Source organism: Choloepus didactylus, chromosome 13 (genome assembly GCF_015220235.1).
Source record: "Choloepus didactylus isolate mChoDid1 chromosome 13, mChoDid1.pri, whole genome shotgun sequence".
Taxonomy (NCBI): Eukaryota; Metazoa; Chordata; class Mammalia; order Pilosa; family Megalonychidae; genus Choloepus; species Choloepus didactylus.
In genome coordinates this window covers 27,148,955-27,221,043 of record NC_051319.1, presented here as the reverse complement: position 1 = coordinate 27,221,043, position 72,089 = coordinate 27,148,955, and positions in this window count along the sequence as shown.

Sequence of the window (72,089 nt, the reverse complement as noted above, 5' to 3'; positions counted from 1 at the left end):
TACCATGCTGTTTTGAGCACTGTAGCTTTGTAATATGCTTCAAAGTCAGGTAGTGTGAGACCTCCCGCTTCATTCCTCTTTCTCAAGATATTTTTGGCTATTTGGGGCACCTTACCCTTCGAAATAAATTTAGTTATTGGTTTTTCTATTTCTGTAAAGTAAGTTGTTGTGATTTGAATTGGTATTGCATTGAATCTGTAAATCAGTTTAGGTAAAATTGCCATCTTAACTATATTTAGTCTTCCAATCCATGAACATGGTATGTTCTTCCATTTTTTTAGGTCTTGTTCAATTTCTTTTAGCAGTTTCTTATACTTTTCCATGTAAAGGTCTTTTGTGTCCTTGGTCAAGTTTCTTCCTAAATACTTGATTCTTTTGGTGGCTATTGTAAATGGGATTTTTTTCTTGATTTCCTCCTCTTGTTGCACATTACTTGTGTATAAGAACACTACAGATTTTTGTGTGTTGATCTTGTAGCCTACTACTTTGCTGTATTCATTGACTAGTTCTAGTAGCTTTGCTGTAGATTTTTCTGGATTTCCTACATACAGAATCATGTCATCTGCAAATAGTGAAAGTTTTACTTCTTCCTCTCCAATTTGGATGCCTTTTATTTCTTTTTCTTGCCTAATTGCTCTAGCTAGAACTTCCAGCACAATGTTGAATAACAATGGTGATAGTGGGCATCCCTGTCTTGTTCCTGACATTAGAGGAAAAACTTTCAGTCTCTCCCCATTGAGTGTGATGTTACCTGTGGTTTTTTCATATATTGCCTTTACCATATTGAAAAAGTTCCCTTCTATTCCTATCCTTTGAAGTGTTTTCATCAGGAAAGGATGTTGAATTTTGTCAAATGCCTTTTCTGCATCAATCGAGATGATCATGTGGTTCTTCTGCTTTGATTTACTGATGTGGTGTATTACATTAATTGATTTTCTTGTGTTGAACCAGCCTTGCATACCTGGAATAAATCCCACCTGGTCATGATGTATGATTCTTTTAATGTGCTGCTGGATTCGATTTGCAAGTATTTTGTTGAGGATTTTTGCATCTATATTCATTGAAGAAATTGGTCTATAATTTTCTTTTTTTGTAGTGTCTTTGTCTGGTTTTGGTATTAGGGTGATGTTGGCTTCATAGAAAGAGTTAGGTAGCTTTCCCTCTTCTTCAATTTTTTTGAAGAGTGAGCAGGATTGGTACTAATTCATTCTTGAATGCTTGGTAGAATTCACATGTGAAACCATCTGGTCCTGGGCTTTTCCTTTTTGGGAGCTTTTTGATGACTGACTCAATCTCTTCACTTGTGATTGGTTTGTTGAGGTCATCTATTTCTTCTTGAGTTAATGTTGGTTGTTTATGCTTTTCTAGGAAGTTGTCCATTACATCTAAGTTGTCCAGTTTATTAGCATATAGTTGCTCATAGTATCTTCTGATTATCTCCTTAATTTCTGCAGGGTCGGTAGTTATATTTCCTTTCCGATTTCTGATTGTGTTTATTTGCATCTGCTCTCTCTCTTTTTTTTTTTTTTTTTGTTAGCCTAGCCAGTGGTCCATCAATTTTATTGATTTTCTCAAAGAACCAACTTCTGGTTTTGTTGATTCTCTCTATTGATTTCCTGTTCTCAATTGCATTTATTTCTGCTCTAATCTTTGTTATTTCTTCCCTTCTGCTTGCTTTGGGTTTAGTTTGCTGTTCTTTCTCTAATTCCTCCAGGTGAGCAGTTAACTCTTCAATTTTTGCCCTCTCTTCTCTTTTAATACAGGCATATAGGGCAATAAATTTCCCTCTCAGCACTGCCTTTGCTGCATCCCATAAGTTTTGATAAGTTGCGTTTTTGTTGTCATTTGCCTCGAGGTATTTACTAATTTCTCTTGTAATTTCTTCCTTTACCCACTGGTTTTCTAAGAGGGTGTTGTTTAGCCTCTATATGTTTGTGAATTTTATGACCTTCTGCCTTTTATTTATTTCCAATTTCATTCCATTGTGGTCTGAGAAAGTGTTTTGTATAATATCAATATTTTTAAATTTGTTGAGACTTGCTTTGTGACCCAACATGTGGTCTATCCTAGAGAATGTTCCATGAGCACTTGAGAAAAAAGTGTATCCTGCTGTTGTTGGATATAGTGTTCTATAAATGTCTGTCAAGTCTAGTTCATTTATCATACAATTCAACATCTCTGTTTCTTTAGTGATCCTCTGTCTAGATGCTCTATCCATTGATGAGAGTGGTGTATTGAAGTCTCCAACTATTATTGTAGAGGTATCTATTTCTCCTTTCAGTGATCGCAGTGTTTGCCTCATGAATTTTGGGGCATTCTGGCTTGGTACATAAATATTTATGATTGTTATGTTTTCTTGATGAATTGACCCTTTTATTAATATATAGTGTCCTTCTTTGTCTCTTTTAATTGTTTCGCTTTTGAAGTCTAACTTGTCTGATATTAATATAGCTACTCCTGCTTTTTTCTGGTTGTTGTTTGCATGAAATATCTTTTTCCAACCTTTCACATTCAGTCTATTTTTGTCCTTGTGTCACAAGTGAGTTTCTTGTAGACATCATATAGATGGGTCCTGTTTTTTAATCCATTCTGCCAGTCTGTGTCTTTTTATTGGGGAGTTTAATCCATTTATGTTTAGTGTTATTACTGTAAGGGCAGTACTTTCTACCACCATTTTGTTTTTTGGAATTTATATGTCATATCTTATTTTTTCCTCTCCTTTTACCTTTCCTGATAATCTTCATTTCTGCACTCTTCTCCAACTCTCTCTTTCCTGTCTTTTCCTATCAGCCTGTAGCACTCCCTTTAGTATTTCTTGTAGTGCCATTCTCTTATTGACAAACTCTCTCAGTGTCTGTTTGTCTGAAAATGTTTTAATCTCTCCCTCATTTTTGAAGGAAAGTTTTGCTGGATATAGAATTCTTGGTTGGCAATTTTTCTCTTTCAGTATCTTAAATATATCATGCCACTGTCTTCTTGCCTCCATGGTTTCTGCAGAGAAATCTGTACATAGTCTTATTGACCTTCCCTTGTATGTGATGGATTGCTTTTCTCTTGCTGCTTTCAGAATCCTCTCTTTGTCTTTGACATTGGACAATCTGACCAGTAAGTGTCTTGGAGTAGGTCTATTGGGATCTATTCTATTAGGGGTACGTTGTACTTCTTGAATCTCTAATTTTTGGTCTTTTATAAGAGTTGGGAAATTTTCAGTGAATATGTCTTCTATTACTCTTTCTGCCCCTTTTCCCCTCTCTTCTCCTTCTGGGATACCCATAACACGTATATTTGTGCATTTCATGTTGTCACTCAGCTCCCTAAGACCCTGCTCATATTTTTCCATTTTTTTCACCATCTGTTCTTTTGTGTGTATGAATTCGAATGACTTGTCTTCCAGTTCACTGATCCTTTCTTCTGCCTGTTCAAATCTACTGTTGTGTCCCTCCATTGTGTTTTTCATCTCCTCCATTGTGGCCTTCATTCCCATGATTTCTGCCATTTGTTTTTTTAAGTTTATGAATTCTTCTTTATGTTCAGCCAGTGTCTTCTTTATATCCTTCAGCTCTTTTGCTATATCTTCCTTCATTTCATCAAATTTATTTAGCATTAGTTGCCTCCACTCCTGTGTCTCAGCTGAGCTATTAGTTTGTTCCTTTGGCTGGTCCATGTTTTCATGTTTCCTGGTATGGCTTGTTATCTTAAGTTGTCTAAGCATCTGATTCTCTTGATTAGTTTATTTTGGAGCTTGTTTTCTGTCTTTTACCTAGTGGTTTTCTTGTTGGTTGGCTTTGTTTTCTGGCCTCTGTTATTCAGTTCAACTTATTCTAGACCTCTAACTTAGGTTCTATTTAGTTGATCAGAATTTTTCCCCTCTTGTTTTTTCTGTTTCTTGCTCTGCCTCTATGTAATCTTTTTGTGAGTGGGTCTCCTCAGATATCATTGACCCTAGTCAGATTTTCCCAGTCTAGTGAGGCCCAGGTCTCATTGGGAGGGTATGGAGTTTTCCTGAGAATGAGACCCTCCTATGAGGCCTTTAGAATTGGTGCTTTTCCTCTCCTGTCCAGCAGGTGGCACTTGCCAGCCCACAGCTCCCCCACCAGTGTAAGGAGGTGTGGAGACTTTAGTTCTCCTGGTGACTCTGATCCTATCGGGGGCATGGCTGACTGAAGCCGGAATCTGAATTCCAGCCCCTGGGGTCTGAGTTCCCAAAAGGAGGACTGCCAGTTGAGCTGGACCTTCATCCACTCTCCCAATCCTCAGAACTCCAGTTGCCTCTCAGGGGCACTATTCCCTTCTCCCCTCTCCTCTTTGGAGCCTCTCCAGGTAGATTCCTTGGTCAGCCTGAGTTGCCAATTAAAGATGGGGGTGGAGATCTTCAGTAGTGAATACAGAACTCAAAGACACTGTGGGTACTCTGTCTCCCCCCAAGCCCAGCCTAGTCCCTCAACCTGGGCTTTCTGAAAGAAAATAACCACATATATCACTTTTAGATTAAAAAAAAAATAGAAAAGAAATACAAGAAAAAGAAAAAAGAAAAGAGTCTCTTTTAAAAGTCTTTCCCTAGCCTGGAAGTTTTGCCAGTGTCAGAATAGAGCATTTAAAGATATGCTTTGGGCTATTGTCTGATAATTACTCTCCAACAGCTTCAGTTCCACCCCTGCCGGGGGCTATTGAAATGCAAAAAGATAAGGGATCAGTGAGAAGCCAGAAGGGACAAAATGTATGGAAAAAAATGGCTTTTTTGGAGTCTAGGAATGGATGCCTGCTTTTATGTGCCCCCACCTCTCAGAGCCCAGCCCTTCTTTAGCACCCCAGCTCCCAAAATTAGTTAATTAATTTGTTAATTAATTCTGCAGTTGAGGCTGGGTTGAGCCTCCCTTCTTGCCCTCAGCAGATTGCTGTTTTTTTGGTGTGTTTTTTTTCCCCTCTTTCAGGGAGCCGGCAGCAAGACAGTCTGTGAGGTCTGGGTGGGGAGGGACACAGACCCCTGGTCCGGGGAACTTACAATGTTCGCTGTGATCTCAGCTTTTCCTCCAATTCCAAACTTGTGTCTGATGTGTGACTGGTTACTGGAGACCTGGAAAACACTGTTTTATATAGTTCTTGGGTAATTGCCAGCTGCTCTAGGGGAAAGATGAAATTCTGCTCCTCACCACTCCGCCATCTTGCCCCGCCCTCCTCCTTTTTCTTTTTAATATTCATTTTATTGAGATATATTCACATACCATGCAGTCATACAAAACAAATCATACATTCAGTTGTTCACAGTACCGTTACATAGTTGTGCATTCATCACCAAAATCAATCCCTGACACTTTCATTACCACACACACAAAAATAACAAGAATAATAATTAAAGTGAAAAAGAGCAATTAAAGTAAAAAAGAACACTGGGTGACTTTGTTTGTTTCCTTCCCCCTTTTTTCTACTCATCATAAACTAGACAAAGGGGAGTGTGGTCCTTATGGCTTTCCCAATCCCATTGTCACCCCTCATAAGCTACATTTTTATACAATCATCTTCACGATTCATGGGTTCTGGGTTGTAGTTTGATAGTTTCAGGTATCTACCACCAGCTACCCCAATTCATTAGAATCTACAAAGGGTTGTCTATATTGTGCATAAGAGTGCCCACCAGAGTGATCTCTCAGCTCCTTTTGGAATCTCTCTGCCACTGAAGCTTATTTCATTTCATTTCCCCCTTTTGGTCAAGAAGATGTTCTCCATCCCATGATGCCAGGTCTACATTCCTCCATGAGAGTCATATTCCATGTTGCCAGGGAGATTCACTCCCCTGGGTGTCTGATACCACATAGCGGGGAGGGCAGTGATTTCACCTGCCAAGTTGGCTTAGCTAGAGAAAGAGGGCCACATCTTAGCAACAAAGAAGCATTCAGGAGGAGGCTCTTAGGCACAATTATAGGAAGGCCTAGCCTCTCCTTTGCAGCAACAGTCTTCCCAAGGGCAAGTCCTGTGGTAGAGGGCTCAACCCATCAAACCACCAGCTCCCTATGTCTGCGAGCACATTAGCAACCATCGAGGTGGGGGAGCCCAACACCCCTGCATTCTCCACCAGCTCCTCAAGGGGGCTCTGCATTTTTTTTCCTTGTTTTTTTTTTTCTTTTATTTAATTAACTTTTTTTTAAATCAACTGTATAAAAAAATTTAAAAAAATTTAAAAATTTAAAAACACATACAATAAAAGAACATTTCAAAGAGACCATAACAAGGGAGTAAGAAAAAGACAACTAACCTACTTTACTTCCAATATGTTCCTACTCTACCTCAAGAAAGTAACCTAATATTGCAACATTTCTGTGAACTTTTTCCTACTATACCCATCAGAAATTAACAGACCATAGTCATTCCTGGGCATTCTCAGAATGTTAAATTTACCCATGATAGCTTATCTGTTCTTATTGGATTATCGTTCCCCCTTTCTTAATTGCTCTCTATTGCTAGTTCCCCTACATTCTACATTATAAACCATTTGTTTTACATTTTTCAAAGTTCACATTAGTGGTAGCATATAATATTTCTCTTTTTGTGCCTGGTTTATTTCGCTCAGCATTATGTCTTCAAGGTTCATCCATGTTGTCATATGTTTCACGAGATCGTTCCTTCTTACTGCCGTGTAGTATTCCATCGTGTGTATATACCTCATTTTATTTATCCACTCATCTGTTGAAGGACACTTGGGTTGTTTCCACCTGTTGGCAATTGTGAATAATGCTGCTATGAACATTGGCGTGCAGATATCTGTCCGTGTCACTGCTTTCCAATCTTCCGGGTATATACTGAGAAGTGCAATCACTGGATTGAAGGGTAACTCTATACCTAGTTTCCTAAGGAAGTGCCAGACTGACTTCCAGAGTGGCTGAACCATTATACAGTCCCACCAACAAGGAATAAGAGTTCCAATTTCTCCACATCCCCTCCAGCATTTGTAGTTTCCTGTTTGTTTAATGGCAGCCATTCTAATCGGTGTGAGATGATACCTCATTGTGGTCTTAATTTGCATCTCTCTAATAGCTAGTGAAGCTGAACATTTTTTCATGTATTTCTTGGCCATTTGTATTTCCTCTTCAGAGAGCTGTCTTTTCATATCTTTCACCCATTTTTATAATTGGCCTCTCTGTACTATCGTCATTGAGTTGTAGGATTTCTTTTATATGTAAGATATCAGTCTTTTGTAAGATACATGGTTTCCAAAAATTTTTTCCCATTGAGTTGGCTGCCTCTTTACCTTTTTAACAAATTCCTTTGAGGTACAGAAACTTCTAAGCTTGAAGAGTACCCATTTATCTATTTTTTTTCTTTTGTTGCTTGTGCTTTGGGTGTAAAGTCTAGGAAGTGTCCACCTAATACAAGGTCTTGAAGATGTTTTCCTACATTATCTTCTAGGAGTTTTATGGTACTGTCTTTTATATTGAGATCTTTGATCCATTTTGAGTTAATTTTTGTGTAGGGGGTGAGGTAGGGGTCCTCTTTCATTCTTTTGGATATGGATATCCAACTCTCCCAGACCCATTTGTTGAAAAGACTGTTATGACCCAGTTCAGTGACTTTGGGGGCCTTATCCAAGATCAGTCAGCCATAGATCTGGGGGTCTATCTCATTTGTCTCCTTTTCAACATTATTTCCTAGGTATTGGAATCTATTCTTCTCTGTCTCTATTTTCTTTATTTTATTTTATTTTCAACATAGTTTTGGAATGTCCCAGTACGCATTTTATTTATACCTTTTTCTAATAGGCCACTTATAAATCCTGATTTCATTTTGTCTCCTTGTTCATGTTTGCTGTGCATTTTAAAGCTTGCTCTGTGTGGTAAGATGCTTCTAAATTGTCTCCCAATGATCCCCACGTCTTGGTGGTCATGCTTTTGTGTAATCTCTCCCCGTGTGCAGACTGGACCTAATGATTTGCTTTTAACAAGTAGTACAAGCAAAAATAATGAAATGTCGTTGTGCCGGTTTGAATGTATTATGTCCCCCAGAAAAAGCCATATTCTTTGATGCAACCTTATGGGGCAGACATAATAGTGGGGATTAAGTTGGAATGTTTGGATTAGGTTGTTTGCATGGAGATGCACCCCACCCAACTGTAGATGATAACTGATGGGATATTTCCTTGGAGGCATGGCCCCACCCATTCAGGGTGGGCCTGGATCAGTGGAGCCATATAAACTTGCTGACTCAAAGAGATGGAACTCAGTGCAGCTGTGAGTGACGTTTTGAAGAGGAGCAAGCTTGCTAGAGAGGAATGTCCTGGGAGAAAGCCATTTTGAAACCAGAACTTTGGAGCAGACACCAGCCACGTGCCTTCCCAGCTAACAGAGGTTTTCCGGATGCCATTGGCCATCCTCCAGTGAAGGTACCCGATTACTGATGTGTTACCTTGGGCACTTTATGGCCTTAAGACTGTAACTGTGTAGCCAAATAAACCCCCTTTTTATAAAAGCCAATCTATCTCTGGTGTTTTGTATTCTGCAGCATTAGCAAACTAGGACAGTCATTTTCATGATTAAGTCATAAAAGACTGACTTCTGTCTTGCACATTCTCTCTATGGCTTGTTTCTTGTGCTTGCTCTGATGAAGCCAGCTCCCATGTTGAAAGTTGCCTTATGGAGAGACCTATGTGGCAATGAACTGAAGGTGGCTTTCCGTTGAGGAATTGAGGCCCTCAGTCCAATAGAATGAAAGTAATTGAAGTCTGTCAATAACAGAGTTCATGTTTGCATGAGCAAACTCAGACATGGATCATTCCCCAGAAGAGCCTTCAGATAACACCACAGTCTTTACCCCTACCTTGACTGCAGTGCTGTGAAACACCCTGAGCTGGAGGAACCTGGTATTTTGTTTCCAGATTCCAGCCCACATGAACTGTGAGATAAGAAATGTTGTCGTTTAGAGCCACTATGTTTGTGGTGATTTGCTAAACAGCAATAGATAAGTAATACAGCTGGAAACATGAATTGTCGTATTAATACATGGACTTAATATCTGATCTTCTGTTCTCATTTTTTCCCAAGGATATTTGTAACTTCTAATTAACTTGTCCTTCACTTTAATTTTGTCTTCTTTCACTGCCAACCTTTGGAATGGCCAATTCTGCTCAGTGAATTGTTCTAATTCTCTATTAGAAGCTACATTTTGACCACTAATATAATATAATTAGGAATGGCTTACAAATAAGGCCAAAAAAATCTTTCTTCTCTTTAAAATAGAGTCTAAAACTCTTGGAAAATAATTTCTGTTTATCCTCTGAACACATGGAAATGGGGAGCTATCAGTATTTTCACCTGAAAAACTGCAACAGCTTCCTCACTGGTCTCCCTGACCATCAGGAGTCTGTCCTCTCCACTGGAAGCCAGATAGATCTTTCCAAAAGGCAAATCTCTCTTTACACCTCCCCTTAAAACATTTGTATCCTTCCCATTGATTTTAGATAAATGACAGACCTATTCATGACCCAGCAGGCCCTGCAGGGCCCGGCCAGGACACATCTCTCAGGCCTGATGCTGCACATGCTTTTCTCACTCTTTCTATCCTGGCCACTTCAGCTCCTCATCTGTGCTCCCTTCTGCTACAGCATATTTCCACACCCTGTTTCCTCTGCCAGGAATTGTCTAGCTAACTAAGTTCTGCTTATCTTTCAGATTGCTGCTTGCCGCTCAAATCTTACTTCTTCGGTTGAGCTTTCCATGACCTCATCTTGCATGTTCACACACCTAGCACCATGAAACTCCTTCATAGCATGCGGCTCAATCACCATATTACACTCTTTGGATGAGAGTATTAGACTTTATGTTTCTAACACTCAATTTTAAGCCCCCTGCAGGTACCATGTAACTTTTTTTTCTCACCATTCTGACATTATGCCTGGCAATAGTAGGAGCATGATAAATATTTGTGAATAAATGAATGAACTGGACAGCACTCAACTATTCTTTTTAATAAGTTACACTATTTTTAAGCTAGAACATCAATAGAGTGTTAGTCTTATTTTTCATCTAATATGAATTTAATGTAAAGAACTGTAACACAAAGAAAAGCTTGTCATGCTTTCCTGAGCCTATTAGTATACATTAGTCCCAATTTTATGCTGCATGCTGTATTTTGTGTGTGAAAAATAAAGATTTAATATTAATATACATCATGTAAAATTTCTGTTTTTCTTAAATCACATTTGAAGTATTAGATTAATTCATTCAAGAAACAAATCAGTCATTTGGTTAATAGTTGATTAGTGACTCATCGACTTTATCATACCAGGTTTATCAAGCAGCACAAAATTTTAGAAGCATCCCTGGAGACACATAAGGCCCACTTGAAATCATCTGAATTGCAGCGTTGCATGTTGTTTTATTCTTTGCTTGGTCACATTTTTCTTTGACGCCATTACTTTTCATTAGAATCAGGCTGATATTTTTCTTTATTCTTTGTTCCTCCTCAAAACTAATTTTTAAAATAATGTTCAAAGCCTTTGAAATATTGAGTTCTTCAAATTTAATTTTTCTCATTTTGTTTCTTATTTACACTCTGTAAATAAATACATATATTTCAAATTGAGACAGACCTTGAAACATAATGTGTCTTTAAATAGCTGTGATCCACCCACTCAGAAGAAAACAATTCATGAACATGGTGTTTAAAATATATCATAAAATTCACACTTCATGCTGTGCCAATTTAACACAAACATGCCACATCCTTTGAGTTAATAACCATAGATGATGACTGATAGAGTGAGTTCATAAGATTACAATCCTGAAACAAAATCAGTTTATAGAGCAGAGAATAATTTGAGTAATTAAATTTAGATATACCAAAGAACCATTTCTGCATTAATACACGGATAACCAAAATCTATATTGCCATACCTGATTAATTATACAAATGAGACAACTAGATGATTGTGCCATTTTTCTTTTCCCTTCAAAGAGGATCAGGATATGCTTTTCATATATTTCTATTTTTTGTCTATGGGTGCATTAAAGCAACAGTTGTATGATATTTGTGGGATAAGAAAATAATTTTGTTTAATTCTGTCTGCCTATAAAAACACCCTCTTTCATCATCAGTGGTTTGTGAAATGATTTGAGCCAAGTTAGAAAAGACCAACATTTAGAAAATAATTTCAAAATTATATGAATCTAATACAAAATCACTTTGTAGATTATGAAAGCTGGAAATGGTAATCAATAATCAACCTTAGAAGATTAATTTACATATAGAAAAACAGATAATAGCACTTTGTGTGGGAAATATTATACGATTTATCATTTGGAAATTTGGTAATCAAACTATTAAGCTAGGCTAAACTATACTTATATTTTATTCCCAACATCTCTGATTTCTCAATCTAAGTCACTAAATGCTATTTTGAAAAGTCTGTCAATTTCCAAACTTTTTTCAGAGTTGAATTCAGGAACAAAATTGTTTGTTGGTTTTATTTTATCCCTAAGTATCATGGAATTAAACATTTCTAAAGTCAAATCTTATTAATATGCTAAGGCTGGAAAACAAACTAAAACCTCATTTAAAGGTTAGCCATGTTAAATAAAAGTGATTTGTGGAAGTTATTATTTAGGAGATTTTATTTGTTCCAGTGCATACCTCTGCAATTTGATTTTGGAGGTGCCAAGTGTCATAGTAAAAAGATACCTGAACTGCAACTCAGGACACAAGGTGCAAGTCAGAAGAATTCTAAAAGAGAACATCATTGGTGAAATTTTATGCGAGAATGCTTTTATGGGTACACTTTAAAACAATATATGATTCAAAGAAAAATGCTTAATATTCTGCAAATCTGTCAACTACTATTTTTATTGTTTGTTTTATTTTGTTTTCCTTTGTTGTTTTTTTTTAATTTTTTGCTATTTGTTTGATTTTTAGGGCCCACACTTTATTATGTGTGGGAAGTACTATATGTTTTTAGACTATTTAGCTGTTCACAAAATGTGTTGCCCCTTTTTCCTAAGCAAACAGCTTGTCTAAATTTTGCAGTTTCCTTTTAGTTAGCTTTGGCTCTGGACTCAGTTCTGACCAATGGATGTAAGCAAATGTGATGCATGCCTCTTTAGGCCTGGCCATCTAATATGCGACAAAGCACTCTCTTTCTCTTTTGCCAACTTGCAGCCGTCCAGCCTGGAGAACTTGAGGTCTTTATATCGGACAATATGTAGGCACCATAGGGAGGAAGTTTGCTTCCCTGAATCATCACATGCAGGAGGACTGCCATGGATCGGAAACATCTACTTTCAACTTTCCTGAATAAGAGATAAATTTATACTGGGCTAAGTCAGCTAGAATTACAGTAACTCACATATTCTATTTTTCAAATCAATATTTTAATTGAGGTAAAAGTTATACACAGTAAAATCGATGCAGTAAAGTTAACTCATAGGCTGAGTTCTGGCAAATACATGTAGTTACCTCCACTACAATCAAGATATAGAACTACTCTGTCATTACCCCCAAAAAAATCACTCATGCCCATCTGTAGTCAATAGCTACGATCACCTCAAGTCTCCGACAACCACTAATCTGTCTTATTTCCTATAGTTTTGCCTTTTCTGAAATATCGAATTAATGGCATCATAGAGAACATAGCATTCTGAGTCACTTAGCATAAAACATTTAAGATCCCTCCATGTCATGGCATGTATTGAAAGTTCATTTCTTTTTATTGCTGAGCAGTATTTCATTGTGTGGATGTCCTGCAGTTTGTTTAACCTTTCAAAAGTTGGAGGACACTTGAGTCGTTTCCATTTGGAGGCCTCTATGAATAAAGCCACTATAAACATTCAGCCAGAGGTTTTTCTGTGAACCTTCATTTTCATGTATCAAATAACTAATTAGTCATGGGATTGCTCGGTCATATGACAAGTATATGTACAGCTTTATAAGAAACTGCCAAAGTGTTCTCTGAAAAATCAGTATACTTTTCATTCTCATAGTAATGTATGAATTCCCATTGCTCTGCTGCATCACTGCAAGCAGCACTTATTATTGTCATTTTCTTATTTTGTTTTGTTTGACCATTCCTAAGAGGGTACTAGTGTCTTGTATTAGTTTCTACTGCTGCATAACAAATAACTGTAAATTTAGCACCATAAAGCAGCCTAAATTTATTATCTCACAGTTCTTGAGAGTCATAAGTCTGGGCACAGGATCTCATAAGATTGAATTCAAGGTGTTGACCAGGGTTGCAGTGACATCTGAGGTCAAGATCCTCTTCCAACTTCATTCAAATTCCTGGCAGAATTCAGTGTCTGGCACCATAGGAATGCGGTCCCTGTTTTCTTGCTGTTTTTGGCCAAAGGTAACTTGCAGCTCTGAGACATCCACCACTCACAAGGCAATTAACTTCTTCTTTGAAGACAGCAGGAACATGTCTCTGATTTCTTCTGTCTCAGACCACTAAACCCTCTTTTAGGAGCTCATCTAATTAAGTCAAGCCCAGCCAGGAAATCTCCTTTTCAATTAACTCAAAATCAACAGACTTGGAGCCTCAATTACATTTGTAAAATCTCCTTACCTTTGCCATATAATGTAAACTGCTCACAGGACTGAAACCCCATTATATTTACAAATTCAATCCACACTCAAGAAGAGTGGGAAAGACAAAGGAATGGGTCATTGGGGAGGGATGTTCAGCTTCGAATTCTGCCTACCATATAGCTCATAGTGGATTTAATTTGCATTTCTCTAATGATTAATGATATTGAATAACATTTCATGTATTCATTTGTAAACTATATTTCTTCTTCAGTGACATGTCTGTTGAAATATCTTGCCCAATTTTTATCAGTTTGTTCGTTTTCTTATTATTGAGTTTTGAGACTTCTTTATACATTCTTGACATGTCTTTTAACAGATATGTGTTTTACAAATGTATTCTCCCATCTGTGACTTGTCTTTCATTCTCTTAACATTATTCTGCAAGAGAAAAGCTTTTATTTTAATAAAGTCCAAATTATCTTTTATGGTTTATGCTTGTGGTGTTTTATCTAAGAAATTTTTGCCTAACACAAGTTCACAAAGACTTTTCTTTCATGCGTTCTTCTAGAGGTTTTATGATTTTAGTCTGTACATTTGTATCTATGATCCCTTTTTAGTTAGTTTTTATTAAGGTGCAAGGTATAGCTTTAGGTTAATTATTTTTATTACGATGTCCAAAAGTTCCAGCATCATTTGTTGATCCATTCTCCATAACCTTTGCAACTTGGTCAAAAATCAATTCACTATATGAGTAAAGGTCTATTTTTGGACTTGCTATTCTTCACAATTAATTTATGTTTCTATTCTTTCCCCAGCACCACACTATCTTTATTACCATAGTTTTAAAACAAGTCCTGAATTCAGGTAATGTGAGTTGCTTCTTTTTCATATTTAATGTTAAAAAAACATTAACTGCAAGCTGTAAATTTTGGAGTAATTAGTGCCTTTTAATATGCTGAGGAAGTTTCCTTCTATTCTTAGTGTGCTGAGAGTTTTCATCATGAAGCGGTGTTGTATTTTGTCCAGTGATTCTTGTGCATCTATTGAGATGTTCATATATTTTTTTTTATTTAGTTCTGTTGGTATGGAGGAATTATATTGATTGCTCATGATGTTTTAGCATTTTTATATGTTGCTGGATTAATTTTTTTTTCTTGTAATAGCATTGTATGATTTTGGTTTCATGGTAATACCAGCATCATAAAATACGTGGGAAAGCATTCTCTCCTCTTCTATTTTCCCGGAGAAGATTGCAATGAATTGTGGTCTTTTCTTCCTTAAATGTTTGCTGGAATTCACTATTGAAGCCATCTAGCGAAGCAAATTTTGGGTTTTCCTTATTGAAAAGTTTTTAACTATAAATTCAATTACTTTAATAGGAATAGGACTATTCAGGTTATCTGTTTTTCTTCATTGAGCTTTGGTGGTTTGTGTCCTTTACAGAATTTCTTCTATTCATCCACTTCGTACATTGCCAAAATTTTGGGTCATGAAGTTGTACATAATATTCCCTTATTATTCTTTTAGTGTGTGTGTTCTTCAGTGATCTCCTTTCTTTGATTCCTAATATCAGTAATTATTTCTTCTCTCTTTTTTCTTGCTTGATATGATAGAGGTTTATCAATTTTATTTATTTTGGGGAAAAACTAGTTTTGGGGTTCAATTATTTTCTCTTGCTTTTTTGTTTCCAATTTCATTATATTCTGCCCTCATCTTTATTATTTCCTTCCTCCTGCATGCTTTCATTTTCATTTATTCTTCTTTTTCTAGTTAACACAGAAGCTTTGATTTTAGACTGTTGTTCTTTTCTAAAATATGCATTGAACGATACAGATTTCCCTCCAAGCACTGATTGTCTTGCATCACACAAATTTTGGTATATTCTGTTTTTAATTTCATTCATTTAGAATATTTTCTAAATTTTTTGAGATTTCCTTTTCATTGCTGATGAGTTCTATAAAAGTGTATTGTTTAATATCCAAATATTTGAGCATTTTCCAGATTTATTTTTGTTATTGATTCCTAATATAATTCTGTCATGATCAGAGAATATACTTTGCATGATCCATACGTTGCTTTTATGCCTGGAAGTAGGCACATCCGTTCTCTTCCTTGGCTTTTAGTGTGGGGGTGTGAGTCAGTCTAGTCAGGAGTTAGCTGCATTACATATTGCCATGGTTTTGATACCTTCTGAGTATCACTGACTCCAAATTTCTCTACCATTACTGTGTTCTTGGGGTGGGGCTGGTTTGCCAGAATTTTTTCAATGTTTCTACTCCACTGTCAGCATTAGGCTTCCCCTCTGTGCCTACACCTCAGAGAGGGTCTCTCTCCATGCCCGTGCCCCATCCCCAGAGGAGGCTGCTCTTTCTTGTCCCCTGTGCTCACTAGCCTAATGGTGGATGGTAAGGGGATTCTCTGTTGTCTTTATCCAACATCCAGTCCTTTGTCTCTGGCATAGGGTTTATAATACAATTTCAACAGTTAGATTTGCTGACTGCTTGGCCCTCTGCAAGTTTTGTCACCATTAGCAAATATCATAGGTCCTTTACAGTGCCAAACCTCATTCTGACATAATACCCTCGTTAGGTTATTTCTATGGGAAAATGTGTACTATTGTCCAGTCAACTAATTTCTAAACAAACACTGGTAACACAACCATGAAAAAGAGAGAATTACCCATATTCATTTATATTATATAATTTTGCATAGCTACTATTGTATTAAGTAAGTCTTGAGGTGTGTTACTTGAGGTGTATTTCTTATACTACGGTGCCTCCTCCTTGAAATCAAGGACTAATAAGTGTCATTCCTCTCCCCCCTCTTTTTTCCTTTCCTCTTTTCTTTTCAACAGGCATTTATTTAAAGTCTACCTTAGGCCAGGCACTATGTTATAGAAGATTTTACGCACCTCAGACATGATTCAGAAAGAAAATGTAAATAGATTTTCTGCTGATTTTCCAGATCCAGCTTTTTTCCTATTATCTTATCCTGGGACCATACAATCAATCCAAAGAGTTTGTAAATCTCTGAATATGAGTCAAGTAAGTTAGCATTATTTTTGAGATGCCACATTCATTTTTTAAATAGATTTACTAAATTTAGGTGATATTATCCATAAATCCAAATTTTAGGTCACTGTTTTCATGTTTCTATATTTATTTCCATTATTTTTATACAAATGTATTTATCTGATTTTAATCAGAGTGCACACATATTTTCACATACTGTTTTGTCATGTAGCATTACTTAGTAAGCATTTGCTATGTGGTTTTCATTGCCATCATTTGTAGAGTACATAAAACTCTATCTCCTGCATGTACCATAATTTATTTTTTTTATTGTTAGACACAGCTATGTATTTTTGCATAACCAATTATCACAATAATTAGTAGCTTAAATTACAAATTAGTTCATTTGATTTTGTTTCTGTGGGTCAGAGTTCAGACAAGGCACAGTAAAAATATATTGTCTCTGTTCCTTAATGTCTGGGGCCTCTGTTGGCATTGCTTAACTGGCTGGGAGCCTGGATGCTTGACTGGGATTGGGGACATATGTCTGATTCCTTGGTTCCCCTCCATGTGAACTCTCCACCTTGCTATCTTGAATGTCCTCACAACATGATGGTCTCAGGAACTTCATACTTCTTACAAGAGGGCTGACTTATTCTCATAGAGATAGCAAAAATTGCCCCATTTCCTAAAGGCTAGCACTGGAACTGGCCCAGTGCTACTTCTGCCACATTCTATTGGTCAAGATAAATCACAAGGCCAGCCCACGTTCAAGAAGGAGGGAAATGGACTCCACTTCTCAAAGGATGAAGTAACAAATACATCTAGAGAGAGAACAAATGGATGGTGGCCAACTTTGGAGACTATCTGCCACATTTTGTCATCCAGCTGGCCATGTCTGTCCTGGCTGGTTGCATTTTGAGACCTGCTTAACCTTAATTCAAAATTGAATCCATTCATCAGATTTCACAGAAAATCTAAACATGCCAAGCATATGGTGTCTTTTGTATTTTACTGAATAAAGGTTTGTGGAGACATAAAAATGTGATCATATCACTAAGCAGAAACATTTTATTCAAATGATTTCTATCTTCTCACAAAACAAGTTTTCTCCTGCAAAGGAATTATTACACCAACTGCTACTATAACGGTTCTTATTTCACAGGTCATGAAATCATGGTGAGGTTCAAAAGCTAAGTATGTTCTTCCACTTATGCACGCAAAGAGTTGGCCTATGGACACATTCAGCCCACCGTGATACTGAGCCAGTACCCTATTACCTATTCTCCATAAATCCTGCTTCCTGGGAACAGTCCACAACTAATGCAGAAATGGATTCTGAGCTCTTAATATAGCATCATTCCTCAAGGTGACCAGTCTGCCAACTCATGACAGTTTTGTCATATCAGTCCCTTCCACTCTAGACGATCAATGATACATCCTTATCAGGATGGATACATACGCTGGATATGGATTTACCTTCCCTTCCTGAATACTGTTACCAGCCCTTCCACCTAAGGGAATATGGATGTCTTATCTATCAACATTACACTTCACACAAAGTTACTTCAGACCAAAAAACCCATTTTTACGATAAAGGACGTGTTACAGTAAACCATGAGATTCACTGATCTTAACTTATACTCCTCACCCAGAAGCAGTTGACCTAATAGAACTGTGGGAAAGACTATTAAAGGCTCATCTAATGCATGTGCCCTGAGATTTGGGCTCTGTTCCCCGAAAGCTTGTAAATGTACTGATCTAATGGCCATCTTCAAGAGCTATATCCTTAATAGTAGAATATATCTGACTCAGAATGAAGGAGTTAGAAATATGAATGGCCCCTCTCATCATAATACTTTGCGATCCAATTGTGAAATGTGTGATTCTCAGCTCCACAATCTTAAGTTCTGTCAAATTTGAGATTCTGTTTTCCATTGATGGGGCAGAGGATTCTTCTGCCAGGGTACACATTTCAAGTTCCACTGAACTGGGAGTTCTGACTACCAGCTGGTTAGTGTGATTTCTAAGAGGCATAGAATGAATTTTCTATACCGGCACAGGTAAGTGACCCAGACAGACCTAGGGCTGCTGCTGCACAGTGGAGGCATACAGGAGGCCTCTAAAGCTCAGTAGATTCCTAAGGGTGTCTCTTGATGGGTCTGTATCCAGTGTCCTAGAATCAGCCACTTCTCCAAGTGATGAAATGGCATTTAGAGACCAAATATACCCAGGTGTTAGGGATTCTCACTGTTACCCTGTTGGGTGTATATCTAGACTTTTTCAGCTAATTAAAAAAAATGTGAGTTCATCTTGATGTTTCCAAATGAAATTCAGGATTACTTAATTTTTAAAATTAGTTTCTATTTTTATCTGTATCTCTTTTCTCCTCACTGAAAACCCATGGTCCGAATGCTAGAAACTAATTTACTTATCTGTTCTTTTATTATATACACATAGTCCCAGACAACACTTCTAGCTCTATCAACAATATGATTACTTAAAGTTGATGAAGTTTTTTCCCCTAATGTACTTTATGTCAATACTACTTGGGAAATTTTGCCAAAAATCACTATTTTAAATCTATTTAAAATAATTTCTCCCTGTGTGGTTGTGCCACTGATACAATATGCATTTGGTTCATTTGTTTCATTTTGCTTTTGACCTTTAGGTATTGCTTGTCTTTATTTCAATTTAAGTTTGTTTTATAAATTATGTTAAATATTTGCCTGATTCCAAAGTCCAATATTAAAACAAGACATGTTCTGGAGAAGTTTATCTTCTTTGTCCCTTTCCCTCTGTTGGTGTCCTTCCCCATATGGTAAACACTTATTTTTTTTAGTGTCGAGTTTATCCTTCCATTTTTTAAAACAAGCAAACATATATGTTAGTTTGTGTATGTGTGTGTAGAGAGATAAAGAGTTAAAAGATAGATAGATAGATAGATAGATAGATAGATAGAGAATGAGATAAATGATAGACTTTGTATCTCCTATCCCTTTCTTGGATAAGTGGAAGAACAGTTGTAGGAATTTTACTCCAAGAATTCAGGAATTGTTTAAAAAAGAACACCAAACCTTTTTTTCTTTTCTTTTCAATGAAATGAATTGGCTCACACAGGTCCATCTTAGGCTGGTGCCCATCAAGTGACAAATCATATTCTAAATAAAAGGTCAATAAAGAGAGTTTTAGAAGACATATTCTTCTGGTTTACTTTAGTTCCTAATTTTGTTTTTAAATTATAAAATATTCTATTTTATAAAGAGAAAAACTTTGAGGTCAAGTCAAACTCATTACTGGATAGACTAAACTAAAATGATCCACATATGAGGTCAGTAGATCTTTTCATACAGGCAACAGGCAAAGATTGCCCCATGGTTTGCTTCAGTGCCCATTATTTCCACAGGAATTGCTGTTAATAGCTCTGTAAACAAGTTGAGATAAAATTCTAAATCATGCTATACAGTGATGATAAAGTATGTTAGAGAGCACATTTTAAACTACTTTTGTAAGTAAGATGTTGCATAAAATACTGCATAAGGAAAACACAGAGAATAGAATATTAATCCTTGTCTTCTCAAAGAATAGATAGTTCAGTTGAGATAATAAGCTCAAACAGCATGAGATCACTTAAAATTACATAGGTATATGTGCAAAATAATGTCATATAAGCTCATTACAAAAAGCCTCCGCCTTTCATGTTTTCCCAAAAGATTATTTTTCACTTGATCCTTTTAATGTGAAACATCCTTTTTTCTGGATTGGCATTATAAATAGCAGTTTTTCCAGAAAATTCTCACATCACATAAAAGAAAAAAAAAATTGAAAAATACATTACTATAGTAACATTGAAATAAAGTTAGTGAAAAACAATTTTATGTTAATTTTACTTATCTTGACTATTGGAGTCAGAGGACATTGAGAGAGCTAGAAAAAATAATAGTGTGTATATGTAGGGACAATTACATGGTGGGGGTTGGTGGGCAGAGGGGCTTAGGGACTAGAATATAGTGTAGGAAGTTTAGGAATTAATGTGTAGTAAAGGATTTGAGTGGCACAGATGTGGTTAGCTGAAAAGGTAGACTACAGAGAAAGGCTTAGAAATTTGATATATAGGCCCACCTCATCCATCTCTGTGGCCCAATTACATAGAAGAGAAAAAATTATTTTGTTATTTTGAATTAGATGAAATGGATTGGAAATAGAAGGAGAAAGTAGACAGCCTGGCTATGAAAGTTATGAAACCTAAATCACAATTGTGTTTTTCTTTACTGTATAAAGTTTACCAGTTTTTCATCAAGACAGAATATGGAAACAAAGAAAAATTTTTAATTTTCTCCCAGGACTTTATATGTTGGTTATGTATATATATGTGTGTGTGTGTGTGTGTGTGTGTGTGTTTCATTGGGATTTTACGATATATAGTTTATATTCTAGTTGGTGCTGTGTTTTGTTATGGCTAACATAATCATTTCTAATTTTACATTATTTTTTTACCATTATAAACAATGCTGACAGTAATTATCTTTCATGTAAATTTTTCTGCCCATGTCTCATAATTATCTTCAGAAAATTCCTAGGATCGGAATTACGAGGTCAAGTTTATGAGCAATTTCTTTCCTCCTTGCCTTCCTCCCTAGCTCTTTCCTTTCTTTCCTTATTCCTTCCTTTTTGAGTAAAAAAAACACACAGATTTCTTGAAATAATATTGTGCAGCTCACAGAATAAAAGTAAGACCTAATCGCCACACCTTGGCAACAAAAGAAGTCTGTGGGACCTTAGCAACAGAAACAAATGGAGTGTTTCTTACGGACTGGCATGAAGGAAGTTCCAACTGCTTTTATATCTCTGTGTGCCTCCATTTGGGATTCATGTTCCAAGAAAAGAGAATATATCTGACCTAACTTGAGTCATGCTTCCATCCATATGGTGGTGATTGGTGGGGAAATACATAGTCTGTTTAAAAATTTTCAGAACCTCATACCATAGAGTGAGAGCAGTTTCCCCAAATATATGTTGCTGGCCATGCAAAAAAGCCCATGTAAATTATATTCAACAATACAATTAAATTCTTGGCTGCCCAACATACCTTCTCCCACCTTCTTCTCCTACCTGCCCAATCAATCATCACCTTAACCCTCTACCCAGGAGATAACCAAAATCATATTCTGCTTCTTCTCCAAGTTCATTATCAATGACATTCATTTCTACCCTAGTTTTGTTGAAATGTTCTGATAGCATCTCTTCAAGTAATGATCAATGTCAGACCCTTAAAAGTCAAGAACTTTAAATGGCAAGGAACAAAGAGAAGAGAAGAGAGGGCTTTTGTAGGTGTCCTCCATTTTGCATGAGGCTATCACAGCTCTTATTACAAAATGGCAAATAACCTTTCAGTTTACAATCCAATCAGGAATGTGCAAAAGTACCTATTTTCCTTACCTCGCACCATAACACACCATATTCAACAATCAACTCAAAATGGATCAAAGACCTAACTATAAGAGACAGGAGCATAAAACTTCTAGAAGAAAACATAGGGAAGCATCTTAAGGACAGTGTGTTAGACAATGGTTCCTTAGACTTGATATCCAAAGCACAAGTAATAAAAGAAAAAATAGAAAAATGGGACTCATCAAAATTAATAACTTTTGTGCTTCAAAAGACCTTATCATGAAAGTAACACAACAACCTACACAATGGGAGAAAATATTCAGAACTCGCATATCCAATAAGGGTTTAGTATCTAGAATATATAAAGAAACCCTTCAACTCAACACCAAAAAGACATACAACCCAGTTTAAAAATAGGCAAAAGACTTGAATATACATGTCTCCATAAAAGATACACAAATGGTGAAAAATCACATGAAAAGATGTTCAACATCATTAGCCGTTAGGGAAATGCAATTTAAAAACATGAGATATCATTTCATACCCCCTAGAATGGTTACTGTTAAAAAAAATGGAGGACTACGTGTGTTGGAGAGGATGTGGAGAAATATGAACACTCATTTATTGCTGGTTGGAATATAAAATGGTGCAGCCACTGTGGAAAACAGTATGCCAGTTCCTTAGAACATTAAGTATAGAATTATCATATTACCTAGCAATTAAAAGAATTGAAAGCAGGGATTTGAACAAATATTTGCATATCACTGTTCATAGCAGCATTATTCACAATTGCCAAAAGGAACCCAAATGTCCATCAACCAATGAATGGATAAACAAAATGTGGCATATGTACACAATGGAATATCATTCAGTTATAAAAAGGAATGAAGTTCTGATACATGTGGCAACATGGATGAATGCTGAAGACATCATACTGAGTGAAATAAGCCAGACACAAAAGGATGACTATTGTATGATCTCACTGACATGAAATAATTAAATTAAGAAATTCATAATGCCAGAATCTAGAATACAAGTTACTAGGGAATGGGGTTAGAGTAGGGAATAGGGAGTTAAGGCTTAAAATGTACAGAGTCTCTATCTGGGTGATAGAAAATTTTGATAATGGATGGTGGTGACGGTAGCACAACATTGTGAATGAAGTTAACAGCATTGAATTACATATTTGAACATGGTTAAGGTGGGGGAATGTTAGGTTGTATATGTTACTAGAATAAAAGTTTTTTAAAAATCCAAGGAACTGCATAACACAAACAATGAACCCTAAGTTAAATCATGGACTGTTGTTAATAGTATAATCATAAAAAAGTCCTTTTTTCAGTTGTAACAAATGTACCATAACCAATGCAAGATGTTAATAATAGGGTGGTATATGGGAATTCTGTATTTTATGCATGATTTTTCTGTAAACTCAGAACTTCTCTATTTTAAAAAAAGTGTCTCTTTCACTTTATCCTTACCAACACAAAGCATTAATATTTTTGGCAGTCAAATATAATATATTGTTGCTTTAATATAAAATATTTTAATACCAATATGATCAGACATTTCAATATGTTTAATGGCCATTTAAAACTTCTTTTGTTAATTACTGTAATGTCATTTGCCCAATCTATCTATTGGGCCATTCTAAAGATATCTTCAACTTAAAGCAAGTACCATCTTAAAGTACTACTCATTACCATTCAGAGAATCAAATATATATGCATGCACCCATGCACAACTATACACACATATTTGTAGATTATTAGCAATTCCTGAAATATGACATATCTTCTGTATATTTCACCTGTCATAGATAGTAATTAGCTATTATACAAAATTACTATATAATTTTATAATTATCTGATTGAAAGTAAGGGTAACAGAAAATACTTTTTTTTAACGAATGTAAAAGTAAAGTTTAAATGAAGGAAAGGCTAAACTAAGTTCAAAGACAGAACATAAAATCAGAATTTCTTGGTGTCAGAAGTACCCCTTAACAGTAGAAGAGGCACATTAGGAAGCTGAATTAAGGTATTATGTACTATTTTATAAGTCCTGCTGTAAGTGACCTAAATACAGTGGTTCCCAAGTGGCCTGAGAGAGGCAAGTTCCAAAGACTGGTAGTAACCACCAGGGAACAGCTTGTGCTGTGGGAGATGTACATCAGTAGGTCTTAAAAGCCTTCCCTTGGGCATGGGAGATTGGGGTGAAGAATCCTAAAAATGGCCTGAGTATCACTGTATGTGGGAGCATATCCTGAATCTACAGGAATATTCTGGAGCTGACATTACCCCCTAATATGCCTCCAGGATATCTGCCCTTTAAAACCTGGAGCCACATGATGACATTTAATTTTGACCGCTTTTCTTTGTATTAAGTGAAATGAGTGCTAATGCAATACAGTGGCTAGGATAACAATTGCAAGAATATTATTTAGTACTCTTGCCCTTTCTAACAGGGATTGTGAAGATACTGAAGAGCAAGATTTCACATCTGATCATAAGCTGCTGGAATGATTCTGTGTAGCTTTAAAGTAACTGAAAGGAATGAAAACTGAGGGGTTTAAATAGCAAAGCAAACTTGTGGAATTTAATAACTGCTAAGATATTTTATTTACACTTAAAACATCATTTTTAAAGCATTTTCCTTTCTTGAATTCCAAGAGCACAGTGTGTCTACTAGTCTTGCATCATTTATTATATACTGCTGCATATTATATTATAATCACTTCCCCACTAGGTTGTAAGTTTCCTGAAGGCAGGATGCATGAGGCCATCATTGCATTTGGAATATGTCCCAATCAGAACTGGATCAAGATCAGTGCTGCATTCAGTAGTGACTATGGCATTAACAAAAAGAAACAACAGGGTATTTTTTTAACCAATTTAAAAGCTACCAACAATATATGTACTTGTGTAAAATGCTTCAGAAAATGTGAAGAGCTGTAAAATTTTAGAAATCATCATTCTTACTTTTACACTATATGAGTGATTCATTGAATCATCATAGCTATTACCTGAATAGGAGATGGGCTTGATCATGTCTTTTGTTGTGTCTAAGGGAGGATGTAATCAAACATACATTTTAATAATAGAGTCTGATATTCTTTATTTTTGTCTGTGAAATATTTCACAATGAAAAATAAATTTTAAAAGGTTTCTGAATATGTTATTTTCAAGCAGATATTTGATTTTAACAAATATAAAGAATTTAGCTACAATCTTTGTAGTATTCTGGGTGATAAAAGGAAGACGGCATTTGGAGTTTGAGATTTTGAATGAGGAAATACAGACTTTTGTGGCACTAATTTTAAAGTAAGTTGTTATATGATTTTAGTGCTACCTATTACTCTTTTAATGTTTAGGGCTTGGTGGAATTTTGAGGAGGGTGAGTAGACCAAATTGGGGAAAAATACAGTCCTAGCTGTTTTACCAATGTGTATCAACACTCAAGATTTTCTTTTTCTTTTTCTTTTATTTAAATTATTATCACCCTGACAAAATTAAATGTGCAATTCACAAGAAGTTTAAAGTCTAGTTAATATATTTCAATGTATTTGGAGTCTCTTTGAATTTCTGGATGTATTATCTCTTCAATAAACATTACAAAATGCAAACTCTAGTTAACAGCTTTATATTATGCACTAGTTTCTTATCTTGGGTCTATCATCAGAATAGTAGTATTTGACACTTCTTGGCCATTTTCTTAAATAAGAGCTTTTCTTTATCTTAAAATCTCTAGTGCAGGATTATTATTATTATTTGAATTCAAGCAGAATATCTGAACTGTTTGTGCCTGTGACTGGCCTCTTTTTGTTCTACTTGTGTCAGTGTTTGAAGTTAAACGTCTATATCCCATTACCTATACCTAAATGATCTTATGTATGGGAAATAGGACATTATAACTTCAGAGAACATTGTAAGAGAAGGGTAAAGAACAGAATCACAGAAGTTCAGAAGGAAACAGATTGTTCTCCCTTAGGGAAAAAAGGAAAAAAAATGCAAAGGAACTAGTCTCTTTTTATAATCTCTGGGACAAAAATGGTAACCATAGAAATAACAATAAAATTTAGGTTTCCTTGTCAAAGAATTCCTCTTGGTGAACGACAACTCTAAAGACAATTTTTAGACCTTTGACCTTATCATCTTTCCAAAAATTTTAGAATTTCTAGAAACAGTATATTTGTACCATTCATGGACCTGTAACTTGCCCTGATAAATTAAATGGAGGTGAAAATTTGAGCTTCTCACAGACATAAGTATATGGCACACAAAGCATAACAGTTAGCTCTCTGCAGGGAATGGGGAGAGAAAAGGAAAGAGATGAGAGTTATTCCTCACCTCATATTTTTAACAGTTATGTCCTTTCAATTCATAAAGAACAGAAACACTCTGGCTAGTTTAAGAGGAAACTTGCTGGAAGTACAGAAAAATACCTTATGAAATTTAAGAAAATAACTAAATAACCAGGACTTGAGAAGGACATAAACTACAACAGCAGAAGCTTGTAGGCTTTTCTCTAGAATGCTACTCATAATGAGAATTTACTCCACTGAGTCTTAGCCTTGGTGTTTTTGTCTACCAAATATCCCAAAAGAGAGTCTGATTGGCTCAATTTAAATCAGGTGTCTCCACCTGGGCAAATTAACTATGACCAACTCTCAAGTTCAGGAAGGATGAATGAAACCACTGAGGGGAAGGGTCTCTCTCTGCCTGGGGGCAGTTCCCAGAGCAGGGGCAAGCTGGGTGTGGGTGGGCGGGGGGCATCATTTTAAAAGGTACTGCTACAATAGCCACATATTTAGGCTCAGTATTCAAAACTACCTTGCTCAGGCCATAAATGACTAAATAGACTTGAGCATGGCAAAGTCAGTGACCCCACTGCTAAAAATAATTCATTTATCCATTCGTTAGTTAATTTAAACATTAATTGATCATTTATTATAAAACAGACACTATGCTATATAATTAGGATATTAAAACAAGTAACATACAACCTTGTATTTTAAGAATTTATGGTTCAGTGAAAGGGACAAAACATACCTTGTTAAAATTAATTAACCATGGAAGTCTTCAACAATAAAAATAATTAACGAGGCTAAGTGATAAGTAGCAGGTTTAAATTTAAGGGGAACAGAAAACACATTCTATGTATTCATATTCTCCTAAGTTCAGTGCAACAGGACTCTCTCAGGAAACATACTCAAACAAATATAGCAAGTATTGCTCTTGGCATCTATGCTGTGTGTTTCCTGCCTCTCTCTGTTTCACTCTTTTTTTTTTTTTTTTTTTTAGTGAAAGATCTTTGCCTTCAGATTAGATTTCAATGCCCTTGGAAAACCCTCTGATTTCCATAGCAATTTAAAGTTGCCTGAAATTCCCTCATTGTGAAGTCTATCTATTTTCCCCAAGAAGGGAGCAGATGAACAGTCTGGGAATGACAAAGAAAATCTTCACATTTTTTTTCACCGTTTTGCTCAAGGCTTTACATGGCTGATAAAAAGTAAGGAACAAAGGAAGGGAATTTTTTTTTTCTTTCTCTCCCTATTATGTCCAGGAGTATACCTAGTTAATAGAAATAGATTAATAGAAATAAAAACTAAATGAATTTTTTCATAAATATGATGCTTTGCTTTAAAAAATGTTATTAGGCCTGTTTCCAGCTTCTGCAATTAGAAGCATGAATATAATAAAGCAAGTTTGCATTTATGTGCAATTATTTAATTCTATTTAAAGAGGAGTGTTCTACATATTTCAAACTATGCAGTGAAGTGCTTTCATATTCAAGAGCATGCATATAGCCTTTTTTCAGTAATAATTTTATGTCTACAAGACAATGTCTCTGTATAATAAGAAACATACACTTTACTTAAGAATTTGTATTATATAAAATTGTGTTTTGTCAAAATACTTACCTCCCCTGATTTGAAAAGAATAAATAGCTCTAGACAAACCATATGTAAATGATGAATAAACATATGGGTTTTGATGAAAGGAATTGAAGGCACTGACAGTTTGAACCTTCAAAGTGGATTTGAAGAGAGGCTCAGATGAGGATGAGAAACAGCCAAATTCCAATATGGCAATCTCCATCATTCAGAAAATTCAGTTACTTAAAAAATTTCCCTGTCATTTTTAATTTTTTGGAACATCCCATAAATAGATACAAGGGGTTATTATGTGAGGGAAGATAGTACAATGTAAGGTATATAGCTTTGGCCGTGAAGTCAGACAGACAGCTTAACCTCTCAATGTCTCAGTTACCTTATCTATAAGTAAGAAAAATAGTAACACCTACTTCCTGTGGTTCTTGTACAGACTGAATGGAATAATGCATATAAAGTGCTTAGGACAGTGCCTGTTATATAAAACGGCATCATGAATGTAAGCTATAATTATTATATTATATTCCAGGAAGTAACCTGAGTAATTTTTAGAAAGAATGTTTTTTTCCATTGACTCTATCACAAGGTCCTGGGTTGTGACAATTTTAAACTTTTCAATAGGCATTCATTCATACATTTACGAAATATTAGTCTAGCACATTATCTTGTGACAAGTACCTTTAAATACTGACAACATTAAGATGGTCCCTGCATTCAAGAAGTTTAAGGACTAATAAGGGAGGCAGTTTCCACACTCAAAAAAAAATGCAATAAAATATCATGAATGATAGAATGATTGGAATGATAGAAGTAGAGATAGGATGCCGTGGGAGATGGTGATATAACAAATTTTCCTAGTAGGTAAGTACCAAAAAGGCTTCAGAGAGGAGCTGAGTCTTTGAATCTTACATAGCTTTCACCCAGAAAAAGGCTAGGAGAAGTGTTGCAATCTAAGTTTCCAAAGGAGCACATGAAAGAGTTATGAAACATTCTCTTGCACTTTGGGAAACTGTAGATACTTTCATAAAAGTGAAACATAGTGTGCTTAAAAATGGGAAGGGCTAAAGCTTCAGAGTTGAGCAGGGAGCCAGTTCATGTACAGCCTTAGGCACCGTGCTAAGAAATCTGATCATGGAGCCAGTAGGAATACGATATGGCAAAATTTATTTTAGAAAGTTAAATCCAGTGATAGAGCATGTGATACCTCATTTATCATCTTTTAACATACTAGCCGATTTACTTATTTAATAAGTTTTTATTTTCCATCTCCTCCACTAGAATGTAAGTTCAAGGAAGATAAGGATTTTCATATGTATCTCCTAGAAGAGCATTGCTTGGCACATGGTAGATATTCAATAATTATTTTCAGAACAAACAAATTTCAATGGTATTGGTAAAAGAAAATGAGAGTGTGAACACAAAATATTATTAGGACTGGAAAAAAAACAGATTTTAAGGAAGTACAGCTGAGAGGAATTGATGACTGATTAGATGTGTGTGAAGGAACCAGAAGTTGTCAGCCAATTCCCACTGTCTAAATGGAAATGCTTTACCATTGTCGCAGAGGAAGAACCTGGGTCAGGCAGAGAGTTCATTTTGGCATGCTCAAGGGATATGCAGGTGGAGATGGCCAAGAAGCACTTAATTATATGGTTCTGAAGTTCAGAGACAGGGACTTTGTTCCAGTTTGCTAATGCTGCCTTTTGCAAAACATCGGAAATGGATCGGCTTTTACAAAGGGGGTTTATTTGGTTACACAGTTACAGTCTTAAGGCCATAAAGTGCCCAAGGTAAGGCATCAACAATCAATCAGGTACCTTCATTGGAAGATGGCCAATGGTGTCCAGAAGACCTCTGTTAGCTGGGAAGGCACGTGGCCAACGTCTGCTCTGGAATTCTGGTTTCAAATGGCTTTCTCCCAGGACGGTCCTCTCTAAGCATCTGCTTGCTCCTGAGTTGTGTTTTCCAAAATGTTGCTCTTGGGATGTTACATCCTCTCTTAGCTGCAGCTCCTCCAAAATGTCACTCTCAGTTGCTCCCAGCCCTCTGTGTGTTCTTCAAAGTGTCCCTCCTGGCTGTAGCAAGCTCACTCCTTCTGTCTGAGCTTATATAGTGCCCCAGTAAACTAATCAAGGCCCATGCTGAGTGGGAGGGGCCACAGCTCCATGGAAATTATCCAATCAGGGTTATTACCCACAGTTGGGTGGGCTGCATTTCCATGGAAACACTCAATCAAAGACTTACAATCTAATTGATACTAATACATCTGCCCACATAAGATTGTATCAAAGATAATTGTGTTTGGGGGGGACATAATACATTCAGACTAGCACAGGCCTGAACTGAAGTTGATATACTTGGGACCCTTCAACATATTATTATAGTTTTGTTTGATTTGTGATTATACCTAGGTCCAACCCTTGAATGTACTTTCAGTATCTCCTTCTAGATGGTAGGAATTGCTGTCTGTCTGAAACCAGGCTTTTTTTTTTTTTTCCCTATTTCCCTTGCCCCTTTCCACTCGGCAGACCTTGCTCCCTTACTCTACTCATACATATATGCTGTTAGGAGGCAGATTGTCATGGTTAAGAGAATGAGTATCAGGATCAGAAAGCTCTGACGTCCATTCAACTTAATAGTTATCATCTTGAATGAAAAGTTATTTAATTTTTCTGAGTCTCAGACTTGTCATCTGTAAAATGTGGATGCCCAGCTTCATAGGTTATTGTGAGGATCACTGAAGTTAATACAATGATTGGACACAGCTGATAATTCATTATTTATTTTAATTGTTAGTTTCGTAAGTGGAAGTAGGATAGCTCTGAGCATAACTTTAATCATTGTTATACAAAATGTAAAGAGTGTGTTGCATCTAGTAATATATCAAGATTACAAAATTGAAGGTTTTTAGGTCATTGGCTACCATTTCTCAATTTGTTCTTTTGCAAACTTTAGATGTCCTTAAAATATTTTGCATCTTAAAGCAGCTAAATATTCTTTTTGAAAAGAATTTTAGTTAAAAGACTTTTTTTTGCGCTGAAACACAGGATTATCTGTCTAGAGTGAGTATAATTGAGTATAATAGGTTCTAATACATCAATTGCACGGGTTATAGTCAAGTCATCTCCTTCTAGATCTGTTTCTGCCATGAAACACACCACATTCTGTAAGAGAATAGCTCATGTTTGTATAGCGATTTTAAATGCGTGATCTCTCTTGATCCTCTTCACCAACCTGTGACACTGAAAGGTCAGAAATTATCATTTCTGTGCTATGAAAGAGAAATTTCAGACTCTGAGAAGTGGTGGCAGTTTAGCCCAGCAAAAGATGGAAGAGCTGGTCTCAAAGCCAGTTAGGTAACTAGCAGGGCATTGTCTCTTCCCCTACCCTTTGTCACCTCTCCATCCACTACAGTTTAGCTTTGCCTCCACTGCTCCTGGCCCTGCAAAGGTGGCCACTGAGAATGAACTGCAGCAGAGATAATAAGCCTGGCCAAAATTGATCGTTGATTGCAGATGTTAACTTGTAATTACCAAACATGTAATACTGCAATACCTAAAGATGCTTAAGATTAAACTTAGGCTGCTATATCGCAATATGCATCCCAGAACGACTGTCTGACATTCTCTATAAGAGTTATTTTGAAACATCACTAGCAGGTGATTATCAGCCCCATTTCAAATATAAAATGGAAGCTATGAGGCCCTTCTTTACCACCGACTCATCTGCATCACTCCTCTGACATCTCACAGATAGAAAGTGTTGCCTCTCCTCCATCTAATGCTTCTACTGTCCCTTATGGCCCGTATCCCATCAACTTCCCCCTATTCAGAGACCTTCTTACTTTAATCTCAAGTCTATATGTAAACGAGTAAGCAAATTATCACCTATAAAACTAAAATGCTGTTCTGAAAATCTTTTATGCCTTGCAAGCTTCTGAATTTCTTTTGTGCTCTAGCCATGTCTATGAAAAGGGGCCTGTCTGTCCTTCATTTTCTCATCTTTCTTTATCTTCGAGACCACTGTAGCTCTGACTTCACTATTCTGTTCCTGCCTGGTTGGTCAATAGCTACCTAATTGCCAAGTCTGATAGGCTCTTTATATTTGCAATAAATTTATTTCTGTTCTTATCATAACTCATCTTACCTGATTGATAATGACACTTCTGATAGTGACTATATTCAACTTAAAACTCACTTCTCACTGCTTCCCTAGGTGTTCTCTTTTCTTATACTTTTGATCATTCTTGTTTAGATTGCTCTTTCACAGCTAGCTCTTTATGTGCTGTGCTCTTCTCTAATAACCTCCTCAGAACCATTGTCTGCTGATAACTCCCAAACCCCTTCTCTTACCTTGCATCCCTCTGCTCAGCACAATATGCAAATACCTCACTTTCTACTAAAAATTCCACTTTAGTGTGACACTAGCATCTCAAGTTCAATGTGCTCCGAAGCAATGTTATGATTCTTCCCAAGCTTCTACTCCCTGTAAATTTCCCCTTCCAGGATTTTCTATCTTTTTTACATAGTACCACTATCCATTCAGTCTTCCAAGTCGCACCCCAGGAGTCAACCTTTATGGGGTGTCTAGCTACTCTTTTATATCCATACCCTGACCCCGTAAGTCTCTTAATTCTTCACATCCTACTTCTTAAATATCTTTCAAATCCACTTACATCCCTCCAGCTCCAAAGCCATTGCCTTATTTCAGGTCTGTACTGAACTATTTCAGTGGTTCTTCCAATCCATTCTCCAGCCTGCAATCAGCAATCTTTCTAAAACACATATCTTTTATACCACGTTCCTATAGACAGACTTTTAGCGACTTTGTTCCCTTCAAATAAAGTGCCCCCCCTGACTTTTATCTAACTGAACTCACATGATCCTTCAAGATTAGTGGTCTACACACTTTTCCAGCCATCAGTCTGTTTCCCTTTCATTGGGCCAAATATCATTCATCCTTAAAATCTTAGCCGAGTCATCCCCTATTTTTGGTTGGTGGCCTCTCCTCCTTGCACCACATCATTGCATGTATACCTCTACTAGAGTATTTATCATATATTGCAATCACCTCCATGTCTGCTTTTTTATTACAGAGAGCTTGTGGTATTTTGCTTGGTAGCCCCAGACTCTTCCATGGAATTTGGAACAAATCATGCACATAATAAAACTTTGTGAAATTTCTTAATATAATATTTATATAGTGGGGATATGTTGGATAACAAGCACTGTTCTAAGCACTGAATATACAACTGTGGTAAACATAGACAAATTTCCTGTCCTCAGAGAGCTTACATTCCAGTAGACGGAACAAATACAGATAAACCTGTGTTCTAAAAGGCAAAAAAGTGAAGTCATTTAAAATTTCCTATTGTTATTTTTTTAACAAGGAGAAGGGTAGCTTTTCAAACTGAAGATTTTATTTGTATTACAAAAATTTCTGGATAAAGTAAAAAAAAACACACTAAACTAGAAATTTTACTAAAATGTCTCCAATGTGTATGTTTTAATGTAAGTATGATGATCATCTGATAAGAGTGGTAAAAAATACTGTAAACAATTCCAATTACATTGACTTAAAACATTTTAAATCAAACTTTGCATATAAAATTTATTTCAGAAATCTCAAGCCATAAAGTATGCAAAGAAAATGGGCTATGAATGGATGAGAGTCTAAAAAAGTGCCTAATTTCTAATCCCAGCTGCAAGAAAAAGAATGTCAACTATGTTAGACTGTGGCTGTGTCTGCATCCACAAACCGATTTTTAAAATGATTGAATTCATTTAAACAGCCAGTTATTTTGACAAAAACCAATAACCGAAAGTGGCCAAAGCTAGTCAATAGCTGGTTGTTTGCATACGGCCTACTTGCTCCCTCAAATTGGTTTTGATGTGTAGATAGTCTGTGCATCAAGAAGTCAGGGTGAGCCCTGATGTCATTTTGTGAAAACATGTTGCCAAATGTGAGTGCTTTCTGGTGGTTTGCTCTCGGCCACCCAGGGGTCTGAGAGTGTAGTACGCTGGGCTCACTACTTTAGGGCCTCACATCTTTCTGATCTTCTGAGAGTGTGGAAAAATAGTTTGATTGGAAAATAGTCAACTTGGTGATTGCGGAAACGGTTACCGTAGATGGCCTGTTATCAAGCCAAGGATCAACCAGCATCAGGGTGCGGGGGCTGCTACCCGAGAACCCAGCAATTCCTACTTTCCTTTAATTAACCTGATTGTTCTATTGGATAGAAATGTTTACTCAAAAGCATAGATTTGAAAAAAAAAAAAATTGTCAAGCAACTTTGCTTTTGAATTGCATTTGTTTCTGTAACAATTCCCCAGCTTTGGTTTCCTTCAAATAAAAGACCAACTAGTATTTTTCTAAATACAAACAACAACAAATATGCTTACTGCAATTACTATAGCTGCCGTTTTACTATTGTTAGGAGATATTGAGAGTCTTAATTGCTTGTATTTCTTGTAATGCTGATTAAAAATAAGAAAAATGCACAAATACATTTCAATGAGGACTTTGAAAAAAACAATGTACAGCTGAAAATTTAGTCTTATTCTCCTGCTGGTCCTTAGCCAGGATGATTACTATTTTAGTGTATACCAGTACCAAATATGTGGTGAGAGTTCTACTTGCTACCATTTTAATTTTTGTTACAATAATTTTCCTTACACCAGATCCATATATCTTATTACTCTACTATATACCAAAGCAAAAATTTATGCTTGAAGCCTAATGCATATTTGACCCTATTCAACAAAGCAGGTCAAAAGTCATTTTGAAAACACAGGTATGAAATAAACATGGTATTATTATTATTATTATTATTATTATTATTATTATTTAAATAAACTGTCCTGACTAACCATTTTTCTATGATTTAGAGATAGAAAGAATAGAAGAAATGGTAAACCATAAGAGGAGGTACGAATTCACTTGCCGATAGTTAGGCATTTACGTTTGGTAAGAACTGACTAGAAAAAAAATAAGCATTGATTGTGCTTCAGGACACCTGAGTCAGAAAAATCACCTGCACATGGCTGAGAGAGGGGTCCCTCATAATGCAGATTTTGTGTTTGATTTTAAGGAGAACTCAAAAGCCAGAATACAGTAGCAATGGATGGCATTTATATTTAGTAAGAGTGCAATATACTCGTTTGAAGTTGGGAGATGAGTATTTATTGAAACAGCTGGCAAATCAGCAGGAAAATGCTGATTTTGGAAAAACTATTCTTCTTCTGTGGAATCAGACCTACTGTATTTAGCAACACTATTATAATTGAACACAAAAACTGCATTAAAATACCATTAACAAGGAGACAGAAATCCAGAAAAATAAGAGAATTCTAACTTAAAGGCTGTCACAGCATTCCTGAGTCAGCCCTTTTAAACATAAATGCACAAGTGCACAAATGGTCTCTGAAATATGACATGAGATGAACTGACTGGACTTGGTTTTCCAGTCACTTTTGTCCACTGATGCTACCAGGATATTTGCCCAGGCTGATCTACTATAGCTCATCTATCTATATACCCCAGAGTACCAATTCCACCCCCTCGTGAAATTAAAACACCAGGAAATTGTACAAAATTTCAATTTCAGCGTGGCATGAACCTAGCCAAACCTGTCCCTGAAAGTTATCTATTTATTAGTAACGGAGGTTCTGTAACTCCTTCTGAACACCATGCCATCTCTCAGAAACAGAGGTGTACTTTTTTACATAAGGATTACCAGGTCATTTTTTTTTTTTTTTTTTCAAATGAGAACATTGGAAACTGGTAATTTATGTGCCGTGCTAAAGGTCACAAAACTGGTTGGTTTGTGGCTAAAACCAAAGCTTATGACTTTCAATCCAGTGTCTTTTCCATTGCATTCCTTGCCCTCTCTTTAGTTTGTCACTAATGTTTGTTACTATGCATAAAATAAAGACTTTGTACCAACCCTGGGCCTTAAATGCAACAAGGAGGGCAGAAGTGGATATAAAAACAGTAAAGCATTTTGTGAAGCACTTAACTGTTACTATTTTCTCCTGCATTAAATAATGACAGCAGTCAGGTAGGGTTCACCTCCCAGCGCAGGCCAGGAGAATCTTGTGGTAGGCCACTGTGCAGTTTCCAGGGAAATCGGCCATTGCTGTGTCTTCTGCTGCCCTGGAAAACATCAGGGAAGTATCAGCTGTACAGAGAAGGGCACCGGGCAGATGCCTGAGAGTCTGCCTGATGTGGCCCAGCTCTGGATCCAGTTCTGAACTCAATCTTAAATTCAGAAGTCCCTCTAACCATTCAGCACAAATGTATTAATTGTTTTTTTCTCTAATGAAAAACAGTCAGTAACTCTTTGGGGATGAACTTGAGCTTCAATTTTACTATATTTGTATTTATTATAAATACATGTATATATGTGCATATTATTATATTATATGCCAAGATAAATCTAACATTGGCTTCAAGAGAATCAAATGTTAGTGTTGGGCAAAGTGTGCCCAGGTCTTTAATAAGCTTTTGATAATTTTCTATAGATTCATAGCTGTTTTGTGGAGACTTGACTTCCCAGGCTGCACCTCTGAAAACACAGATGGCTTTGGAATACATCTGAACTTAAATCATTGTATCTATCAGAACGCAGGAGATATGCCAGTGGGTCCCAAGAGGCTACATTTTTGTGCTGAGCTATGATCTTCAGAAGTGCAATCCCTGCCTCTCCCGTATCCCCAAAATTAGAGATGGACTTGTCTGGAGTATAGTTTCCCAGACTTGACAAAATCCAAAATCAGAGGTATTACTTTATCAATTAAGACTCACCTTATGACCCTGGGAAGTTTAGCAGGCAGGAGATATAAAATGTGAGAACTTATTCCTTTGAGTTGGTGTTCTAGTAGTTGAAATTCAAGTTCATACCTTCTTGGCAAAGCACAACCTCCCTGTCTTTATGGGGAAAAATTAGTAAATGCTTCAAAAGTTACTTTTTAAATCATTTTAATTGCAAATGAATTAGAAACATATAGGCGAAGTATCTCTGAAATTGCACATAGCTTCTAATACTAAAAGGCAAAAGATTTTAGACTTCATAAATATCCAGAAATTTTTTGGTGTGGGGGGAGATAAAAATGCTGTAAGATGCCTATTTTTATATATATATATATAGGAAATAGAACTGAAGAGAAATTTTTCCTGAATATTTCTGATCACAATCTCAAATCTGACGGTCTGTTTCCAGAGCAGGGTTTTAGTTTTCTTCTCTGTTCTGCTTTACAGTAACATATCTTTATTCTTCTAAACAACTATATAACTAAGAGAACCATTAATAAATCCTGATAGAAAACATAGCTTTGATCCTACATAATTCTGGGGATGGGCCTGCGGTTTTTAACATAATTTGTCTACAAGTTTTGTGGGAACAAGTTTGGTTAGAACTCTAAACAATCCTGAGCTTTTACTGTTACTTTTAATAGTCCCTTATCAATGATATTAAACATTTCCTTCATTTGTTTTCAGGCAGATTGGTTTATGTGGCAGACATGCTATGATCTTCCAATCTATCTTTTAATAATTGTTGTACCTTTAATTTTATTGTGACATTTCAGTTTTAATCCTAGCAAATTCCTTATGGGATTTTTAAAAGAACTTTTTTGTCACAATCTTGACATTGGATGTAAATGTTGCTTTCATTAATTTTGTTAAAGAACAATCAACATTCATCAAGTGCTTACACCACACAAAATATATAAAAGTCTTCTATCTATTGAGCAGTAGCATGAAGGGCCTTTTCGTATAGAGTTCTAAATCCAATAACAAATTCTCTCCAAAGGCAAATGTTCTATACTTTTTGTTTCTTTCTCCCATCTTCCCTAACTTCTATCCTCCCACCCCACCATGCTCCACAAAATTGTCCTGCAATTTTTTTGATTAACTATGCATCCCTATGGAAGCCTAATGCAAAATGGAAGCCCAGGGAAAGATGCCTCCCTTAGTGATCCTGGGGCTGTCTAGTGAAGCAACGCTATACTTTACCTGCTTATAGATTCAAAAGTTCTTATAGGTAAGGGCTCCCAGGACATTTTTGTTGATCCATATTCTGGCCTGCTCTGCTCCTCTTGTGTTTGAGAAGTTCATGAAGCTGATTCTTTTAACTGTCTTCCAAGGTCAGTATCTGGAAGATACAAAATTTGAAGGGCAAAAAATGATCTTCATATACTGGATATACTTAAATTCAATGGATTTACTTACATGCAATGATTTATTAGACAGTTTTGGCATTGAGGGTGTGAGAAAGCCTGATTTCTCTGTTTCTTTGGGCTAAATTGAATAGGAAAACTTTAGGTTGGTGGTGATGCTAAAATCACAACGTACCTCACTAATGTGATTTCAGTCTTCACTGGTCAACACTGTTTGGAGTGCCCAACAGCCGGACTAAGCTCAGGAATAGGGCAACAAGAAAATACAAACATATATGCATTTTTGGTTAAAAAGTTGCCATTAAAAAAGAGGTAGCAGTCACCTTGGAAAAAAATCAGCACTCTTACAGACATTTTATGGTTTTGTTTATATTTTGCATTAGATATTTGGGTGGGGGCAGCAGGGGCACAATAGTAAATTCAGTATTTTGGTCCTAACCAATATATCACAGTAATTAAAAAGCTTTTCCAAGTTTCAGATCAGTGTGTTTTCTGTCTTTCTAATGATATGTAGCCTCCACAAAAAATTCTTAATCCTTTACATAACTTCCATTTAGGGGTTAGAATTTCTTCAAAGTTAATTCCCTCTGAGAATTCTTTGGAGACGCCTCTACCCTAACTCATCTTCTCAAACTCCACACAGTGTTTTTCAAGTGTTCAGATTACAGGTCCAGAGAATTCCATGGTACCAACTCTAGATCAACTAAAACATTGATAGGGATATAAGTGCTATGCAACTCTAGCACAACTGCACAAATAATTTAGGCTTGGAGCTATTAGCCAGCCTTCTTAATTATTTTTACTAACCTCTTCTAGACATGTCCAGAGCTATTTTTATAACTTCCCTTTGTATCAGTTCAGGTTCTCTAAGGAGACAGCAAGACAGGATTAGCCATGCCCGAGATTTAATGGGGGTATATCCTGTGAGTGATAAATAAGGATGGAACAGAAGAAAATCAGGAGTCTTTGTATCATGATGCGGGTCTGACATCTGTGAGAGAAGAGCAGAAAAGAAGATACAATCAGAAAAGAATCATATTGCAGTACAGTTCTAAGAGTTCCAGGCAAGAAGGGAGTTCCCAAGCAAAGGTTGCTCATTAGAGGAGTCCTGTAGGAAAGGCCTAGATCTAGCAGTGCTGCCATGCCCAGTCATTGTCTGGGAGCAGCCCAAAGGAAGCGTGGTTTTCGTGTGAGTGCCATGGTGGATTCAAAGCTATGACAGCTAGAGGCTGTCAGTCAACTAGGCTTTTACAGCAAGCCTTCTTACAGATAGATCTAACCGGCACACTTTTATGGCCACTAAAATCTATCTCTTGCTCTGCACGGGTCCACTTTTCTGCTCGTGTTGAGTAAGGAATTTCTTCACTTTTACATGATCCTCAATTCCTGAAGAGGTTAGTGGGACAAACTATGGTCTTCTTTGCTGTAGTCGTTCTCAGGGTCACAACTGGTACTTATCACCCATGTCCTTGACTATCAGTTCTAAAATTCCTTCACTCCCAGATTCATCTTGACAGGTCTTGGTGGCTTACCTGGTGGAGTTAAACAAACCATCATTCCTAAAAGGTCTGAGCCTTGGTCATCATAAACTGTCCATTTGTAGCAACATATGGACAAGTGAGTGCCAAGAAGCACCCTGTTGGATCATGTGGGTTCCACATATATTCATCCCTGCCCCCATGGTGTGAACACAACCCTCCTTATCCTGCTGATCAGGTTCAATTAACCCCAACAAGATGGTGACTCCTGCTTTCACCTGCTAGTCCTTGGATATAAATAGTCCAAAGTACCCTGGCAGCTTCTGTCATTTATAGTTTAATAAGACATTTGCTTTGTCCCCTGACAAAAGTGTTTCCCCTTTGGGGACCAGGACCTCTAATCCTGAAGAGTCCAGAGCTGCAGGAATGGAATGTACAAAGTCCCCAATTGGATCATTTGAAATGATAGTTATAGGGACCCCTCCTGCTTTTCACCTCTTGGTTTTCAGACCCATGCATTCCTATTTGTGACCCAGCACCATTTGGAGGTGCTCATAATGAGAAGCCTGAATTAATGCATATAACGCATCTTGTAGAATGAACTTAAACCTTGCAGAACATTATCTCTGAGCTGATGCTTCTGCTGTGTCTACAGTAGTCTGTTGCAGAACTCTGGATGGTGACATGCCCTATGGAGCTGACTGCTCTGGGCCCACTGCTATACCTCCGTCACTATGAAGTTGATGCCAAAGTTGGATCCTATGTTGCATGTGATTTCATGCCTGTGGATCCATTATACCTATAAGTCCTCAGATTGTGGTGCAGGGAGCAATCTGCAGGCAGGAAAGGCAAACTCATACTCAGGATAGGTTTCTATCCCTAAGGGAATGAACTGCTGGCTCTTGCAGCAGGATAAAATGGGGTTAATGTAGTTGACCTGCCAACTACTGGCTGGTTGTTCTACTTGAAGAATACTGCCATACTGAGGACTCAGCATTTATCTCTGTGGATGGCAGGTTGGATATTCAGGAACAGCAGTAGTTATATCAAATTTGGTAAGTAGGAATCCATACTGTTGATGTCATGTGTACCTTTCATCCCTGCTACCTTAGCCATTCCATTCATCTGCCCATCGTGGCAGTTCCAGTGTGGCCAAGGACAAAGGTTGGCTAATATCAACTGGCCAATTCACCTTGTTTACCTGGCTCTGTGGTCTCTCTTCTATGGTGGATATTTATTTGAGGAGGTGTTAACGTGTATATAAAAATCTTCCCAGGTGTGTCTACTCCCATATATCCATCCACATGCTTCATCCTATTCCTCCTCTTCCAATTTTTTAGTCTTTTCCTTCCAGGTCCCTGAGAAGCTGGCAAGGCCATTTGTCACAGCCCAAGTATCTCTATCTCTAACTATATATCATGTAAATCTATCTATCTATCTATCTATCTATCTATAGACATTTCTTTTTTCACACAAAGTGGATTATCAGATGCACCACTTGTTTTCCACCCTGTAACACGTGTGACTTTATTTTTGATGTTTGACTGCTGACATCTTTCCCCATATCTGGGCAAACTCAATTGAAAGGCCCGGTGCTGCTTCCTTTGATGCTGACAGGAAGTTCAAAGTATGCAAGCCCTGGACCACATGCAGGAATCCTTACCCACTCCTTCCTATTCTCTCAAGACATTATCAGACCTGCTTGGGAGCTTCCCCTGTTTTCTCCAGAAAGCCTCATTATGTGAGTAATAAACTCCATCATACCATCTCCATGCATGTATGGCATCATCAGGCTCAATATTCAGAACAGATTTTCACTGGGGTATCCATTTCTCCTTTGCAGAGTTTCCACGACACACTCATTGGGATTTTTTTTCCTTTCAAGGCCACCCTTGATTGTGACTGTAAAGCAGCTGCCATCTTTTTTTTTGGATTGTAACTTCAGACCACAGTATTCTATCTATAAATCAAGCTCAGGCCTTTTTCTCATCCTTCTGCTGGTAAAACAGAGCCCAAATATATCCATAGCTCTGAGCTGAGAGCACTGGTACAAATGTATTGGGTGTCATGGGAGTAAGGCAACCTGTTCATGAAACTTTCTTGTGCCCTATGGTCCTGATTGGAATTGATCCCAAATCTACCATTTCCATCTTATGATGAACTTCTGCCGGACCTTTCCAACTTTAAACTTGGCAGGTCCAATATAATCCAGCTCGTAATTGGTAGCTTGAGATGCACCATCACTTATTGCCTCATAATCAACCAATCAGTCTATACCAATCATCAATAAGACACCAGAAGATATTTCTTCTCAAAAGGCATTTAATTCTCCACTGCAGATGGCATAGCCTTGCTTCTGCATCCCAGGAGCCTTCATTTTCATTTTTCCATAGCACCTTGCAATTATATTCAAACTCCACCATTCCCCATTAAAGGCACTTCCAATACTAGAAGACTGCAGGAACATACAGTGAAGCAGCTTGCACCATAATCTGAGGCTACAGAGCCTTTTCCTGCTGGCAACTTCTGGGTCATGTAGTATATGCACCAGAACTGTTTACTAGATATGGAAAATGCAGCCTCTAGAACCCAAAAAGGCCTACTAGGTACCATGCTTCCTTTGTGGTAGGGGATACAAAGGTGCAACAATTGTCTTTTATTTTTGAGATGACATGTAACATGCCCCTGAAATTCTTAAGGATATCACTGGAATGACAGGTCCATAAATCATCATAGGGCTCATCTCTCGCTCTCTTGAACAAATGTGTCTTATGAAGGCCGGCAACATATTAGCCACTTCTTGTTCATTCTATTACATTATCCTCTTTCATTTCTGTAGCAGATCAGTGTGGTGTTTTGTGAGATATCCAGATGAAGCAGATCTCTTCAGGCTATATTATCATTGACTGTGAGAGAGTTAACACTAGGGCATTACTGTAAATGAGTATTGCTTTCCATCCCATGTGAATGTCAACTGTTTCTGATGCTCTTTCCTGATGAGAAAAGAATGCATTTTTCCAAATCTATAGCAGCATACTATGCATCTAATGCCACATACATGATACCACATCTAGGACAACTAGCTGGGTATAGGCTATGCATTGGTAGTTTATGCAGAGTTTATCAGCAGTGATTCTTTGGTCTCCATCCAGTTTCTGTAGGGACAAATTAAATGAAGTATTTTAGAGACAGTCACTCCTGTATCCTTTAAATATTCAATGATAGCAATAATCTTCACCATCAAGACCAGGAAGGATATTATTTTTGAGTTACTGTCTTGGGAGGAGGAGTGGACAGCTTCAGAGGCATCTATTCACCTTTCACAATGATGATAGCTATTACCCCACAGGTCAATACTGCCACATATGTCAGTTGCGATGATATACTTGGAAATTAAAAATCCTAGTGGACATACTTTAAGTGAGACTTTAACCAGGACTCCATTTATTTCCTGGGTGGCCATGATGATGCTTTGGGTCTCTGGGTATCAGTGTCCAATAATTCTCAAAATATCTGGATACTCATCATCTTTCCCTGATATAAGGTCACCCCTGTTAATGGTTACAGATACCTTTGGAGAAGGATCAGGTAAATGGTTTCAGTATACATGTTTTGTGGGGTTGCTGATCCATTGTTTTGGAGATCTGCTACCTCTTCAGTCATTGAGTTCCAGATCTGAAATCTGGCTTGGATTCAGGAACTGAGCAAGTGATTGTGACTTTTTGTTGAACAACTGCCCTCAACTTCCTGTTCCTCTTGCTTTATTCTGGCTTCAGATGTCAAGTAGCACCTTCATTGGCTGTCTACCTTTTTTCCCTCTAGGCACACCATGCTTTATTAGCCATCTCCATAAGCCCTGAAATTTGAGCCTCATTGACTGTCAATCTGATTTCGCTGATTGTTTTGATAATAGCAGTCACCTTGCTTCTGGCACATAAGTGCTGTCTCCTTGCCCCTACTATTTCAAGGATCTGTTACTTCTATGGCTATTAATAAACCCAACTCTGTGACTGCCTCTTCTAGCATCATCTTCTGTCTGCAGAGGAGAGCCTCCACTGAACTTAGTGATTCTGGTGCCCCTCTCATTAACACATTCCTGATGATCTTGGTGATTAGTGTGTCTTCTGAGTCCCTGAAACACAATCCTCTATTAAGTCTTCTGACCTCACAAAATGTATCCATCCCAGCATACTCACATCTTTCATCCTCTTTACCCATCCTTTTCCATCTTCCAGAGAAACCCATGCAGGATTTTGTTCAGCATGGCCATCTCTTTCTCTAGGCTCTACAAGTTACCATAGCATAAGTTTGCCTTATCACTTGGGTCTTTCCCAGAGCATTGAATCTCAAGTCCCAAGGTGTCCCTAAGTAACTGAATTATTACTTATCCATTGTTATATTTTGGGACCTTTCATCAAGTATCCTTAAAATCCATCCTCAGGACTTCTCCTCTGGTTCCTGCCAATGTATGCTAGCCAATTCTTTTAGCTCTTTGTGGTGTATTGTCTTACTCCCTTAAAAGGCCCAGTGAGGCTGTGCAGAGATTTCATCCTGTTTATCAGCCTAGTAGTGAAGACAGGTGGGGGTGGCTGCTCTTGAGGTCATAACTATTGTTTTGTGAGGTATGAGTATAAGCAAGCTTTTCCCTCATGTGAGAAGGACTGCTTCATACTGGGGAGGGATGGGGCACTGCTAGAAGCTCTGAGATTTCAGGCTAAAATCTGTGAGGACCAAATCCTTGGAGGACATCTTCTCAAGTACCCATACAATGTTTTAGCATCTCAAGTTTTCCCAAAAAGAGCACTGGATTTAGCATACATACCTGCCTTTGCAGAGCATTTAAACATCTCTGGAGTGCTATGACTCTATTAAGCTACCAGAAGGATCTCTGGCTCTCATACACAGAGTGTAACAGTTTGTTAACCATTTCTCAATATTCCCATGGAAGACATCAATAATACTTAGTAATAACCAGCCAATTCTACTTCCCTTATTGGCATTGTTCCCTGTACATCTCTCAAATGCCTGAAAATCCTACCAATAATGGGGGTTTTCCTTAGCAGTATATTTTCCAAGGTCAACAATAGTGAAATTTTCAGCAATTTGGCACCCATATCATACCAAGAACTAACTATGCTCCATGTTTCACTGAGGATTGGTGTTTTCATTGGCATCTGGTGGTGAATGAGCCAGTCCCAGATTCCAACTTCCTGTATCACCTGTGTCAGTTCAGGTCTTTCAAGAAACATTAGATTACAAGATGGAAAAAGTCTATGAATGGTAAACGGGTACGGAGCAAAAGAAGGCAAGAAGAGCTTTCATGTACAATGCAGGTCTGATATTTATAAAATGATAATAGGAATAAAGGGACTTGAGTAGGAAAAACTTCAAGCTCAGTACAGTTCTGAGAAATTCTTTGTCATACAGGCATAGAGTCCCTTGACAGAGGTTGCTCATTAGAATCCAGCAGTGGAATGAATGACCTGGCTCAAGTACCCCTGCTGTGCTCAGATGTAAGTTAGTATCACCATGGGAGAAGCATGGCCTCATCTTGGATGACACCATTGATCTACAGGTGCTACAGCTGTAGGGTGTCAGCTAGCTGAACCCCACAGCAAGTTCTTTTGAAGGGAGAGCTGAGTGGCACACTTCCATGGCCATTGCACCCTCGATTATTGGTAATGCGTGTGTCTTTTTGTTGAGGTCTAATGTTCAAAATATGTCTTAAAATTAATCTTCCCTTGCAACATTTGTTTCCTTGGCTTAATTCAGTTCACACAATGACATTAAACTAGATTCTCCTCCCCTTCTGTGCAACTGCATTTGAGATTATCACTCCCAAGCCAAGCTGGTTCTGAACTTTTCTTTTACTACTTACAGGGTTTTTTTTTTTTTTTTTTTTTCCTTTTTTCCCCTCTAATTCAGCTCCACATCTCTGTTAAGAAATGAAATAGAATAAATAGCAGTTTCAAAATATGTTCCTCTGCAACTCTTCCCTCAATGACCATATTCCAAATCCCAAGATTTCAATTCTCTATACTGAGTTCCAAACATCTTTTTTGAGGAGTCATCTCTCTAAGTCATGTCTCTAATTGTTTCCTCTAGCTTGGCATGGAAATTAAGAGCTATATAGCTATTTTTTTTGAAGTGACATAGTTATATGATCTTTGATGAAACTGGTTTTAATTACAAATGTAGGAATAACTTTGGGTAGGTTATTCAGCTATTGTTTACTTCTTATCTGTTGGCAGTCAGGGCAATCAATGTTAGCTGCTACAACAGGCAAACCCCTAAATCTTTGTAGCTTAATACAATAAAAGTTATCCATTCAGCAAAGGGCCCTTTTCTATTTGGAAATTCAAGGATCCAGACTTTTTCCATTTGGTCACATCTCTTTTATCACCATATGGCAATCAAATTGGCTATAGCAAGGAAGAAAATATGAGGCACACTGGTTTTTAAATATTCTGAACAAGTGACACATCACTTCTGCTCACAATATTACCTGTCAGAACTCACTCAATTATCCATCACCCAACTCTAAAGGAGGCTAGGAAATGTGAGCACAGTGATCCTTGCTGAACACTAATTATTTCTGCATACCATGCCAAACCTGCTGGAATGACTGAACCTCTGTCCTTTTATTTTCCTCCATATCTCCTTATGTATCTCCATATTTCCCTTGCCTTGGAAGAAAGGAAAACATTTTTGGAAAGAATGAGATATTTCTAAAGACTTTTTTGGTTTAAAATATTTATCTAAATGTCATGTGTTTCCAATGCTAATATCTTTCTTTAGGGATTCCAAAGTTTTGGTATTTATCTTTTTGCCAAACATCTTAATTGAAGGGTCACATACTTGAATCAAGAGGAACAATACAGGAGGGTGGAGAAAAGTAAATACTGCTCCCCAAAACCTATTATAAAACATTTAAAGATATTCAAACAAATAAATGGATCTTCTTAAATATACAATTACATTCTTCCTGTTGTGGACATTGAAGATAATCCAATAATTCTGGTCTTGTCACTGGAACAATTTTTTTTTAATTTGATGTTTTAATTCAAAATTTATAAAGTAATTTGTAAATTAATTTTCTATTGCTGCTATAACAAATTAACAGAAACTTAGTGGCTTTTAACAACAAAAATTTATTCACTTACAGTTATGGAGTTTGGAGGCTTGAGTCTCCTGACTAAAATCAAGGTGTTGGCAGGGATGGTTCCTTCTGGAGTCTCCAGGAAAGAATCTGTTTCTTGCTGCTTCCAACCTCTAGAGACTGTGGGCATTCCTTGACTTATGGTCATATAACTCCATTTTCTGCTTCTGTCTTCACTATCTTTGACCTTTCTCTGTCTTTGACTTCTGTTTTTGATCCTTCATCCTCCTTATAAGGACCTTTAAGATAATATTGGACCCATCCAAATAATCCAAGATAATCTCCTCATTCTCAAGATTCTTAATTTAACCACATCTGCAAGTCCCTTTTAACATGTCAGGTAACCCATTCACAAATTCTTGGGATTAAGAAGTAGGCAGCTTTGGGGAGGCCATTATTCAGCTTACCACACAGAGTCATCCACAGTCTTTCTCATATAGTTTACATTCTTATCAATAGCCCATGCTTGTCAATCAGCTGGATGAAGGTAAGGATATAATCTGAAGTCATGTTATAATAGATTTATCTTCATGAAACTAAATGACTACAGTAGTAGCAAAATCTTCAACATTAGCTGTTTTCATTTCCTAGGCAAATCAAGCAAATACCATGAAATGAGTTGACTTAAACAATGGGAATTGATTAGCTTATAGTTTTGAGGCTAAAATAAAGTCCAAATCAAGACATCATCCAGCTGTTGCTTTCTTCCTGAAGACTGTGGCATTCTGGGATTGGCTGCCTGTGATCCTTGGTCTTTAGTTTGTCACATGGCAAGGCACACAGCAACATCTTCTGGCCTCTCTGTTCTGTTCTGGATTTCATGAATTTCAGCTTCTTGCTTCCATGGCTTTCTCTCTCTCTGCCTGAAATTCATTTCATAATCCAATAATAGAATTAAGATAAATCCTGATGGAGGTGGGCTACATCTTAACTGAAGTAAATCCATCAAAAGGTCCTGCTAAGAATGGGTTCACACCAACAGGAATGAATTAACTTTAAGACCATGTTTTCCTGGGGCACACATAGTTCCAAACCATCACCTTAGCCAACTCAGAATTGGTTAATGAATATCATTTAATAGGTAGCATGAATCACTGGGGATAAGGTGGGCAAATTTGTATAGGTGTCAAAGAACATTTTGGAAACCAAGGGATCAAGACCTCTACTATTTCCTTTTTGAGACCCGATGCTAATAAAACTTCTTTGATGGGTTAAGGTGGTTAGACAACAGAGGTTCACAGAAAGAATAGATTTCCCAGGGTCCCCATATCCTAGTTAGTAGCATATTCAGAGCAATAAAAATAATTCACATTTTAGAGGACAGATTGAATTTTTTAAATTTAAATCACAAATATCTTCAGGCATGGTGACAGATTGGATAGTCTAGAAGCAAAGACATTTTCATAAAACTGCACGAACTCTGTAAGGTAAGACTTTCTTAATAGAACTCCTTTCCTGAACATTAATCTGATCTTTCCAAACCGTTACCTGACTTTTCCTTTGTGAGTATCACACACCCTGAGATTATCTATGACCTAATTGTTGCCCTTGTAGTGGTGTTACTATAGAACTACTCTGAAATCTTTTATCCAATATAATGGAATTATAATGGCATTATAATGGGTGCCCTATAATCTCCTTCTACTATTTTAATGCTCTCATAATGGCGTTGTAAAGGGTTCTCCATAAACACACACTGAAATCATTTTGCCACCATCATGACAGTGAAATGAGTCCCCATAGTGTTTATTTGAAATTGTTTTGCTCCTATAATGGCATTATTAATACAGTCTCCAAAGACTCGTAGGGAAATTGGTTGACCATTGTAATGTGGTCTTCATAGACCTACAATAATTTTGCTTACCAGTGTGGTGTGGTTTCCATTAACTTGCACTAAAATCATTTTCCTACCATAATGGCATTATAATAGTGTATCCATGAATTGGGCTACCAAAGTTTGGTTCTTTTGATAGCATCAAAGAAGCCTTGTTGCAAAGATGGTTAAAGTGATGTTGATGCTAGCTCTGTTTATGTCATAAGCAAAGACTGTAAGTAATGCACATCTACTTTTCACACTTAAGTATCATGTGGTTTTTCCTTTAAAAGTATGTCCTGACCACAGTATACTTTATAAACCAACAGCAATCACTTCTCAAATTACTAAATGAGAGAACCATAGAGTCTGAATGCAGAACTCTTCTCATGCACCCTCTATGTAAATTATAATGGTATTTAGTAATTTGACTTTTTCCCTCTTTAAATGAAAAGTGTGACATATTGTTTTCTCCTACTCCTTCAAGAAATGAAAAAAAAATTTTTAATATTCTTTTATACTGAATTTTATAGATTTTATGAGGTTACTATGAAATATAAATATTACTTTCTACTCCATATGAGCATGCTGAATTGCATGATATTTATATAGAGTTTTTCATAACTTGGGTCCTTTTTATTTAAAAGAGACAATACAAACACAGAGAACTCACCGGCAATGCATGACTGTTGTATAAAGACAGATTTAAAATGTGTAATAAATAGAGTGGATTGAATATTCGTTGGATGCAGACCCAGTATTAGGCGAATTATTGGAAGATGCAGGCAGAGCGAAAGATGTGATGTTGTGGGAGTTTTATGTTTGTATAGACATAGTTAGGCTACCAGTAGTATAATTTTGCAAAGAGCTCGTGGGGTCTTATCTGTAACAGACCATTTTTCCAGCCTGGAAAATTTTAATCAACACTTCTCTGAATTAGCATTAACATAGTGAAGATATATATAATTTCAGGAAGCAGGGCATTATGCTTGAATTGCTTAGAATTTTATTTCTGTTGTTATTAAAATTCTACCTAGCTCCCAGTCTGATTTCCTTTAGGCACACCCATGAGTTCTCATATCAGTAATCAAGTCTATTCAATTACTGATAGTAATTGTATCAGTTGGGAAACACAGCACATGGCTTAGATAGAACTTTAACAATTATAAAAAGCACTTTTATGAGAGCCACTAGGCACTTGTATGTCTTGGTGCAAAGAGAAAATGTGTAGAAGAAATTCCATTTTTGAGTCTAGAATGTCTCCCTGAGGTTGACTTTTTTGTATAAATATAGGCAAGTATATACCAATTGCCCTGGAAGAATGGTATGAAAGGATGTCTTTTCTGTGATGAATTGTCCTTCACAATATCCACTTAATAGGTAGCATTGATCCTTGAGGAGAAGGAGGGAAAAATTGTATCGAGGTCAAGGAACCTTTTGGGAATAAGGGGATCAAGGTTTCCACCACTTTCTGAAGTTCAATGCTAGTACAGAATCTTTGATGGATTGAGGTGGTTAGACAATATTGGTCCTTAAATAGGATAGATTCCACAGGGGCATCTCAGTAGAGATTCATAACAATGGGGTGCCTGAACTGATGACTAAATTCTTTACTGAGACATAGATGGTCATGGGTTAGTGGGCAGGAACAGCAGGGAATATGTCTCCAGCTAATGTCCTCTCCCAATGCTGGATGTAATTTCAAACAATGACTATTTATTATTTAAAAGTAAGAAAATAATTATATTATTGTATGTCAGAGATTTTTCTATGTGCTTTTCATAGATCATCTCAAAACAATTCTATGAGGTAGGTATTTCATGATACATATATTACCCATGGGGAAGCTGGGAGGATAAACTACTTGGCCAAAAAGTCAACCAGATATTAATTGGTTAAGCCAGAAATCACCTTTAGCAGTTTGACTCCAATTCCAATGCCTACCATTTTTGCTCCATGGCATTTCTGGAGCACAAGCTTGGGACATCCTTGTCCCTAGTAATCCTACAGAGTGGGATCTTACTCCAAGTGCAGAGCTCCTGGATGATATGAGTGTTTTGAACCTGGAGCTTATGTTTAAAGTGGTATAAGGAAACTTTGGTTAAATGCACTGTTTGCCCTTTCTAAGAAACTATTTCCAGACCAGTAGTGACATCATCAGAGCAGCAGATGAATCTGGCATCTGAATGCATGGGTCCTTGTGTTCTGCTGTTACTACATATGGCTGAGACAAAGTGATTGAAGCACAAAATGGGGAAATACCTACCTTTGAATTAATCAGATTTCCTACTTCTCTCCCCAAAGTATATGAAGCAGAACTGATACACTAGGAATGAGAAAGTCCCCACAGTTCTTGAAATATTCAGGGAGTTGGAGGAGTCCCGGGAGAGATACTTAAGCTCCTACAAATGGTCATGTAAATGCTCTAGATATTAATTTGAAAACTGAAAATAGAAATGACCTCATTTACATCACAAGATCAGGAAACAGGTCATTTTGTATATTTTGCAAAGACCTCTGGATTAACATATATCTACCAGATTTCAGAAAACAAAAATGCAACTAATGATTATCTCACAATTATTTAATGAAAGCCACTGGCTTTTACTGCCAAGGTTGGGTTACCGACTGATGAATAGAATAGAAAAACAAATTACAATGGTCAGAGGATGGTAGCCAAATAATGTCAGAATAAAATTAAGAAAATAGCTATTTTCGAATTATAATATGGCATAACTGACATCTAAAATGGCAAAAACAAGAAACATGTATGATTCTTCACTTTTATCATTTCGCTTCTATGAAAAGATTAACATCAACACTAAAGATATTGTCATTCCTCAATATTAACAAGAGTTCTTGCAGATCAGTGAAAATAGCATTCAATCTGGGAATCAGACAAGGGACATAATAGGATCTTCCTAATAAGATTGTTGCAATGATTAAATGAGATAATTCACCTACTGCATTTGACATAATGCTTGACACATGGCAAGCATTGAACAGATGTTGGCTCTTACTCAAATTTTATTGTTGTGTTATTGTTATCTGTCACTAAACCATGTTGTTTCAGGCAAGTCACTTAACTTCTCTGGGTGTTAAGTTGCTATCTTCAAGATAATGGAATTGAATTAAATGACCTCTAAACCCTTTTTAATTTTTAAGTTGTTTGAATATATGTGTATATGTTGGAAGAATTCTGATGACAGTATTTAATGACAAATTCTTTCAGATGACTCAACAGTATTTAAGCATAGGTAGTAAAACTTCTATGAAATTTAATAGAAAAATAACTGCATTTAAAAAAAATTTAATGCATTTCTATTGTGAACTTTAACATAAATAAATAACAATAATGACTTTGAAAGTACAATTTAACAAGTAGTTAGAGAGCAAGTTTCAAAGAATGTCATGGGTAACAGTTCCACATCTTCAGCTATTTCCATTATTGTAATATATAACATACAAACAGAAAGGTGTTAACTCTCGATGTATAGCTCAATAAGCAGTTATATAGGTAATTTCAAAAATTGTTATGGGTTACAGTTCCACAGTTTCAATTCTTTCCCTATTATGAAATATAGGGCATATACAGAAAGGTGAAGACTTTCAAAGCGCAATTCAATGAGTAACTATACAACAAATTTCAAGAATGTTATGGTTATAGTTCTACCATGTCATTTACTTCCTTCCACCTATTCCAACACCCCAGCCTCCTACAGATATATATACATATATATAAAGTTTCACTATTCATAGACCTTTGTTAAATTTTATCTTGTTTGTTGCTACCCGTTCTTCTCAATCTCCTTCTCCATTTTCTGGGGTGTCTAGGCAGTGACCACCCTAACTAACTTGTGTATATTGAAAGGGGGTGTCGACAGTATGGGGAAGGGGGCTGCATCTGATTGCTATTCTTAGGTTTTAGGACAAGTCTGGCATAGGAACACTCTGGTGGATTTAAGTTTCTGAGAGATAAAACATAGTGAGTGAATCTTTTATAGAATCTCATGTAGGGATCTAGGTATTTGGGGACTACTTTTGGTAAGGACATGGCATGCTGTGGCCATTTAGGATGTCTAGCTGGAGCTTGCATAACAGAAATCTCCAGGATAGCCTCTCGACTCTATTCAGGATCTCTCAGCCACTGTAACCAAAGCTTGTTACCTTTCTTTCTCCCCCTTTTGTTCAAATAGGCATTTTCAATCCCTCCCTGCCAGGGCCAGGCTCATTCCTGGGTGTCATATCCCATGTTGCCTGGGAGGTTCATTCCCCTGGGAGTCATGTCCCTCATGGGGGTGGGTGAGGTTAATGAATTTATTTGCCAAATTGGGCTTAGAGAGAGAAAAGCCACACCTGAGCAACAAAAGTTTCCCTTGAGGTGCCCCTTAGGCATAATTATAGGAAGGCTCAGCCTCCCATTTACAGCCCTAAGTTTCATAAGAGAAAGCCCTAAGTTGATGGCCTGATTTATTAAGTAGTGGGTTCCTAACTTCACTTAATATATATTCTATCCCAAAATAAATAGTCTGTTTCTTACATTATCTTCACTTAGTTGTACAATTATCATCACTCTCAACTTTAAACAATTATCGTAACATAAAACATCCGAGAACTCTTATTGGCTGCTAATTATTCATCCCTACTATTAGTGCACTGTTGGTAAGATATTCCTACTAAATATAGTCTATAGTATCTGATGAGTAGTTTTTCCATGTATCACTCTGTTGTTAACTCCCAGCACCAGTGTCATATCATGCTAACACATATATAGGTTTGTGGTGCTACTCTGTGGGTTTCATGACTTTAAACAACCATTTACAAACATGCTCACCGTCAATGTATGACTGATACTTTTAATCCCATTAATGAACCATAGTCACACCTGACCATTCCCATACCATTAAGTTCACTCTCATTATAATATCTGTGCATATTAGATTATCATTCCCTCTTCACTAGCTTCTGTCTATCTCTAGGTGCCCTATATTCCACATTGTAAGATACTTATTTTACATTTTTTATGGAGCTCTGGGAACATACAATATCTCTCCTTTTGTGTCTGGCGTATTTCACTCAGCATTATGTCTTCAGTGTTCATCCATGTTATTTGTTTCACGACCTTGTTCTTTCTTACTGCTGCATACTATTACATTGTATGTATATACCACATTTTGTTTATCCACTCATCTGTTGAAGGACATTTGGATTGTTTCCATCTCTTGGCAATTGTGAACAATGCCACTATGAACATCGGTGTGCAAATATCTGTTCATGTCACAGCTTTCAGATTTTCTGGGTATATACTGAGAAGTGAAATTGCTGAATCATAGGGTAACTCGATATCTAGTTTTCTGAGGAACTGCCAAACTGTCTTCCATACTGGCTGTACCATTTTACAGTCCAACCAGCAATGAATAAGAGTTCCAATTTCTCCACATCCTCTCCAGCATTTGTTGTTTCCTGTTTGTTTAATGGTAGCCATTGTTATTGGTGTGAGATGATATCTCATTGTTGTCTTGATTTGCATTTTCCTAATAGCCAGTGAGGATGAACATTTCTTCATGTGTTTTTTAGCCATTTGTATTTCCTCTTTGGAGAAATGTCTTTTCATATCTTTTGCCCATTTTATAATTGGGCTGTTTGTACTATTGTCATTGAGTTGTAGGATTTCTTTCTATATGCAAGTTATCAGTCTCTTATCAGATAAGTGGTTTCCAAATATTTTTTCCCATTGTCTTGACTGCCTCTTCATCTTTTTGAAAAATTCCTTTCAGGTACAGAAGCTTTTGATTTTGAGGAGTTCCCATTTTTTTTTTTTTTCATTGCTTGTGTTTTGGGTGTAAGGTCAAAGAAGTGACCACCTAATACTAGCTCTTGAAGACACTTCCCTACATTATCTTCTAGGAGTTTTGTGATATGTCTCTTATATTGAGGTCTTGGATTCACTTTGAGTTACTTTTTGTGTAGGGTGTGAAGTAGGGGTCTTTTTCATTCTTTTGGATATGGATATCCAGTTCTCCCAGCCCCATTTGTTGAAGAGAGAACAGTTCAGTGGATTTGGGGGCCTTATCAAAAATCAGTTGATCATAGATCTTGGGGTCTATTTCTGAATTCTCAATTCAATTCCATGATCTATATGTCTATCTTTGTGCCAATATCATGCAGTTTTACTACTGTGGCTTTATAGTAGTCTTCAAAATTGGAAAGTGTAGTGCTCCCACTTTATTTTTCTTTTTTAGAATGTTTTTAGCAATTTGAGGCTCCTTTCCCTTCCAAATAAATTTGATAACTAGCTTTTCCAAGTCTGCTAAGTAAGTTGTTGGAATTTTGATTGGCATTGCATTGAATCTGTAGATCAGATTGGGTAGGATTGACATCTTAACAATTTTTAGACTTCCTATCGATGAATACAGAATATCTTTCCATCTCTTTAGGTCCCCTTTTATTTCTTTTAGTAAAGTTATAATTTTCTGTATAGAGGTTTTTTACATCCTTGGTTAAGTTTATTTTTAGGTACTTGTTAGTTGCTGTTGTGAATGGAATCTTTTTCTTGAGTGTCTCTTCAATTAGGTCATTTCTAGTGTATAGGAACATTACTGACTTACAGGCATTACTCTTGTATCCCCCCACTTTGCTGAATTTGTTTATTAGCTCAAGTATCTGTGTCATCAGTTTTCCAGCATTTTCAAAATGTAAGATCATATCATCCACAAATAATGACAATTTTACTTCTTTCTTTCCAATATTTTATTTCTTTGTTTTGCCAGATTGCTCTGGCTGGGAATTCTAGCACAATATTGAATAATAGTGGTGGCAGCAGTCATCCTTGTATTATTCCTTATCTTAGAGGGAAGGCTTTCAGTCTCTCCCCCACTGAGAACTTTGCTGGCTGTGGGCCTTTCATATATGCCGTTTATCATATTGAGGAAGTTATTTTCAATTCCTGCCTTTTGAAGTATTTTTATCAAAAAAGGATGCTGAGAGGCAGGGCAAGATGGTGGAGTGGTGAAGTGTGGGTTTTAGTTACTCCGCTGGGATAGCTGGTAGATAGCTAGGAACTACGTAGAACAGACATCTCATGGAAATCTGTGTTCAGTCATGCATCATACAACACTGGAGCAGGTGAGATCAGTGAAACCTGTAAGTTCTCACAGCCAGGAGGCCCATGCCCCACCGTGCCAGGCATGTTTATCCTAGAAAAGCATAAACAACCAACATTGACTCAACAAGAAATAGATGACCTCAACAAACCAATCACAAGTAAAGAAATTGAGTAAGTCATCAAAAAGCTCCAAAATATGAAAAGCCCAAGACCAGATGGCTTCACATGTGAATTCTACCAAGCATTCAAGAAAGAATTAGCATCAATCCTGCTCAAACTCTTCAAAAAAATTGAAGAGGAGGGAAAACTACCCAATTCATTCCATGAAACCAACATCACCCTAATACCAAACTCAGACATATATACCACAAAAAAAGAAAATTATAGACCAATCTCTTTAATGAATATAGATACAAAAATCCTCAACAAAATACTTGCAAATCAAATCCAGCAGCACATTAAAAGAATTATGCACCATGGCCAAGTGGGGTCTATTCCAGGTATGCAAGTCTGGTTCAATACAAGAAAATCAATTAATGTAATATACCACATCAATTAATCAAAGCAGAACCACATGATCATTTAAATCAATGCAGAAAAGGCAATTCACAAAATTCAACATCTTTTATTGATGAAGATCCTTCAAAGGATAGGAATAGAAGGGAACTTTCTCAATATGATAAAGGTAATATATGAAAAACTCGCAGCTAACATCATACTCAATGGGGAGAGACTGAAAGCTTTCCCTCTAAGATCAGGAAGAAGACAGGGATGCCCACTGTCACCATTGTTATTCAACATTGTGTTGGAAGTTCTAGCTAGAGCAATTAGGCAAGAAAAAGAAATAAAATTCATCTTAATTGGAGAGGAAGAAGTAAAACTTTCACTCTTTGCAGATGCCATGATTCCATATGTAGAAAATTCAGAAAAATCTACAGCAAAGCTATTAGAGCTAATCAATGAATACAGCAAAGTGTCAGGCTACAAGATCAACATGCAAAAATCTATAGTATTCTTATACACAAGAAATGTGTAACATGAGGAAGAAATAAGGAAAAAATTCCATTAATAGCAACCAAAATAATTAAGTATTTAGGAACAAACTTAACAAAGGCCACAAAAGACCTATACAAAGAAAACTACAAGAAACTGCTAAAACAAATTGAACAGGACAAAAAAAAAAAAAAAAAAAAAAAAAAAGGAAGAACATGCCATGTTCATGGAATGGAAGACCAAATATAATTATGATGTCAATTCTACCTAAACTGATTTATAGATTCAATGCAATACCAATTTAAATCCCAACAACTTACTGTGCAGAAATAGAAAAACCCATAACCAAATTTATTTGGAAGGGCAATGTGCCCTGAATAGCCAAAAATATTGTGAGAAAGAAGAATGAAGTGAGAGGTCCGAAACTACCTGATTTTGAAGCATATTACAAAGCTACAGTGCTCAAAACAGCATGATACTGGCATAAGGATAGATATGCCAATCAATGGAATAGAATTGAGTGTTCAAAAATAGACCCTTGCATCTACAGACAATTGATCTTTGATAAGGCAGTAAAGACAAAGCAACTAGGACAGAGCAGCCTCTTCAATAAATGGTGTTTGGAGAACTGGATATCCATTTACAAAAAAATGAAAGAGGACTCCTATCTCACACCTTATACAAAAATTAACTTGAGATGGATCAAAGACCTAAACATTAGCACTAACACCACAAGACTCTTAGAAAAAAAGGTAGGGCAATATCTTAAAGATCTTGTGATAAGAGGTGGTTTCCTAGACCTTATACCCAAAGTGCAAGCAACCAAAGAACAGATAGAAAAATGGGATCTCCTCAAAGTTAAACACTTTTGTACATCAAAGGATTTTGTCAGAAAGGTAAAAAGGCAGCCAACGCAATGGGAGAAAATATTTGGAAACCACATATCAGATAAGGGTTTAATATCCTGAACATATAAAATTTTATAACTCAACAACAGAAAGACAAAAACCCAATTAAGAAATGGACAAAAGACATGGACAGACACCTTTCTGGCAAGGAAATACAAATGGCTCAAACACATATGAAAAAGTGCTCAACTTCACTGGCTATAAGGGAAATGCAAATCAAAACCACAAGGAGATACCATCTCATACCTACCAGAATGGCCATTATCCCCAAAAAACCAACAAACTACAAGTGCTGGAGAGGATGTGGAGAAAGAGGCACAGTTATTCACTGTTCGTGGGAATGTAGAATGGTGCAACCACTCTGGAAAACAGTGTAGTTTTTCCTCAGGAAGTTAAGTATAGATTTGTCATATGACCCAGATATTCCATTACTAGGTATATCCTCAGAATAACTGAAAGCTAAGACAGGAACAAACATTTGTAAACAGATGTTTGTCACAGCATTATTCACAATAGCCAAGAGATGGAAACAGCCTAAATGTTCATCAATGAATGAGTGGATAAACAAACTGTGGTACATACACATGAAGGAATATTATGCAGCTGTAATACAGAACAAAGACATGAAACACACAATAACATCGACGAACCTTGAGGACATTATGTTGAGTGAAGTAAGCCAGAAACAAGAGGACAAATACTGTGTGGTCTCACTAATATGAACTAACATTAATGAGCAAATTTGAGAGTTAAAAGCTGATAACACAGGCTATCAGGAAATAGAAAGAGGGTAGAGATCAGGCATTTGATGCTGAAGGACTACAGAATGTTCAGCAGGATTGACTGTATAGATCCAGAAATAGATAGCATAATCCTGTGTGATAGTAGCACAATACTGTAAGTACACTGAACAAAGTTGTCCATGAGTAAAGCTGAAAGAGGTGGGCTATGGACTTGTATGACACCTGAGGTAAAGATAGAAGATAAAGACTGGGACTGTTTAACTTAGCAAAAACTGGAGTTGTCAATGATTGTGACTCAATCTACCAATATAAAAATGTTCTTGCATGTGGGAGAACAAAGGAATGTCAACCATGCAGAGGTGTTGAAGAGGGGATGGTATAGGGGAAAAATACAATCAAAGCAAACTGGAGTCTATGGTCAACAGTAACATTGTAATATGCCTCCATTAAATGTAACAAAGGCAATATATCAAAGCTAAATGTGTATTAGAGGGGGATATAAGGGAAGGATATGGGATTCTTGGTAGTGGTGTTGTTGTTTGACCCTACTATTACATTGTATTTTAAGATATTTTATTTTTCTTTTTATTATCTTATCTGTTATTCATAAAAAAAGTTTTTTGTAGTAATCAATATGTTCAAATGTTGACTATGGTGATAAATGCACAACTATATGATGATACCATGAACAACTGATTGTACCCTGAGGATAATATGGTATGTGAATATAGCTGTATAAAACTGTAGGGAAAAATATAAACAGGGAAAAAAAGTGTTGGAGAAAACATGGAGAAGGAGATGTAGGTATTTACTGTTGGTTAGGAGGCAGAATGGTGTAGCCTTCCTGGAGGACAGTGTGGTGGTTCCACAAGAAGCTAAGTATGTGGATGCCATAAGGTCCTGCAACCCCATTAGAAGGCATATACTTGGAGGATCTGAGAGCAGGGACATTAATGGACATTTGCACACTGGTGATTATGGAGATAGTATGTATGATTTGCAATGGGTGGAGGTGGCCTAAGGGCACATAGACTGAGGAACAGAATGGTGAACTGTTGAGTGTGCATACAATGAAATATAGAGCAACTGCATGTAGTGAAGCTGTGAGACACGCCACGAGGTGAATGGATCCTGTAGACAGCATTTTGAGTGAACCACACCAGAAACAAAGGCAAACACTGTAATACCTCACCAAAATGGACTAACTACAATGTGTAAACTCAGAATTGAACCTTAGAGCACAGCTTTTCAGGGGAACACTTATTGTAAGTGTCCCTAGACTGTAAGCTCTTATAGCAATCAAATCTATTCCTGCAGTGCAATGGCTCTCTCCAGATTCCAAGATGTTGCTCCCTTTGTGTATAACCTGATCAATCCCTGGAACTTTGGGTATCTGTGTGACACCTAAAACTCAGAGCTAGAACTTGGCAGATATGAATGTCAGTATTAGCGTGTACAGCAACTATTTAAAAAGCTGAAAAAGAATCCAGACTTCAATTAGAAATATGAATGAAGCAGATCTGGTTAGGAATAGGGCAAATTGCGCCAAAGGGTAAAGTATAATACTGACTGTTTTAAAACTTCAACTTCCATGTGAGACCAAGGGAAGAAATGTTTAGTTGGTGCAAGATCTATATTTCCTGAACAATTTAACTCATACAGTTTGTTCAAATACCATAATTACATGGAACTTTTAATAGGAAGTGAGACCTGGTAGTTGGCATTAGTGTGAAATAGCAACACATCCCAAAGTAACTTGAACAGAGAATAAAAATATTTATGCAGGGCCCCCTTGAGGAGCTGAGGAAAAATGCAGAAGTGTTGGGCTTCCTCACTTGGATTGTTGCTGATGTTCTCACAAACACTGAGGACTGGCTGTTTGGTGTGCCGAGCCCTCTATCTCGGGGCTTACCCTTATGAAGCTTGTTACTGCTAAGCAGAGGCTGAACCTGCTTATAATTTGCATAAGAGTCTCCTCCTGAGTACCTCTTTGTTGCTCAGCTGTGGTCCTCTCTTGTAGCTAACCCAACTTGGCAGGTGAACTCACTGCCCTCCCCGCTATGTCGGATCTGACTCCCAGGGGTGTAAATCTCCCTGGCGATGCAGGATATGCCTTCTTAGGATAAATGTGGACCCAACATTGTGGGATTGAGAATGTCTTCTTGACCAAAAGGGGGATGTGAAATGAAACACAAAGTTTCAGTGGCTGAGAGATTCCAAACGGAATTGAGAGGTCACTCTTGTGGGCATTCTTATGTACAACATAGGTAACCCTTTTTAGGTTTTAATTCATTGGAATAGCTAGAAGTTAATACCTGAAAATATCAAACTGCAACCCACTAGCCTTACTCTTGAAGATGATTGTATAGCAATGTGGCTTTCAAGGGGTGACAGTGTGATTGTGAAAGCCTTGTGGATTGCACTCCCTTTATCCAGTGTATGGACAGATGAGTTGAAAAATGGGGACAAAACCTAAATGAAAATATGGTGGGGGGATGATTTGGGTGTTCTTTTTTAGTTTTATTCTTTATTCTTATTTTTACTTTTTCTGGTATAAGGAAAATGTTCAAAAAATAGATTGGGGTGATGAATGCACAACTATATGATGGTACTATGAACAGCTGATTGTACACCATGGATGATTGTATATGTGAATATATCTCAATAAAACTGAATTTAGAAAAACAAACAATAAAACAAAAAAAAAGGATGCTGAATTTTTTTAATGCTTTTTCACCATCTGTTGAGATGATTATTTGATTTTTCCCTTTCATTTGTTAGTGTTGTATTATATTGACTTTCTTATGTTGAACCACCCTTGCATGCCTGGGTTGAACCGCACACTTTGTCATGGTGTATGATTTTTTAATGTGTCTTTGTATTCCATTTGCAAGTGTTTTGTTGATAATTTTTGCATCTATATTCATTAGGAAGATTGGCCTCTAGTTTTACTTTCTTGTAGCATCTTTTGGGTATTACAGTCATGTTGGCTTCATAAAATGAGTTAGGTAGTGTTCCATTTTCTTCAATTTTTTGAAAGAGTTTGTGTAAGAAAGGTATCAGTTCTTTTTGGAAAGTTTGGTAAAATTCCCCTGTGAACCCATCTGGCTCTGGGCTTTTATTTGTGGGAAGCTTTTCGATGACTGATTGGATCTCTTTACTTGTGATTCATTTGTTGAGGTCTATTTCTTCTCTGGTCACCTTAGGTTGCTCATGTGTTTCCAGGAAATTATCTCTTTCCTCTAAATTGTCTAGTTTGTTGGCATACTATTGTACATAAAACTCTCTTATGATTATTTTTTAAATTTCTTTGGGATCTGCAATAATGTCCCCATTCATTTATTAATTTTTATTTGGGCCTTCTCTCCTTTTGACTTTGTCAGTCTAGCTAAGGGTTTGTCAATCTTGTTGATCTTCTCAAAGAACCAACTTTTCATTTTATTTATTCTATTGTTTTTTTGTTTTTGTTTTTGTTTTGTTCTCCATATAATTTATTTCTGCTTTAATCCTTGTTATTTCTTTTCTTCTACTTGCTTTAGAATTAGTTTGCTGATCATTCTCCAGCATCTTCAGTTGTTCCATTAGTTCTTTGATTTTAGCTCTTTCTTCCTTTTTAATGTGTGCATTTAGAGCTATAAATTTCCCCCTCAGCACCACCTTCACTGCATCCTAGAAGTTTTGATGTGTTATGTTCTCATTTTCATTTGCCTCTAGATATTTAACAATTTCTCTTGCAATTTCTTCTTTGACCCACTGATTGTTTTGGAGTGCGCTGCCTAACCTTCAGATATTTGTGAATGTTCTAGATCTTTGATGGGTTATTGACTTCTAATTGCATTCCATTGTGGTCAGAGAATGTGCTTTGAATAATTTCAATCTTTTTTAAATTTATTAAGGCTTGTTTTATGCCCCAGCATATGATCTATACTGGAGAAAGTTCCACAAGCACTAGAGAAGAATGTATATCCTGGTAATTTGGGGTGTAATGCATTATATATGTCTGTTAAGACTAGTTTATCACATTGTTTACATTCTCAATTTCCTTATTGGTCCTCTGTCTGATTGTTCTACCTATAGAAGAGAGTGATGTATTGAAGTCTTCCACAATTATTGTGGAAACATCTGTTGCATCCTTCAGTTTTGCTAATGTTTGTCTCATGTACTTTGGAGCACCTTGATTGGGTGTATAAACATTTATGAATATTTCTTCTTGGTGAATTTTCCCTTTTATTAGTATATAGTGTCCTTCTTTGTCTCTTATGATATACTTGCATTTATAGTCTATTTGATCTGAAATTAGTATTGCTACCTCTGCTTTCTTTTGGCTGTAGCTCATGTGGAATATATTTATTTTTCATACCTTCACTTTCAATCTCTTTGGTCACTGGGTCAAAGATGAGTCTATTGTAAACAGCATATTCATGGTGCGTATTTTTAAATTCATTCTGCCAATCTATATCTTTTAGTTGGGGTGTTTAATCCATTCACATTCAATGTTATTACTGTGAAGGAAGTTCTTGAATCAACCATCTTTTCCTTTGGTTTTTATTTGTCAGATCTATTTTTTCCCTCTCTCTCTTTATTTTGCTTATGTTACCCTTACTAGCACTCTTCAGTTCTGTGCTTTTTTCCAGGCCTCTCTCTCAATGCCTTTTTTTCTCAATGTCTTTTTTGACTTCTCTTTTTCTGCTTTCAGAACTTTCTCCTTTTCTTCAGCTTTCAACAGTCTGATCAGAATATATCTCAGAGTGGTTTTATTTGGATTTATTCTATTTGAAGTTCATTGGGCATCTTTAATTTATGTCATTTTAAAAGGGTTGGGAAGTTTTCCCAAACAATGTCTTTGAATACTCTTAACCCTTTACTATTCTCTTCACCTTTTGGAACACCAATGATTCTTATATTTGTGTGCTTCATGTTGTCCATCATTTCCCTGGGATCCATTTCAAATTTTTCCTTTTTTTTTCTCCCTTCATTCTTTTGTGCTTTTGCATTCCATAACCTGTCCTTGAGTTCACTACTTCTTTCCTCTGCCTCTTCGAATCAGCTGTTATGTGTTTCAAGGATATTTTTAATTTGGTCAACAATATCTTTTATTTCGATAAGATCTGCTATCTTTTTTTTTATTTTTATTTTCTCTTGAAAATTCTTCCTTATGTTCTTCTAGGGTCTTCTTGATGCCCTTTATATCCTTAGCCATGACATTGATGTTTGTGTAGACTTCTTTGATTAATTGCTCCAAGTTCTGTGTCTCTTCTGGCTTTTAAATTCAAATGTTTGGGTTGTCCATATCTTCTGGTTTCTTCATGTGCTTTACAATTATCTGTTGTTTTTGGCTTCTTGGTATTTGCTTATCTTGATAGGGTTCTTTTAGGATATGCAGGATTGTTTGAACATTTATCTATAATTTGGCAGAACTTGGTGGAGTGCACTTTCCCTGTCCTACCAGCAGATGGTGCTCTTGTGCCACCTCTTACACTCAAGCCAGTTCTCCCCCAACTTCTTCTATGCATTGAGTGTGGGTCAAAATCATGTGGAAATCGAGTGAGTGCACCAATTTTCCATGTGCACTGGGGACTGCCAGCCCTGAGAGGTGGTGGTGAGGGTGCCATATGCAGTGTGCAGTTTTGCAGGGAGTCTGCTCCAGGACTCAGTGGTCCCAGCTGTTCCCAGACTGTGGGAGGAGTTCTCTGGGGCTGCAGAGCTGCATGTCTCACCTTCCAGGTCAAATGCCCCACAGTCCCTGTCCGCTGTGTACCCATGAGTCCTTGGGATTGGGAGAGGGCTCCTGGCACTTCTGTGTGGGTCCTTGCCTCTAGTCTGTGCAAATAACAGGCTTCCATGGAGGAAGTGTGGATGCTGTCACATGTCTGCTGAATCCCAAATTCCCTCAAGGGAGCTCTCGGCCCTGGTTTTGTGAAGGATTATCTCACCAGCCAACTGCAGAGATGGGGCTTAGAAAGCTGTTCACTCCATGCTCAGTGGCCAGTCCCCAGCATGGCAGCCAGGGGGCTGTGAAGGGTTATCACCCCAGCAAGTGCTGAACAGAGTGCACAGGGCATGGAAGGCTGCTCCCCTCCGTGTTCATCAGCTGACTGCAACTGCCCATTCCCTGGCAGCATTCCAGGCTGAACACTTAACACAGTATTAAACACAATCTCTCAGGTTCTCCAGCTACGTACTTACTATGTGGTGTGGAAGTCCCTGCCCAGCCAGTGGAACCCTGTAACTGCTGTTCTGGAATGCTTTCTGTACTTTATCTAGTGTTTTCCATGGAGGCGTTTTTTCTGTCTCTCCTAATCCACTATCTTCCAGGAGTCTTCAACTTTTCATTTTTGAGACTGATTATAAGAAAGGCACAGAATGTGATCTGCTGGACAGTAGTCAAAGACGAGAACTCAAAGTTAAAGTATTGTGCCAGTTTGAAGCTGTTATGGACCCCAGAAGAGCCATGATCTTTTAATCCAATCTTATAGGGTGGAACATTTGATTGAATGTTTCCAGGGAGATGTGACCCATCCAACTGTGGGTGAGACATTTGATTAAATTATTTCTATTGAAATGTAAAACTGCCCATTCAAGGTGGGTCTTGATTAGTTTACTGGAGTCCTTTAAGAGAGCTCATGGAGAGAAGGAGCTTAGAGAAGCTGAGAAAGACATTTTGGAGAGAAGTTAAGATATGCAATCCAGAGTTTGCCCCAGAGAAGCTAAGAGGGGACCCCCCAAAGCTTAGAGAGAAAAGCCCTGGGAGAACAAACAAGAATGCACAGGAGCTGACAGAGAGAGGCTGAGAGAAACAGAAGTCCAAAGACATTTTGGAGGAAGCCATTTGAAACCAGAACCCAGGAGCAAAGGACCAGCAGGCAACAGCCATGTGCCTTCCCAGCTGGCACGGGTATTCCAGACACCATAGGCCTTTCTTCAGTGAAGGTGTCCTCTTGTTGATGCCTTAGTTTGGACACTTTTTTAGAATTTATAGTTCTAAGACTATGGTCTTAGAACTATAGATTTGTAACCTCATAAACCCCCTCTATAAAAGCCAATCCATTTCTGGTGTTTTGCATAATGGCAACTTTAGCAAACTGAAACAGAGATCATTATGGATCTTAAGGAAAAAAAAAAAACAAACTGGAGGCTAAATAAGAATTACTGCCAGATATTGACTAATTATGCAACATGTTACTCAGTAAGCTCTCTAAGACCCTGGAATAGTAACATTATAAGCAGAATGCCCATCAAAAATATTTTTATGGTAAAAATACTTTTCCATAACTGTTATGACAAATACCACACAGTGGTTGACTTAAACAATAAGAACTGATTGGCTCACAGTTTTGGAGGCTACAAGTCCAAAACCAAGATGTCAACAAGACCAGGCTTTCTCCAAATTCTGTAGTTCTCTGGTAATAACCATCCTTAATTGTGTGGCCATCTGTCTGGCTTCTCTTACTTCTGGCTTTATTTCCATGTTCAATTTATTTTGTTCATAAGGAATTCAGCCATATTGGATTAAGGCTCACCATCATTCAGTTTGGTCACACTTTAATTACATAGCATTTTCATAGGTCCTATTTATAAATGGGTTCAAACCCAAGGACCACAGATTAGGACTTGACCATGGCTTTTGTGGAGAACATGATTCAGTCCACAATAGTCTGTCAACTGGACCCCCAAAAGACATGTCCTTCCATGTGCAAAATACACTCAGTTACATCTTAAGTCTTGGGACATCAGAAATCTTTAAGGTAAAGTCCTCTGAGATATTTTGATATGAAGAGGAAATAGTTTGTCAGCCAGTCAACAAGATTTACTGAGGTTATTTGACCAAGGAGCTGCCAAAATACTAGAGAAAAACAAAAGGTAAACTTAAGAATATCAGGTATACAGACAATCATTAGGCGAGTTGAGTTCTATGGAAACTGGAAATTAGAGCTAACTACTTCTTGGGATGTGTAGGGAAGAATGTGAGATGCAATAAGCTGAGACTTAGAGTCACTATTTTCTTCTTTTGGTCCAAACTCATTATTCCAAAGGGTAAAGCAAGCCTTTGACAAAAGTGGGGCAGGTACAATTGTGTGTTCGACTTTTTGATAAAATTGAAACCTTAGACTTTGTTCATGAACTCTGAAAATTGACCTATACCTGTGGAAATTTTCTTCTCCATGTAGAGGTACCTGAGAGAATTCTGAGACGTGGCAGGGGATCAGCATTAGTGATGAAACATCTCCCATCTAGGCCCCTAAAATCCTTATAATTGCTGTCTTCTTATGATTTTTCTTTCCTTTCTTTCTTCGAACCATCTTACTATCTTCTCTCTATGCTTATGCTGTTGCTCAAAAGACAAATAAATTGACTAGCAATACATCACCTGTCCATGCTGCCTTTTCTCTGAAGTCCTTGAGTCATCTAATCCTTCCCTTAATTAGCTATTTTTATTCATCACAAAAATTCTTACTCATCTCAGGAATTACCTTTTCTGTATGGAAAAGCAATGGTGAAGATGGTGGATGTGTCAAGGAATGACTTTATAGTCCTTCAATGGGTTATTACAACATCTCACAGTTTCAGTGTCATGAGCACATTTTACTGCTGCAGCCTCAATAGCTTCCTATTTAATGCCATTAAGTAGCCATAACTGTTCAAATGCTATATTTCATTGAAAAGTTTACTGTATCCTTAATGTTCAATTAAAATATGAACAATTCAGTTAAAAAATCTTTCAGAATAAATTCCCTAGACATATACTTTTTAATTCAGATAAAATACATACAATAAGATGCAGAAATTGTGTAAATATATAGCCTATATATATATATATACAATTAATATATTAATTAATCAATTAATATATATATACAACCATATGTATTATTTCCACATATTTTACACACACACACACACAAACACCAGTTTAACCATTACCCAGATCAAGATCAATATATACAACTTTTCTGTCACCCTAGAAGTTTGCCTTCATGACAATACCAGCATCTACCCTCCCCTCCAAAAAGTAAACCACCTTTCTGACTTCTATCATCATTAGTTAGTTTTATCTGTTCTTGAACTTCACATAAGTAGAATAATAAACTAGTTTGTCTTTTGTGTCTGGTTTTGTTCATCATTATATCTGTAAAAATCGTCCAAATTGTTGTATGAAGCAGAAATTTGTGTTTTTTTTTCTCATGACTATATAATATTTCATTGTATGAATCTAACAAAATGTATTGCTTCAATGTACTGTTAATGGATATTTGGCTGTTTTTTAGATTTGGGCCATTATGAATAAAGCTAGTGTAAGCAATTATGTTCAAATCTTTGTGTGAACACCTGTATTCATTTCTCTTAGGACTACTCCTTGGACTGAAATAGCTGAATTATTGAGTGGTATATGTATAGCTTAGTAGATATTGACAAATACTTTCAAAAAGCAGTTGAAGCAATTTACATTCTCACCAGCATTTAAGAGTTCCACTTTCTTTGAATCCTTCCCAATGTGAATGTTTTTAATTTTAGCCTTTCCAGTAGGTGTGTTGTGTTATATATTCTCCTGGTTTTTATGTTTATTGCCATGACTTATGGTGTTGAATTAGAAAGTTCAGAAATGAAAGTTTGAGTTTCTATTCATAGGTTACTAGTTTCCTTGGGAAATATGGTGCCTTTGTTCACAAAACAGTACCACAATGTTACTGCAATGAATTGGTTAGAAGTCAAGAAATGGGTTTTAATTCTAGTTCTTCCAGCAACAAATAGTGTGATCTTTGACAATTAAGTTTTCTTGTCTGGCTCTTGGATTCTTCACCTGGAAAATAGGGTTGGATTGTGTCGTTGTTGCTTCTAACATTACATGGTTTAATAAATATTTTACTCTCTTTCTTAGTCTGACTGAATCATTGGCTAGAGAAGATCCCGTATTCAGTGGGGAGAACATCTCTTGTAGACACAATAAGCATTGTTTTAAAAAGTCTAGATTTTCAATTTCCTTAGATTCATTTGGATTTTTAATCCTTTCCCTTAGCTGAAGGTGGAGGGTCTAATAATGTAAGTTACTATTCATTCTTTGCAGGTTTTCTTCCTGTCAGATTCCCAAACAAACTCCTCCTTGGTCCTCTTGGTCAGGAAACTTTGCTCCAGGGCCACCAACTTTCTTCCATATGTGCTGACACAACTCTTCCATCAGATCTAAATCTTAAAAAAGGTTATGCCCTCACTACAGTAAATGGCTTCCCATCTGCTTCAGGGAAATTCCATAGCTGAAGAGTGTTGGAAAATATTATGTAGTCACAGTAACAAAAATAATTCCTTTGTTACATGTAGATAGAGCAATTAGTGTTAGGGTCTTCACTCCTGTGTGTGATTGAATTAGAACATCCTTTTTAACTTTTTGTCTAAATCCAGACAGATGGTGATTAATGGCCTAAACCATAAATTTGTTTCTTTTAAGAAGATTTTCTTAATTCTACATAAATAAATGAATCCTTTTGAAACTGCACTTTGTAGTGCCAAAATTGTTACCAACTATAAAGTTAGCCACTTGTGAAGACTGCATTAACTCTTCTTCAAAGTCACTAGATGCCTAGTTAGTGTAGTGAAGCACCCATTTTTTACTGAAATGATCTATTGTATTTGATAGAAAAATAGAACTTAGCAACTAGATCTTGTGTCACAGATAGTCTGGGCTTCTGGACTTACATGGCTTGTCCCTGACATTTGAAGACCTCTCAGTTTATAAATCAGATAAAAATCCTACCTGAAAATATGACATGTGATGCGCTGGTTTGAATCTGTTATGTACCCCATAAAAGACTATGTTCTTTTAATCCACTCTTGTGGGGCAGACCTATTATGGGTGCGATCTTTTGATTAGGTTGTTTCCATGAAGATGTGACCAACCCAATGTGGGTGAGAACTTTTAGTTAGATTATATCCATGGAAATGTGACCCTATCAATTCAAGGTGGGTCTTAATTAGTTTACTGGAGTCCTTAAGAGAGCTCAGGGAGACAGAAAGATCTAAGAGCTGACACAGACCCAGAAGCCTGGAGATGCAGACAGAAAGATATTTAGAGATGCTAAGCTAAGAGATGAAATCCAGAGTTTACCTTTGGGAGAAGCAAGCAAAGACCCACAGGAGCTGAGACAGAAGCTGAGAGACATTTTGGAGAAAGCCACTGAAACCAAAAGCTGCAAGCAATACAACCTGGGAGCAAAGGAACAGCAGACTCCAGCAATGTGACTTCCCAGTTGACAGAGGTGTTCCAGACACCATTGGCCTTTCTTCAGTGAAGGCATCCTCTTGTTGATGCCTTAGTTTGGGCACTTTTATGGCCTTAAACATAAATTTGTAACCTAATAAATCCCCTTTATAAAAGCCAATCCATTTCTGGTATTTTGATTTTGGCAGCTTTAGCAAACCGAACATGTGATTAGTTATCTATACTTTTTTTTTTTTTTTTTTGCCTTTTGAAAGTTTATACCTTATCAAAGTATCACTAATTTATGAATTCAGCAAATGTTTAGTACTTAGTTCAGGCACTATGATACTCTTAAAAGTACAATAGTGAAAGCAAAGAGAAGACATCTTTCTCTCCCTACATCAGTCTTATAAACTTATGTCAGTGAGCAAATTTCCTAAAATTTCAAGTCCTTGCAATCAAGAACCTGAATTAGGTGATTTAATGTAAAAATTAAAATTTTAAAATAAACTTTTGAAACTTTAAAATGTTATTTTATTTATTTAAATAATAAAATAATTTTTATTTACTTATTTGAAATAAAATAAAAATTTCAAAAGTTATCAGGGTTTCAAAAGCTTCCTTGACCTATAGGTAGAAAGATTAGTTTCAAGCTTCCCTTTCTTCTACAAATATTTTTCACTTCGTATGATTTAATTCATGTTGTTCTAAGCCCTGAGAATTCAGGAGTTTCTGCCCCATTGATATCTTAAATTCTGCTTGGAAATGTTGTGGTTCATGGCTAAAAACCTGGGTTACAACTAAACTACTAATAGTACAGGTTTAATCTGCATCCAAATATTCAGACTCATATGTATTCTCCTCCCAGGAAGCCTAGAAACTAGCTCTTCCTTCTCTTTAAAATTATTCAACATTGAGTGTGTGTGTGTGTATGTGTATGTGTGTGTGTGGGGGGTGGTAATTGCAAATATTTGGCTTGTCAAGAGTATATACAGCTTGGAGGGAAAGGGAATGACAGAGTAATTCTCATGTCTTTAAATATATCCTATTAAGCTTGCGTATTAGTTACAATCAACAACCCAGGCAAGGCAGGATGTGGTATGTCTGACTACTAGCTTTAGAGTCAGAGAACTGAAGTTTGGATTCTACCTCTGTTATTCAATAGTTGTGTGACATTGGTCCACTTATACTTCGCCTTTGAGCCTGAATGATTTCATCTGTTAAATGGGGATAAATGATTCCCATTGTCTGCTAAATCAATTTTTTAAAAGGAAACTGGATGTAGAGAAGATTCAGGAAAATTGTTCTAATTGTATAATGTGGGTAACTTTCTGTTTAGATAAAAAAAGCTTGTATTACATTTAATTCTCACTTATCATGCCCATTGGCAACCAGGCAGATTAAGGCAGAGAGAGTACCTCCTGCTCACAACCCTTTACACATTGTAACAGTGCTGCCACCTTCTTGTTCTTTGCCAGTGATCATTTGTTCAAAGCATTATTTGTTCTTTTCCAGTCATCAAATCATGTCTTGGATGTAGGTATAATATCTGGATGGCTGGGCACATATGCATTCAGAGAAAAATCCTTTCTGCATTCAGGGAGGGCTTTCATAAAGTTCCCTCAACATGCTTCACTCCTCCATTGAATATTTCCTCTGCCTATGGGTCAGTTATCCCATTTCCCTAATGAGGCATGGATAAGCTAAATGATATCACTCAGGCACAAATGACAACTAGATGGCAGAGCCGGAATTAGAACCCATTAAGACCGGCTTTACTTCCAGGTCTGTTCTCATGTCATTGAGCAAATCTTGTGCTCCATTGCAGCTCAGATTTCTTATTTACAGTTGATATTTTGTTGTCTCAAATTTCAGATTAGCACTTTGACCCCTTAAAAACAGGTTTATGTGTTTGTAGCACTCTTGCCTCAGTGCACTTTCATTTTTGTTTAATCAACTCATCAACACTCTCTATTGTTAGCAGGAGAAAAGCAGATCCTGAGAACTTTCATGACAACTCCAAACACTTGATTATTCCTCAGAATTGGTAGTGTTTTATGGAAGCAAAATAGTCACAACCAGAATTATCACAATTTAACAGGTAAGCTGCTCTAGATCCGAGCATGGAAAGAATATGCCTGTGCTGCAAAAGCAAAAATATAGAATCTGCTTCTGTAAATCTGTGTTTTTGCCTTAGGAAATTTTATTTCCCACAATCATCTAGTCTGTCTATATCAATTAGGACTAACTTCAGCTGCATATAATGAGAAAATTTAAAATAGTAGCAATTGAACACTAAAAAAAGACATTCAAAAAAAAGTGTCTCAGAGTGGGCAGTACAGGACTAAAAAGTGGCACCATGTAGTCATCAGAAAATGTTGTTCTCTGTTCTCCATCATCCTCAGTGTGTAGCTTCATCATCATTGTCACCTTATCATCCAAGAGGTTGCTACAGCTCTGGTTTCCATGTCAATATTCCAGGCAGCAGGAAAGAGCAAGATGGAAAGGGCAGAGGGTATGCATGAGCTGCATGATTTCTTTTTAAGGGAGTTCCCCAGGAAGTCTCACACAATAACTTCTGCTTATTTCAGTTTGGCTAGATGTTATTTTCATGAATACTCCTAATTGTGTAGAAGTTATAATTTCTGTTTTGTTTTGTTCTGTTCCATTCTGTTTTACTTTTAAGCCAGTCATATTGCATCCCCTACTAACACAAGGTTTCAAAG